The sequence below is a fragment of the Momordica charantia genome, assembly GCF_013281855.1.
Source record: "Momordica charantia cultivar OHB3-1 chromosome 1 unlocalized genomic scaffold, Mcharantia_2.0 BLBB01000001.1, whole genome shotgun sequence".
NCBI lineage: Eukaryota > Viridiplantae > Streptophyta > Magnoliopsida > Cucurbitales > Cucurbitaceae > Momordica > Momordica charantia.
Genome location: NW_028275157.1, coordinates 7,512,561 through 7,584,649, shown reverse-complemented (window position 1 = coordinate 7,584,649; position 72,089 = coordinate 7,512,561). Strand labels below are relative to the sequence as shown.

General features: G+C 33.4%; 2 protein-coding genes across 3 annotated transcripts; one reads left to right on the top strand and one right to left on the bottom strand.

Moving 5' to 3' along the window:
- Positions 1-42,673: 42,673 nt before the first annotated feature.
- On the bottom strand, positions 42,674-52,191 carry NDC1 (NAD(P)H dehydrogenase C1). 2 transcript variants are annotated; one of them, XM_088122998.1, is made up of 11 exons: positions 52,023-52,191; positions 51,340-51,533; positions 49,460-49,555; positions 46,489-46,555; positions 46,200-46,383; positions 45,979-46,072; positions 45,668-45,880; positions 44,489-44,896; positions 44,208-44,284; positions 43,758-43,861; positions 42,674-42,933 (listed from the first exon to the last, which is right to left on the bottom strand). In XM_088122998.1, the coding sequence occupies exons 1-11, from the start codon at positions 52,069-52,071 to the stop codon at positions 42,794-42,796; spliced, it is 1,626 nt and encodes a 541-aa protein (XP_087979124.1). In that variant the 5' UTR covers positions 52,072-52,191; the 3' UTR covers positions 42,674-42,793. The 2 variants fall into 2 exon arrangements, with proteins under 2 accessions (XP_087979124.1, XP_022149412.1); XM_022293720.2 differs by having other exon boundaries at positions 51,340-51,539; positions 52,023-52,190.
- Positions 52,192-67,571: 15,380 nt separating this feature from the next.
- Positions 67,572-68,132, top strand: LOC148213205 (uncharacterized). Its single transcript, XM_088123565.1, has 2 exons — positions 67,572-67,619; positions 67,728-68,132. Exons 1-2 carry the CDS (start codon positions 67,572-67,574, stop codon positions 68,130-68,132), a joined length of 453 nt encoding a protein of 150 aa, XP_087979691.1.
- The last annotated feature ends 3,957 nt before the right edge of the window (positions 68,133-72,089 follow it).

Genomic DNA, 72,089 nt, shown 5'->3' with positions numbered 1-72,089 from the left:
GGACAACCGCGATGGGAGACGGACAGCAACGATGGGAACGAATGGGAACGACAAACGGTGGAAATAACACACACACATATATGTTATCACCCGAACCGAACTGGTCGGTTCTTAAAATTTTTAACCCAACCCAACCCTTACAGTTCGGGTTGGGTTACTCGGGTTCTTCGGGTTATCGAGTTTTTTGAACACCCCTACTCAAAGGTACAAAAGGGTTCATATAGAAGAATCAAAATCTAAAAAATGAAACGTTGTTTCTACTTTATACAATTATGTAACATAAATATAAAACAAAAGAAGAACTGAAGTGTTGACCCTGCAACGGCGACGGAAACTGCAGTGGGTGGCGAAAGAAGTTGTAGCAGCGGGCGGGGATAGCATAGCGACGGGAGCTACGGAGGCCGGCGACGATGGGATGTGAAGGCGAGCAGCGATGGAGCTTGAGTGAAGGAAGAAAATGGAGGAGGAAAATGGAGGAGGGAGGCTTGAGAGAAAATTGAGTGAAGGTGGGATTCAAAATGAAAAGACGAGAAAACTCTAACCTACACTCAAGGGTTAGGATAAAAAGTAACGGAGGGTTGAGATTGAAGATAAAAAAAATGGTTATATATTTATAATTTAAAATATATAAATATATAAAAAGGTATTACCAGGTTGAGTCAGATTGACCCAAAAATTTTAAGGTCGAACCCAAGACCCAACTCGACCCGACCAGGTTGGAAATTTTACAACCCAACCCAAACCGGAGATTAATTGAATCCAATCCAACCCTTATGAATTGGGTTGGATTTCTCGAATCGTCAGGTCGTTTGGTTTTTTGAACACCCTCCCCAATAAAATTTCTCAATGCATGTTTGATCAATTAACTTTTTACTCCAAATTCAATGCTTATTTCTCATATTGCCTTATGATTTTAATTTTGACCAATTTCCCACGTCAATTAATCCTTACCTTTTTTTAACACATAACAAAGATGACTATTCACAAGAGATTTTCGCAGAAATTTATGACTCACATGCGGTTGTTGATCGTTTGTGTTTCATCGTTTTAATAAAGAAAAATAGAATTGCATGACTCCTAACACCTATAGATTCAATAAGTCAAAGTTTTTTTTTTATTTATGTTAGAACAAATTGGAAATGAGGATACGAAACAAGAAATCTGTTTTTTTGTTTTCATAATTTCTATACAATTTTGAGAATATTTCTAAAAAAATGAGAAATAAGAAACATAAATAGCTATCAAATGTTTAAATTAAAAAAAAAAATTGTAAATGAGAAACGAGAACCTTATGTATATATTCCTTTTATTATTTTTGTTGTTCTCAAGCTTGTACACTTCAAAATTCTTCAAATTTTCAGAGTTTTCAGTTCGTTGGAAGTATCTTCTCAATTCTCTTACTTTCTGAAAATATGCTCTTTTACTATCGCTACCCTCTCGATTTGTAGAATTTTCCATGGGTCTTTATATGGCTTGGGCTTAAATAGACTTCCATTAACTTGAGTCTTGGACTTGGTTAGGTTTGAACGTTCTGGTCCCCTTTAGTTGATCAGTTCTTGATAGTTGTTTGGAACAAGTGCTTGGTTAAGATAAATAAGGTGTTTTAAAAAATAGCCAAACATATAAAATATTGCATAAATGGTTAAGTCACAATTTTTTTAAATCCTGAATAAATATTTTAGATCAATATACCCCTGTAACAAATTAGGTATACATGTTTAATTTTAGGATTTATTTGATAGAACGAATAACAAAATCAACAAATCTTAATGGTAGGAAATTGATTGTATCTAATAAAACAATGACAAATCAAATTTAAACCACTCAAAATCGATACTCTATATTTTAAAAGGAGATTTTGAAAATAAATTTTAAAATTATAAGAAAATTGTTAAGGTAGATTTTGAAATTTATAGATTAAAAATCTAAAATTTCCCAGATAAGAAGGGTAAATAAGAATATTTCTAGTGAGATTTATGAAAATTTAAAATCCTAAACTTGTGTTTGAAGAAGCAACTTACGGTCCTCTGCCATCCCACTCACGCAGTCGGTCAATCATGTTTCAGTCAGTTACTTTCATCCGATACCGATCAGTTCCGTCCCATTTCGATGAGTTTCTGCTCGTTTTGTTCAACACTCAGGTCGTCGGTGTATGACTCGTCGCCCAATTTTGGTCCACGCGCAACATTCTGCATGCTGTCACTGTCGAGTTCTGTCCCACATCGACCAACAGTCCACTGTCGTCCAGTTGCCTCTTCAACAACTTTTTGAAGGAGGTAAGTTCAGTAGTATTTTGATCTATTTTGGGACTTTTAGGACCCATTTAATAACCATTTCGTTTTTTGTTTTTGATTTTTAGTTTTTGGTTTTAGTTTTTCAAAAATAGGGTTGTTGGATAACCAATTCAATTATCTGTTTTTTGTTTTTCAAAAATCATTTTGAAATTCTATGTAAATTAAAGAAAAAAATAGTTTTGAAAGGCAGGTTTTTGTTTTTTCAAAATCTCATTTTTTCTTTTAATACTCAACTTTTTTTTTCTCTCATATTTATCTCTAAAAAATTTATTTTTCACTCTAAAATTTTTTTATTTATAAATTTCGCTCTACAAACTTTATTTTTCTCTCTGTAAAATTTATGGTTATTTGTCTCCGTCCAAATTTTTCTGTATTTTTGTTTTTTTCTAACAGACCAGTTTCATTTCTCTCTCTAAAAATTTAATATTTTTTCTAACTTTTTTCTCTCTAAAATTTCATATTTTATAAATTTTCTTTCTCTTCGTAATTTATTTTTTCCTCTAAAAATTATATTTTATTTTTTCGTTCAATTTTCTTTCACTGTAACTTTTATTTATCTTTGTATTTATTTATTTTCTATAAAAATTATATTTTGAATCTTGTTTTTATCTCTAAATTTGTTTTCACTATAATTTTTCTCTTTCTTTATCATTTTTTTTCTTTAACTTCATCTCGACTTTATTTTTTTCTCCAAAATTTTTCTTTTTTTGTCTTTAACTTTTTTTTTCAACTATTTTTTAATATTTTTATTTATCTCTCTAAAATTTATCTTCCAAAAGTTTATTTACATCTCTATTTTCATGTCTCTACATTAGACGAAGACAAAAATTTCCGTAGGGTCGGGTCCCAAAAATAGAAAATGATGTCCCGATCCGTCCCCGTCCCTGATTCCATTTTTTAAATAATTAATATATATTTATTACACTTTTTTTATACTTAAATTCTAAAATAATTAAAAACAATTATAAAACCGATAATTTTTCTCGAGAACATTTCTCGGACAATTATTGGTATAATAAATATAAATTTTTATGTAGAGTTATCGGGTCATCTCTACTCTACATAAAATTTTCTCTCTCTAATATGTATTTTTTCAATTTTCTAACTTTTTAAAAACTAAAAACTAAAAATAGTTACCAAACATGTTTTGGTTTTTTGTTTTTTAAAAACAAAAATAAAAAATGGTTATCAAACATATATGATTTTTGTTTCTTAAAAACATAAAACAAAAACTAAAAACTAAAACTAAAAACAAGAAAAACCAAAAACCAAAAATTAAAATGGTCATCAAAGGGGAAGAAATGAAAGGTTTAAAAGCTTGTTATTTGCCTTCCCGTAATTTAGGGAGAATTTTAAAATAAAAAATAGATGTGGGATCAGCCACATAAACATGTTGTTTAAAATCAAATTTGAGAAATATATCTACTTAAATCCAACTACTTTATATAGTATATACATGTTTTTGGTGACCTTCTAATTTTGGTGACCTTCTAATTTTAATATTTTTTCAATTAGTATATACAGGTATTGACCTCCTAATTTTGATAATGAGTTGCATTATGATATATAAATGTATATTGACCTCCTAATGTTGATAATTGAGTTGAATTTTGATATATACATAGACCGACCTCTTAATTTTGATAATTGAGTTGCATTGTGATATATACATGTATTGACATCCTAGTTTTGATAATTCTTGAATTGGTATTTACATGGACCTTCTAATTTTAGTAGTAGCATAGTGATATATATATGTATTTATAAATTTAATAATTCTTCCATTAGCATCTACATTTATTGACCTTCTAATTTTGATAATTGAGTTGCATAATGTATTGCCCTTCTAAGTTTAATAATTCTTCAATTGGTATATACATTTATTGACATTCGATTCTAATAATGCATCAAATGTTTAAAAGGATGACTTAAAGTTTGATGAAGAGAATGAAAAAGTGAACGATGAGTCTACAGATAAAGAGAAGAGAAATAAATCAACGTCGAAAGAATATTCAGAAACTTAATTTGACAGTGATACGCACTCAAATAAGTTAAGTCTACACAATCTATTGTTACAAAGAGAGAAGAGGGAGCTTAGAAGAAGATACAATGACACAACGATGAGATGGGAGACAGTAGAAAACTGAAATTCAAAACAAAATAATTAACTTAAAATCCCTTTAATGTAGGAAAAGCAATTTGAATTCAAAATAAAGTTTGTTAACGGGTTGAATATAAGAAAACCCCAATAAAATATGGAAAAGGGTATTGTTGGAAAATCATCATATTTTTGTAAAACTCTTTGTGCAAAATTTAAAACTAATGGCTATTTTTTAGAGTGGGTACCAAAATTTAGCCACTCACTTAAATTCTCCTAGTTGTTTGTAGTCTCTATAACGTGACAATTTAAATGACATTTTTTTTTAGTTCATCAATATGTAAAGGTAAAAATTTCAACGTACCATTTGTTGGTTGAAGATATATATTAGCCTTTACAAGTTGACGATGGCATTTAAAGACATATTTCAATTGATTTGATAATGAATTTTTTTACTTGATAAGAAATGAAGACAATTTGTTTAATATGCCAAGCTAAATGCGAAATAATTTTTTTTTTCTACTTGCTCATTTCATAATTAATTTACTTTTAAATTTAAATTATGTATTATTTTTAATAAGCAATATTTATTTAGTACATTAATAAGGATGTTACTAACAAAGTACCTTTTTAATTAATATTGGAAAATTACTCAAAATTTTAAAACGGAATAACTTTTTTTTAGTTTAAATTAAAAATTTGTTCAGTTATTAAAATTTGATTAAGATTTCTATAAAAAAAAAAAAACTCTAAAACATTAAAAAAAAAGTTGGTTTTTTTCTTTTTAATAATTGAACAGGGGTGGGGAGATTCATAAAATGAAATAATACCAAAAGAAACCTAATTTAGAATATTTTATTTAACATAATTGTATCACATGAATATTACTTCATAAATACTTAAAACGTTTTGTCATTTTAAAATGATATATTTCAATCATATAAAAGCTCGATTTAATTACTGTCATTTAAGTTTATGCAAAGCACCTTAGGAAGTTAATATATGGTGAATTGAAATATAGTTTTTGATTAAAATATTATTTTGGTATCTATATTTTTAGTTTTAGTTCATTTTGGTTCATGTACTTTTTATTTTGATTTATTTTAGTCTCTATACTTTTAAAATATTTATTTTGATCTATGTATTTTTTAAAAAGTGACAACTTTTGTCCCTACTTAAAAAATTTTAACACAAAAATTTACCTATAGTGAAAACCCTTTAATATAAAGTCGTGATAACATTTCAAAAAATATATTGTTCGGTGTAGTATCATGTTGAAATTATGATAGAAAAATAAAATTAAAAGACCAAATTAGTTACTTTTCAAGAGTACATGAACCAAAATAAATATTTTTAAAAATATAAGAACTAAAATAAAGCAAGGATTGTCTCCAAACCGCTGCCGTTGGACTAAATCTCTACTCTACTTTGAACTTTTTTCGAGTTCGATATTTCTTTTGTCGAATTCTTTAGAAACAGAGTTTGATATTCTTTCTCTTCGATAAAGAATATCGAATTCGAAATAAGTTCCATGTAGCGTACCACATCTCGTCCCACAACTCCAAGCCCTTTGAAGGTTAGTTCTTCATTTTACAAAAAATGTAACTAAAGTTAAATTAGTATCTTAATTAATTATGATCAGATTTAATTACTCCCGTTATAGTTCTGTTCTCTTTGTGACCAGTCGCGTTGGGAAGAAGAAAGAAGAGTCACCGGTTACATCGAGAGGATGACTTTTTTTTTTTTAATACATATTTGCTTTAATTATTATTTATTGATTTATTTTTTCATATAAGTAATTATTATCAAAACTAAAATGGGAAAATGGGAGAATAAGATGTTGTGTTGCTAATGGGGTTCAAAAGCAACATGTTCTGAAGCAACAGGGTCAGAAGGAGTATCATCAGAAACAGGAAGCTCAGAAGTAAGTAGGAAAAGACGGAACAGGAATAGTAGGATCATGGGCAATAATGTCAACATTAAAAGGTAGAAAGAATAGAAAGAAACCAGGGAGAACAACAACATCATGGAGATGAGATGAGATTGTAACTTGGAAAATGGGTTCAAGAAAAACTATATGGGAAATTGGGATTTTTATAATTGCATTTTATATGGAAAAAATGGAGGAGATCTTCTTCCTGTTTTCCTTTTTGCAAACGGATCTACTCCCTATTTTCCTTTTTTTTTTCTCCCCAATTTCTTCTCCCTTCAATTTTATCTAAATCCTGGATTAGATTCTCATTTGTCTCCCATTTCTTCCATGAAAGCCCGGTCCGGGATTGAATTTTTATCTTATCATATCTTGGTTCGGGATAGTGTTCGGAATGTGCTATGGATTGTTCTATCCTGGGTCGCGATTTATCCAAATTTGTTTTTTTAATTATCATGGTACATCCAATCTTTCACTAATTCCTAAATTAAATCTCATATATTTATGAAATTTTGGCCGAGATTCATGGAATCTTTGACTTTTTCTTTTCAATTAAATATGAATTTATTTATTCTTCAAAGTTAGATTTTTTTTTTCCAGGTAGTAATTGATTTGAATTCTTCACATTTAAGATTTTTTTTTATATTAGATTAAAATTAAAAAGAGGGTATGATGTTTAAGGTGAGAGATTGGCAGAGGAAATCAAAGATTGTGGAGAATGATCAAAGCTTATTTTTCAGAGAGTAATAATCAAGGAGCGACTTCATCAAATGTAATTTTGATCAGTCAGCGATTCAATGACCAATACGAGATTGGCTGTATCATTGTGACGCAGAAAATAGGGATTGAAGGAAGCTTCACAGAATTTGACTAGAATTATGCACTAGATTATTGAATGAAGTGGAGGATTGATCTAGTTAGGGGTGAGTTGTTATAAATAAGGGTACTAGAGAGAGGAGAAGATCATCTTTGGGGAATAGTAGTTTGGTGAAGAACTTGAGAGAGTTCTTGGGAGAGTGATAGCTCTCTCGAAAGGCTATCGATATTGTAATTTCTCTTTTGAATTGCAATATAATATTGTAGTTAGGTTCTTGTATTTGAGATCCTAACAAATTGGTATAAGAGCAAGTTCGTCCTGGCCATGGATCTTTCATTCGAGACAATTACAAGGATACGGAGATTACTAATAGATATGGAGTTGTAGCAATTGTTGAGAGAAATGACGGAATGTTCAAATGAAATGATTCGAATAATGAAAGAAATGCAAAATGGGTTTACTGTTAGAGAGGAAAAAGAAAGATCAAGGAAGGAAGAAGCAACGACGAAGAGCATTTGGAAGTAGGGACGAAGGATTGCTGGAAGCCAGTGATCAGACCCGAGAATGTGGACTGACCCTCTCGAATATGAAGAAGCTAAGGAGGAGAGGAAGAAGGCAACAACCATAGCGAAATAGAAGGAGAGGAAGAAGGCAACAACCATAGCGAAATTGCAAAGGGAAGAATGAAGAGGAAATTGAATGTCCAAGAAGGAATGGCAAGAGTCCGAGAATGGTTGGATCGGATTTGCACGGTGGTTTTCCGACGTAGAAGCGTCGAAAAAATAAGGGTTGGGCACGATTGCAAGAAGAGTGGCTTAAAATCCCACGATACTTGAAGATCGGTCGCGAGAGAGCCGGGGCAATAAATGTGACGAGGGAGACTGGATTCTTAAAGGATGGCTGACGACTGTTGGCATCTAAAGTCTGGAGAAACGTAGGAAATCCAGATGAAAATGAAAGGAAAAAGAGACAGAGGACTGATGGAAGGCATCCCGGAGAATGCTTGGGTGGTGGGAGTTACAGGAATGGTGGCGCTGCCGCATACGCTCCGAAACGTGTAGGGAGAAAGGAGGAGCCGCGTGGATTTTGTGCCCTAATTTTTCTATCGTCGAATGTGCTAAAGAGAATGGGCTGCAATTGGAAGCTACTAAGGGAAATGGGATGGAATTGGATAAAGTGTTTTAGGCCTAAGACTTGTCAAAGATAGAAAAGGAGATAGAAATAAAATATGGGCTTTGGACCCTGTCTTTGATTTTAAACCTAAAATCTAAACTAACCCTAGCTGCCACTTCACGTTTCTTTTCTCTTCGCATCAGACCTTCCAACCTATATTGCCACCGACGCCGTCTGCTGCATGCCACCAATAATCGATCGCTATCACTCGCCACTTGTGCCTCCACCGTCGTCTGTTGCCGTCACCATCTGCCGTCCACACACCACTGTCGCCATCGTTGATCGTGCCACCGTCTGTCGTCGCCACCACCATCTCCTGCACGATTTTCCGTCTACGGCGCACATCGTCCGCCGTCGTCCATCAGAATGGAGTCAGAATCTAGGGTTTTCTTACTTGCTATTTAGCTAGGTTATCTAGTTTTGTTAGTGTTAAAAGTCAGTTTGAGTATGTACACCTTGAGAACAAGGTGTTTTCGAATGGTCGGGTAATGTGGGAGTCCTAATGGGGTATTGTTAATATGTTACTGAAGGGACAATATGGTAATTAGTTAGGGGTGAGTTGTTATAAATAAGGGTAGTAGAAAGATAGCCCTCTCGAAAGGCTATCGATATTGTAATTTCTCTTTTGAATTGCAATATAGTATTCTAGTTAAGTTCTTGCATTTGGGATCCTAACAATTGGAGGATCAGCAACTGGAGCAACTGTCTCAGGAGTAAGATCCACCATGATTTCTGAAAAATAGGTAGGAAGAGAAGCACAAAAAAAAAAAAATCATGAAATATTACTCTAATGCCATATTAGGGGTGTTCATGGTTTGAGTTGGGTCGAGTTAGAAAGGGTTTCGGGACTAACCTGAATTTTCGGGTTGGCCATATATAGGAACCATCGAGTTTGAATTGGATGGTCAACCCAACTCAACCCAATATTTTTGAGTTTAGTTGGGTTGGGTTGTCAGGTTGTGTTTTTTTTTCTTAATCCTAAATGAACGGATGAGATTAAGATACAAAATAGAATAAGACAATATGAAAACCTTAAATGAAGATCTAAGATTAAAATTAAATGGACAGTTGACATTGAAGATAAAATATTATTATTATATATATAATTAAAAAAATACACATATATGCATAATTTCGGGTTGGGTTGGGTTGGGTTGGATTGACCCGATTTTTTTAAAGTTTAACCAGAGATCCAACCCAACCCGATCGGATTGGGAAAATCACAACCCAACCCAACCCAAGGCTTCATCTAACCAAACTCAAACCTTTGTTTCGTCAGGCTCGCCTGATTGTCGGTTTTTTGAACACCCCTGTATCATATTAACTAGAGAAGGTAAATAAACATGCTTAATTCTTTTGTTATTACAAAGTCAAATATATATATCAATGTACACATAATATCCCAACATAACAACAAAAATACCGACTACCTGAAATAACAAACTAACTAATGATGACTAAAAACACAATACTCCAATATCATATATATCATAACATTTTTAACAAATTCGCACAAAAATGGGAAGGGGTTCAAGATTTTTTAAAAATAAATAAATAATTGTTTAATTTTATTTAACCAGACTTGTTATCTTCACCAAAAACTTAAATAAAAAAGAAAAAAAAAATGAACCACCCACATTTTCTGGGAAGCTTACATCATAGTGTATAACTGAATCATTATGAACTTCTATTTTTTAGGCACGTGCGGCTTCTTCCTTTTGTGGAGCCATAGAAGAAGTTAAATCGACGAAAGATCGAACTAGGGTACTCACTTGTTAGAGAAGCTCGTTTTTTTATGACAAATTTAAAATAGACAGATCAATTTCTAACCTTTCAATGTCGATATACCATCTTTTATAACCTCTTTTAACTTTTCAGTGGTTTTAATAAACTAGTTTTTTTAATGAAAATTTTGAAATGGAAATGGGGTTAGAGTGGTTTCTCAAGATTTGCCATTATAAAGCATCACATTCAAATCAAATTAAGTTGCTTATTCTTTCCATTTTTGCTCTCCTTTTTTTTTTCTTGTATCTGTTGAAAAAAAAATCTAACATCCATTAGCTATTTGTATGGTTCAAATTTGTCTCAAATAAAATTTAAAAAAGTATTAATACTTTTGACAATTTTTAAAAATGTACTACTTATTTTGGCCATTCTTACTGTTAGCCCATTTTCTAAACATATTATTCCTAGTTTCATCTCGTTATTGATTTTTGTGCCCTAAACTTGTGGCTTGTATTGTGAACAAATTATTTATTCAATAGAATAATAATTATTTTATTTGCATAACTCAAATACAATAAATAAATATTCAAGGTTATTTGATGTAACTTGAACAATGTGTGGTCGACATACGGGTGGATCATGTTCCAGCAATAACCTATAAGGTCTATAGTATATGGATAAGGCTGAGTACGTACCTTATCTTGGTGGCACTATGAATACGTGTTTTCAGACATTATGACTTTGGAGTGGTTTCTCCGTGGACACCCCTACGCTTTGCTCTCGACCCACTTTTTAATAACTACAAACGATTTGATCCAAATCATTTATGTGGAGACATGTGAGTGAGGGTATCCTATACAATGAGTTTGTATAAGACTGAACATCAAAATAATTAATCTAACTTTGTAACATTGTTGATTGACGAGATTAATATTTCATAGGACGACCATATGTAACTCGATCTTAATCCTGAGCGAGTTATCGACTCCTGTTTACGAGGGATTGTCTTTTGATTTGTATGGGTGAGGGTGACATAAGTTGTCGACTTAATAAGCTTACCATTTTGGAGACGAGACTGTGGAGTTGGAAACATAGCTACTTAAGATGGAATTCACTTATTGCCCTATTTAGGGTAGGTAGATGACTTGTTTCCTTAAGTGCTGACTTCGAGTCTTGAACAATGAGGTCTATCTTCTCATTGGCTCGAGAGAGATTAATTTATGGTTGGACCATAAACAGATTGTTCATTATAGGATCAATGGTACTTGAAGAGTGAAAAGTAATTACAGTTGTAAAACGGTAATTTGACCCAATTGTAATTATGGGCGACTCGTGAAGGATTGATTTACTTGTAATGGTTATATCAATGGATGCAACATGTTCTACAGTGCATAACAGTGCAGCTACGGGTCTTTAGTGGAGTGCCCCATAGTTTTTTTTAGTACAACTTGTGGGGGTGGGCGATTGGGCTCACAACCTTATGGTTGGAGGTATATGCTAATTCCACAGTTAAGGAATGTTGATTGATTTAATTAATGAGTTTAATTAATCAATCTTGGGTCATTGGAGCTTATAATCTGTAAATCCATTAGGTCTCCTCGCTAGCTCACAATGGGTAAAATGAGAATCAAGATTTTGAAAGAATTTGAAGTGTTCAAAGTATATAAGGGAATGTAGGCTAATTGTATAAGATACAATTAATACAATGTGTATATAGATACATTACAATTTTGAATAAGATTTGAAATTAAACTATATAATAGGAGAGATTTATTTGAATCAGATTCAAATAATAATTAATGTGAATTGAATTTATATTAAAACTATAGATTAAAATTAATTTGAATGAGATTCACATTAAAACTGGTAAATTGATTATGAGAGATAACCAGTATAATTTAAACGGTACAAAAAAGAATGGTGGGTATTTTTCATGCATTTGATGTTCTAGGATTTGCAAAATAGATATTTTCAGTTTTTGGCATTTAGATCTACAAGATTCCTTGATTCGATCAATGTAAAGGTTCGTTGTTTTGGGCATTTAATTTTGTAAATCGAGTTTGTAAGTCCGTGTCGTTTGTGGCAAAGTGTTCGTGTGAAATTCATCTGAAAAAGGGAGGAAAAACGGAGAAGAAAGCAGAATTCTGAGAGCATAGCGTTGAGATGCTATAATAGTAGCGTTAAGACACTACATAGGGTTGAGACACTGTAATAGTAGCGTCTTAACATTGTTCCTGTACGCACAGAGCATTATTTTTTTTTTAGCGAGATGGGGTTATGGGAGCTGTTTTGGATTTTTTTTTGTTGTTTTTTTTATATTAATTAAGTTAACATAATATGATTATGTTAATTTAATAATTTTGTTTATGATGCAAAAAATCGGTCTATTTTGCTATTTAATTATTATGCATTGTGAATGTATGATTACTTAAATATATGTTGCGTAATAGTATGTCATATAGTTTAAAATCCCACCATAGGATAAGCATGTTCATGCATCATATGAAATGTAATTGGTATACAGTATGATAGCATGATATTGTTAATTTTTCATTAATATTGATATAAGCGTTATGTTGATTGATGAAAATTGTGATGCCTGTAATGTGACGTTAATTTAATTTCAAGTGTTATATTTATTAACGTCATTAGATGTATGATTATAGGTTTTAATCTCATTAGGTTATAATTGTTGTATACCTAATGAGTGGTAATTAAAACTTATAATAAAGAGTTGCATGCAAACATAAAGTTCTTTTTTAAAAAAGGCGTTTAATATTAATTAATTAAACTTTATGTTAAGTTTTTGTTCTAATAAGATTAGAATTTTTTTAATAAAAAATTTATAAAATATTGACTATAAAGGAACTCTGACTAGGAATGTTCTGCCTAAGGGTGTGATATTTAAGCTGACCATTGAGGAACACCCCTACTTGGGTACTGACCTGGAAGTTGAATTGGTCAACAATTTATTAGCATGATGGTCCACTTCAACGTGGTTGAGTTGAGCGACGTTGTCATTAATGAGTCCAGTCAGGTAAGCTGTATTCTGGAATCTCTTTCGAAGAGTTTCATGCAATTTCATAGTAATGCAATTATGAACAAAATTGACTACAACCTTACCACCCTCCTAAATGAACTCCAGACTTACCAATCTCTAATGAAAAATAAGGGACATGAATGAGAGGCAAATGTTGTCTTCTCTAACAAGAATTTACATAAAGGTTCGATCTCTAGGACTAAGTCTGGGCCTTCTTCTTCTTACACTAAAAACTTTAAGAATAAAAAGGGTGGAAAAGGGAATAAACTTAACTTTGCTGCTGCTCGGAAAGGAAAGAAGGTCAAGGTTGCTGATGAGGAAAATGTTTCCACTACAATGTCGATGTACATTGGGAGAGGAACTGTCCAAAGTACTTGTCTGAGAAGAAGAAAACCAAGAAGGTAAATATGATTTACTTGTCCTGGAGACTTGTTTAGTGGAGAATAATGATTCTACCTAGATAATTTATTCATGAGCCACTAATCATATTTGTTCTTCATTGTAGGAAATTAGTCCCTGGGAGGTAGCTAGAGGTTGGAGAGATAACTCTCAGAGTTGGAACCAGAGAGGTCGTCTCTACAGTTGCTATTGGTAGCATCAAGTTATTGTTTAGCAATAATAGATACATATTATTAGATGATGTGTATATAGTACCTAATATTAAAAAGAACTTCATTTCTATTTCTTGCTTATTAGAACAATGTTTTCAATCTCTTTTCTTATGAACAAAGCGTTTATTTCTAAGAGAGGTGTTGAAATTTGTTCTGGAAAGTTAGAAAATAACTTGTATATTTAAAAACCAATTTTAAATAAAGCAATTCTAAATACTAAATTATTTAAAACAACAAGAAGTCAGACCAAAAAGACAAAAGATTTCTCTAAAGAAGTACCTCAAATTAGGTCATATTAATCTCAATGGGATTGAGAGATTGGTTAAAAGTGGACTTCTAAACGAGTTTGAATATAACTTTTTGCCTGTCTGTGAATCTTGTCTTGACGGTAAAATGACTAAGAGACCTTATACTGGAAAAGGTTATAGAGCTAAGATCCCTCATAACTTGTCATTCAAACCTTTATGGCTCGATGAATGTTCAAGCAAGGGGAGGGGTATGAATACTTCATCTCTTTTATAGATGACCAGTTAGATTCACGTGCATTGCACGTAGGTTAACATTTTTAGGATATAATTTTTTACGGTAATTTCATATTTGAATGAATATACCTTTTATTAACGCTTAACTATTAGATATTTGACATCAATTTTTAAAATAATGAAAGCGAGAAAATAATAAAAAAACATCTTAGATAATTAAAGTTTAAGTATATATAAATGTATAGCTTCATACCTTTTTTCGAAGAACTTTTTCTATGTTGATAGTTGATACTAACATCTGAATTAATCTTCATTTTAAAATAGTAATATACTGTATAATTGACATACAAAAACGTTAAAAAGAAAATGTGTATGTGAATTATACGTGGAATAGCCATTAAATGTAAGGATAAATAGGTAATTATTGTACTAAAAAAGTGACGTAGGTAATTTCTTTTATTTATTCTAGATATTTTGTTGAAGATCTTTATTAAAAAAATGATGTAAATTCTTTAGTTTTTTTTAATTCTTCTTATTATTATTTTTACAAAAAAAATTATTTTTCATAAAAGAGATATTGGATTACATTTTAAAATTATAAAATATATTTTACTCACAACACTTTTTGGCAAGAAAGTAATTACTTTAAACCTAATTTTTAAATTTTTGAAAAAAAAATTCTACCTCTTATTTTTTAAAATCATTTTAGGGCTACTTGTTTTAAAAAATTATTGTCTATTATATTTTAAAATTGTTAGTAATATTTTATCTAGTCAAAGAAAATAAGATACTAATCAAATTTAGAAAAAAAAATAATGATACTATAAAATTTTATCATTACAAATCTTAGGAAAAATAAATCATATGCACAAAAATTTTCTAACAAATGTTTGACACAATGAAATTGTTATAGAATTAATATCTATTAAAATCTACAAATATACATATGATTTAAAATGAAAAAAATGGTTCAATATAGATGAAATAATAAGCTAGTTTGAAATAATTTTTTTTTTTGAAACTTATGGGTATGAAAAAATGAGGAAGTTGTTGAAGATAATAGAACGGAAAAAATGAATTAAAAAAATAAATTATAATATTTCAGAAAAATAAATTATAGATACACATGATTGAAGACTTACTTTTCATATAATCTAATGTTCTTCTTGATTTTTTTTTCACGAACTTGGTAGGACCTCCAACTTTTGTTGACTTTCCTTCGAGAATATGATAAGATCTCTAACTTTAAGTGATTTTGATGATTGAATCTTCTCTTGTCTTGTTGGTTTGAGGACCAATTACACCTAAATGAGATCACAGTACACAAATTATTAATCAAAACTACCACATCAGTTTAGAAACTCAAATTAATTACTAAAAACAAATTCTTCTAAAAAATAATGAAAGAGATGTAAACAATACATAAACAGATTCCAATAGTAGTTAAAACCTACATCAATTAAGAAAGCCACATTATAATAGATACAAACATTCAAACTTAATATCAATGAATTATTTATTAAAGAAAAAAACTTTCATAGACATTCTCGAGGAAAGAAAAAAAGACACAATTTTTATGTATGACCACTTTAGTTTTCTTCCATTTTAAGATGGTTTGAAATTGCACCTATATGTGAATAGATGCATCACTTTGTCGAAAAGTTGCACTTCTATTGTATTAACTTCTCATTTGAATGTGTGAAAGGATGTGTGACACAATTTTCTAATCTCCATCGCACCGATATGTGAATAGGCACAACTCTACGGTCTTGATTGCACCGATTCTCTCAATAGACACCTTGATCCAAATAGTCACATCTCATAGAAATCTGAAAGGCAAAATAGACATGCATATTGGATCAATAGACACCTCGATCAATCGCATCCCCTCGAAGTTTAAAAGGCAAAATTGGTATATACTAAAAAATTGAGGGCAAAAATGGTAGAGAAAAATTCTCCTTCATAGCCCCATTTATATATAGTATAGATTATTCAAGATATAGGTCTCTTGTATAAAAAAGAAAGATATAGGTATCTTTACCGAATGAAACGTAAGTCTGAAACTATTCAAAAGTTCATAGAGTATAAAATCGAAGTTGAAAATTTATTAGGTAAAACAATTAAAACACTTTGATCATATCATGCTGGAGAGTATAAAGATTTGAGATTCCAGGACAATATGATAGAATATGGAATCACATCCCAACCGTCAGCACCTGACACACCTCAACAAAATAGTGTATCAGAAAGGAGAAATAGAACCCTGTTGGACATGGTTCGGTGGTCAATGATGAGCTATGATCAATTGCCTGACTCGTTAGGGGTTATGTTGTGGAGACTGCAATTTATATTATGAACAATGTTTCATAAAAAAGTGTTTCTGAAACACCTTTTGAGTTATGGAGAGGTCATAAAAGGAGTTTAAGACGCTCTGGAATTTGGGGATGTCCAGCACACGTGCTTGTGACTATCCCAAAGGAATTGGAACCCCATTCAAGAGTTTGCTTCATTGTAGGCTATCCCAAAGAAATGAGAGGAGGTTACTGTGCGGGCTCACAACCAAGGTGAATATTAGTACAAGTGTACACTATATCCGTCAATTGTAGTACTAACGAGGTCGAATCCACAAGGACTTACTGTAAAATTTCAAGATTATGTTCAAGAATATCAAATATTGCAAAGAAATAAAATGATAATAAGTTTTACAGAAACCGTAAGTTATTAACACATAAAATAAATGCAATAAACGACTCCAAGAGATAATCATAGCCTATGGATGCTGGGAAAGAAAACTCTAGCACATAAAACAAAATAAGGGGTAACAGATATGAAATTAAGATGAGGGAGACTCTTTAACTTTCACTCAACTTCAGCCTACACTCTAGCATAACATTGCTACTGCTGCTCAACTCGACATGGTTCCCTTCCGAGACACCCAAACATGAATACCTACAACTCCCATTGCTAGATACCCAAGCAGTAAAAACGAGTTCTAAGCATGGTTGGGGGACCCTATTCTTAAGTATCAACGTACCTACTAAAGAAAAGTAGTTAATCCATAAATTAAGCAAATAACACTAACCGTATATCCTTCTGGATCATACAGAAGCTAGCTAACTGATAAAGTGGCCAACAACATTCAGCAAGATGAAAAAATACACGTAGATCTATTTAACAGCATACAAAATCAGCTAAAGTATTACTTGTTCGTGAGTTACATCATGTAGATCTCCCCCAAAATGGGGTATAGTTCATGGGAGAGGGGGAAAACGAAATGGGTTAGTAAAAGAAGCAACCCATTTTTAAGAAGGAAACAAAAACGCAGTCTAAAAAGTCGCCAGCCACACGAAACCGACAACTTCCTCCTCTATCGTCAACTTCTTCCCAAAACCGGGTGATTCTCTTTCTTGTCTTCAACTACACGCAAGGAATGTTTCTCTCTTGGGATATGTGTGTGTCGGTTGGGGTCTCTCTTCCTTTTTATATCGGGCCATAATTTTAGGGCACCCAACTGTTATTTGTATGGGCATGGTAAAAATTCCCGTGTGGGACAATTACTGCGCTGTGATCCATGCTACTGCATCTCACTACTTCAGCTTTTCATGCTTTGACATGATAATGGTCCTCCACTTACCCTCTTGGTCCGATGCTCCTCTCTCGACTTAGTCCTTCAAGTTCTCTTGCTGTACAAAAGAGCCAAAATAGGAGAAATAAACAGGAACTTATGCCAAAATATCAAATTAATGGGTTAGAGCTCATTCTTCAAATTCTATATCAATTTTTTGGTTAGAGCTCATTCTTCAAATTCTATTTCAATTTCTTACTCCCATGAGCTACATTAGACACACAACTTCATTATTTTGCACAAAATTACCAAAATCATTACCACAATAACTCTATTTTGAAAAGTTATTAGTTACTTGTTCGACCAAAATAAAATAAAGTATTTATATAGACAAATGCTACTTTCTTAGAGGAAGACCATATTAGGGATCATACACGAAGTAAAATGGTACTAAACAAAATTTCCAATGAAGCTACTTGTACGTCAATAAGAGTTGTTGATAGTGATGGTACATCGAGTCAAAGCCATCCTTCCCAAGAGTTGAGAGTGCCTTGACGTAGTGGGAGGATTGCAACTCAACCTAACCATTACGTGGGTTTAATAGAATCTTAGGCCATCATACCCAATGATGGTTTTGAGGATCCATTGTCCTTTAAATAGGCAATGAATGATGTTGACAAAGATGAATGGATTAAAGCCATGAATCAGGAAATGAAGTCTATGTACTTCAATTCCGTCTGGAATCTTGTAGATCAACCTGATGGGATAAAATTTATAGGTTGCAAATGGATCTACAAGCAGAAAAAGAGATGTAGATGGAAAGGTACAGACCTTTAAGACTAGATTTGTGGCAAAGGGTTACACCTAGAAGGAGGGAGTGGACTATGATGAAACTTTCTACCCTATTGCAATGCTTAAGTCTATCCGGATCATTTTGTCAATTACCACATTTTATGACTATGAAATATGGCAGATGGATGACAAGACTGTTTTTCTGAATGGCTATCTTGACGAGAGCATCTACATGAATCAACCAAAGGGGTTCATACAACAAGGTCAGCAAAAAGTTTGCAAGCTTGAAAGGTCCATTTATGGATTGAAACAAAAATCTAGATCTTGGAATATAAGGTTTGATACTACAATAAAATCTTATGGCTTTGATTAGAACCTTGATGAACCTTTTGTTTACAAGAAGATCGTCGATAGTACTGTAGTTTTTCTGGTGTTGTATGTCAAGGGAATGTGAATCTTGGAGTGGAAGTAGTAGAACGCGTTCTTGAAATTCTTATGCAATTCAAAACACAAAAAAATATAAAATAGGGAAGATTGTTGGACTTTACCTTTGAAGACTCTTCTTCGTATAATCCCAATGTTACAACAACACTTGATCTTTCTTGCTATGTCTCTCGGTCGGAAAAACGGATTGTGAGATCCAATTGCAAGAGATTGATAGAGTAAGAGAGTTGAAAGATTTTTAGCATTTAGCATACCTTTAGGGTTCAGCTTACTGTTATATTTATAAAGAGGGAAAATCCTAAGATATCTTATCCTTTTGAATATAGGATATGTTCTCCAGAATTTATGAAAAATTCCAAGATCATCAGGATAATATCTTCTTTTTTTAATTAATAATAAACAAATTAATTAAATAAATAAATTAAAAATTAAAAAATTAAAAATTAATTAATTTAATTAATAATTATTAATATAATTAAAAACTATCAATATAATTAATAATTAATTAATTAAATTAATAATTAATTAATTAAATTAATAATTAATAATCTAATTAATAATTAATTAATTTATATCAAAATATTAATTGAATAAATAATTAATTAGCAATTAATTAGTTAACTTTTAATTAAATATCACATATTTAATTAAAACTATATATTTTAATCATATTCAAATGCATCTCTATTGTATAACCTATAGTTTTAATATGAATCCAATTCATAATTATTTGAATCATATTCAAATATTTCTCTCATAACATATAGTTTAATTTGAATGTTTATTCAAATAATAAACTATATATATAATGTATCATAATATACATTATATACTTTCCTTGATATATAATTTGAACATTTCAAATTCTTTCAAAATCTTGATCTTCGTTTTACTCGTTGTCAGCTAGCAAGGGGACCTAATGAACGTACAGATCAGAAGCTCCAACGATACGGGATTAATCAGTCAAACTCATTAATTGAGTTAATCAACATTCGTTAACTGCAGGTCACTCCACTAAAGACCTGTAGCTGCACTCTCTCACTACAGAATATTTTCATGTCCACGGATGTACGACCATTAACGGTAAGTCAATCCTTCACGAGTGCTCGTAACTCTAGCTGGGTCAAATTACTGTTTTACCTTAAGTTACATCTTGCTCCTTAAATACCACTGCTCCTCTAATGAATAATCCGATTATGGTCCGACCAATAATTGGAAGTCTCTCTCGGGCCAATGAGAAGGTGGGTCCCCTTGTTCAAGTGCCGGAGTCAGCATGTAAGGGAACACTCATCTACTTCCCTAAAGTCGGGAAGGAGTGAATTCCATCTTGCATAGTTATGTTCGCAGGCCCTCACTTGGTCTTGTCCCCAAAATGGTAGGATTATTGAGTCGGCAGCCCGGGCCACTCTAACCAATACAAATCAAAGGACGACCCCTTATAGCAAGAGTCCATAACTCGCCCAGGATTAAGATCGAGTTACTTGGTCATCCTATGGGATAACAATCTATTGACTAACGATGTTAGAGCCAATGATTAATTATTTCGCGGTCCGATCTTATACAAACTCATTGTATAAAATACCCTCACTCGCATGTCTCTATATGAATGATTTGGATAAAATCGTTTGTAACTATTACAAAGTGAACCATATCCATAGTGTTATCAGGATAAGGTACCCAACCTTATCCATGTACTATAGACCATTTAGGTTATTACTAGAATATTATCCACTTGTATATCGAATATATACTGTATATCAAAAATATACATTGTATATTAAATATATATTGTATATCGAATATATATCGTATATCAAATATATACTATTCCAGTTACATTAAATAACCTTGGATTTTAGTTTATTGGAATACAAGTAATACAAAGAAATAATAATATAACTTTTTATTGAATAAATAATTTGTTCATAAATTACAAATACACGAGCTAAGGGCACCAAACCTAACAGTATGTGGATGATATCCTACTCATTGGGAATGATGTAAGTTTTCTCATTGAATATAAAGAACTGGCTGGCAACTCAATTCCAAATGAAAGATTTGGGAGAAGCACAGTTTGTCATTGAGATTCAAAGCATCAAGAATTGGAGAACAAGTCGTTAGCTTTGTCTCAGGCATCTTATATTGACAAAATGCTCGTCAGATGTTCGATGTAAAATTGCAAGAAGGGTTTGTTACCTTTCAACTACATAATTACTTTGTATAAGGAACAGTGTCCTAAGACACCTTAAGAAGTTGAATGAAACATATTTCCTATGCATCAGCTGTGAGCAGTCTTATGTATGCCATATTGTGTATTAGACCTAACATATGCAATGCAGTTAGGATTGTCTGTAAATATCAATCCAACCCAGGATTTTGTCAGTGAACTCCAGTCAAAATGATCCTCAAGTATCTTAGGAGAACGAGGGACTATATGCTTGTGTATGGCGCTAAGGATTTGATTCTTATAGGATACACTAACTCTGATTTTTAGACGGATCAGGATTCTAGGAAATCCACATCAAGATCAGTGTTCACTCTTAATGGAAGAGCTATAGTTTGGCGGAGCATTAAGCATGGATGCATTGCAAACTCTATAATGGAAGCTAATCATGTAGCTACTTGTGAAGCTGCTAAAAAAACTGTATGGCTTAGGAAGTTCTTGACAGAGTTGGAAGTCATTCCAAACATGTTCTTGCCCATCACACTTTATTGTGATAATAGTGGTGTGTGACAAACTCAAAAGAATCACAAAGCTACAAGAAAGACAAGCATATAGAGAGGAAATATCACTTGGTAAGGGAATTTGTGCAACGAGGGGACATGATCGTCACGAAGATTGCTTCGGAACACAACATTGCTGATCCATTTATAAAGGCTATTGCCGCTAAAGTGTTTGAGGGTCATCTAGAGAGTGTAGGTCTATGAGATATGCATAAAATTGTCTAGGGCAAGTGGGAGATGTTATACTGGGTATAGTATATGCCCTAGTTTATTGTATTGATTTGTATATCCCACTAGCTTTAGATCAAGTGGGAGATTGTTGGACCCTAAACTCGTGGCTTGTATTGTGAACAAATTATTTATTCAATAAAATAATAGTTATTTTATTTTGATAACTCAAAATCCAATAAACAAACATCAAAGGTTATTTGATGTAACTTGAACAGTATGTGGTCGACATACGGGTGGATCATGTTCCAATAATAACCTAGAAGGTCTATAGTATATGGATAAGGTTGGGTACCTTATCCGGGTGACACTATAGATATGTCCCACTTTGTAATAGTTACAAACGATTTGATCCAAATCGTTCATGTGGAGACATGTTAGTGAAGGTATCCTATACAATGAGTTTGTATAAGACTGGATTGCGAAATAATTAATCACTTTATAACACCTTTGATTGGCGAGATTAATATTTCATGGGGTCACCGTATGTAACTCGATCTTAATCCTGAGTGAGTTATGGACTTTTGCCTATGAGGGATCGATCATCTTTTGATTTGTATGTGTGAGAGTAGCATAAGTGCCGACTGAATAAGCCTATCATTTTGGAGACGAGACCGAGTGGGGGAGCTTGGAACATAGCTACACAAGATGGAATTCACTACTTGCCCTATTTTAGGGTAAGTAGATGAGTTGTACCCTAAAATGCAGACTCCGAGTCTTGAATAGTTGGACCCCACCCTCTCACTGGCTCGAGAGGGATTTAGTTTATGGTTGGACCATAAACAAATTGTTCATTATAGAATTGAGATGTAATTACAGGGTAAAAAGATAATTTGACCCAACTGTAGTTATGGATGACTCGTGAATTGACACGTCCCGTCCAAAAACACCTACTAGCTAATCCTAGAATGAGTCGCGCCGACCACAGACCCCGATTAACTACGGAGTCCATGGTCAACTTCTTCTTTTTAACTTTGACCTGAACTTTGACTAACCATATATGAATCCATACAAAACCAATACAGGGAATTCAAGTGAAGCAAAATTGAAAGGGCAGATAAGTAGACCTCGTGGTCAGGGGCATGTATTTGCAATGATGCAGTCTAGAGTTGGAAGCTACTAGATGTGGGTACATGTACAGAAAATCTTACGAAAGTGAATATCTGGTACGTATTGGATACTTTAGTTGCTTTATTAGTTGTTGTTGTTGAATTTTGAGGACGAAATTCTAAAAAAGGAGGTAATATTTTGTATGGATTCAGATCTGGTTAGTCAAAGTTCAGGTCAGAGTTAAGAAGAAGAAGTTGACCATGGACTCCGTAGTTAGTTGAGGTCTGTGGTCGGCACGACTTATTCTAGGACTAGTAGGTGTTTTGGGACGGGTCGTGTCATGATGAAAGATTAATTTACTTGCAATGGTTATATCCATGGACGCAACATGTTCTACAATGTATAAGAGTGCATCTACAAGTCTTTAGTTGAGTGCCCCATAGTTAATGAATGTTGATTAATTTAATTAATGAGTTTAATTAATTAATCTAGGATCATTGGAGCTTATAATATGTAGGTCTATTAGGTCCCAATGCTAGTTCATAATTGGTAAAACAGGGATCAATATTTTTGAAAGAATTTGAAGTGTTCAAATCATATAAGGGAATGTAGGTTAATTGTATAAGATACAATTAATACAATGTGTATATAGATACATTATAATTTTGAATAAGATTCGAAATTAAACTATATAATCTGAGAGATTTATTTGAATAAGATTCAAATAATAATTCATGTGAATTGAATTCATATTAAAACTATAGCGTAAAATTAATTTGAATGAGATTCACACTAAAATTATAGGTTATGGGAGATGTGCATTTGAATTTAATTCAAATATATGATATTGATTAAATCACTCCACTACATTTTTTGTAGGGGAGTGGAGAAATGGTGAGATGGGGGATCATATTCCCCCTCCTGTATAAATGCAGGAGCTCTGCATTCCAGCCTTCCTTCTTCTTTTAGAATTGAGGCCTACCCGAAAGAGAATCCAGAAATTTCCTTCGCTTTTAAAAGATTCCCACATAACCAATCCTTGCCAAAGAATAGCAGGGAAGATTTTTTGGAGGTTTTGATTGCTGTGCATTTACAGAGGTTCTTCAAAAGTAATTTTTTCATCTTTAGTGTTTATCCTTTTTTTTCTGTATTTTTCAAAAGGAAAAATCAAAGCATTGCATTCACATGCTTCCGTTGTGGGATTTGATCACTTCACTAGTAACCACCAACCACCACCCCACCATCCTTTTTTTCTCCTCTTTTGTCTTAATCTCTTGAAGTTCAATCACTTGTCCAACATTGCCTCCCCTATCGTCATCGTCTCCTTTATCGTGGCTCGCCTCCCCATTATAGTTGCCTTCAATGAGGTTGAAATTTGGCTAATCAGGACCAAATTTACTCCAATCTTCTAGCATAAAAGGTATCGACGAAACCTGCAACATAAAAAATTTACACACTGGTTTGGTGCTAGCCACACACACTTCGGTGCTTAAGTTAGGAATCCTGGAGTTAGTAGGATATCTTATATCTTTTCTAAATGAGAGATGGAGTTGTCGTGGGCCAAACAGAGCAAGAATGGAGAAGTCGGCCCATTATCATATTTATTGCAGTTCGCAGGAAACAAGTACGCGGTGGTGGAGGTCAGGACCTAGTTTGCCGACACTTGGTCGGTCAGGACTCGTGCAACCTAGATCTGGTCGGTCGAGGCCTAGTTATTAATATTCACGGGTTTCCATCTCAAAAACAGTTGGCAATAAGAGGAGTAGTCATTGTCTATTATAAACCCTTGTTATGTCCGTTATATTTTTCACTGTGGGATCCTTAACATGCACCCTCAAGATCATTGCTCTTTTGGCTCATTGATCTTGGACAAATCTAATTTTTGGACTGGATGCTCGTTTGAGTGTTTTGGGTTCTGATACCATATTACTATTCATGAGTAACCATCTCAAAACCAATTGCCAATGAGAAGAGTATCCCATTTTATTATAAATCCTTGTTAGGTTTGTCTAACCAATTGCCAATGTCTCAAAACTAGTCGACCGACACTTTGTTGGCCGAGACCTGGTAGGTCGGGTACCGATTCCCAATTGGTTAGGTTCTGTGGCATAGTTCTCCCTTTGGGCCTTTGGATGTCTTTGTTCTTCTCTCACTTGGGCCCCGCTTGGACTTTCTCCTTGTTTGTGGGCTTGTGTCTAGTTTTTCAGGTCTAGCTTCGTTCTCCCATAACAGTAGCCTCCACTCTCAAAGTAGAAGTATTGTTTAAAGTGTGTGTTTTTCTTTGAGAATATTTGTTATATTTGTCACTCGATTTACTTTGAAAACTTAATCGTTCTTAGCTTACCCACCTTTTGTCGGTTTTCATTAGAAGCCTTCTGGTTCATTGATCTTAACCAGAATTCTGACTTGCTAGCTTATGGAAAAGCATAATGAATAGATATTTATGAACGATGGTAAATCCGAATGGTTGCGCTGATTAGTTCTTCTAGGTGGCTGTTTAGTCTAAGGGTTACTGACTTAAATTTTCATTCTTTGTTCTCGACCTCAAATTGGTTCTGGTATCAAGCTCATTCTCATACCGGATGTCAAGATCCTGAACGTACGCGGATCATTTTTCTCATCATCACAGTATTCGCTATTCTGCTTCTACTATTGCTTCTTGTTGCTCTGCTTGTCATCATGGTGGTTCAACATTTGCATCCTTTCAAGGTGTTTTTTGATGTTTACTCAATTTTCAACAAATCTGCACTTTACGGTAGAACAAAACTTGTGAGCCAAGACCTGGCAAGCTGAGGCCTGGTCGGCCTGACATCATACCCTAGGTAAATGGGTCCTGTTGTGTTATTTGTCATCAGGCCTCTAGTCGAGCTGTTGACAAACTCCATCATCTTCATCCAAATTATACTCCTCGAGACGAGCTAAACAAAACTTCAACCTCTCTTGATCAAACCAAACGTCTGTTGGCATGAGTTGAAAGCTTAAAAAAATGAGGCCTTAGGCTGAAACCACCGATCTGCAGGCGAGGCTCGACGAGGTAAAAAGCCCCACTCTCAAATTCTGAATTCTTGGCAGAAGAGTTCCAGAAATATGTCAACATCCTAGGGTTGACTACTCGATCCCTCATGAGCATTTCATGGTTGATTTATGATGCAGCGAATGATATGGTCAACAGAGATAATGAGTAGAAGTTTCCAGGAATCTTCCTATAATTATTTTATTACCTTCTAATGTAATTTGATTCCTGCTAGAACTTTATCTACTTAGACCTTATTTGCATAGTCAGCCACAGGTTCGACTTGTTTTCATATGTGTTGATGCCGAAACTTGGCTTGATCTATTGGCCAAATATCGCACCACTGGGACTCGATGTTGACCTTCCAAACGAAGAAGACTCTTTAGGATTTTGCTTTTCTTCCTATTTATAGGAGTCGAATCCTCATTGTCTTAGGAAACCTAGTTTTTCTTGGACGTCAATGTAAATATCATCTTGGGCTGGATATTGGAAAGAGTAGTCGTATACACCCATTCGAGAGATCTAATTGGGTCAAAGAAAAAATGAGGAAAATCTCGTGTGGACGCTAATCAAGCCTTGGCTGCCGATCAAGAACTAGTCGGCATCGACCCCTGGTCGGTCGTTGCTCCGACCGATTGGGCTTCAGTCTTTGATAGGCCAAGGCTTGCACCTTCGTTCAACCTCTTGAATTGGGCTTCTTTTCTCCTTTAATTTAGTTTGAGCTTATCTTTGTAGCTTACGTGTCAAAGTTTGGTTGTTCTCCTTATAACAGTATGTATCTTATCTCGTCTCAATTGTATCTTCATGGAACAACTTTAAGCTTTGCTAGCTAAGGTATCGTTGAAATTAGCTTCAATCAAGTCTCCTATCTACTGACCGGATCTATCCACCAATTTTTGTCCATGTGTTTTAACTAGATGGGCTCATTCGCTTGTCTTTTTCAACAACGTTGGATTTTACTAACCAACTGAGGCTCACTCGCCGTTGGTTTCTATACCCTCGGTTTCACTGATCGGCTTTGTTTGTTTACGTACTTTTAGTTTTAACTGGCTGTGCTCGTTCGTTTGCTCTTTTCAACACTTTTGAGATTTGACCATTTGGGCTCATTGACCATTGGTCTTCTACACCCGTGATTTCATTGACTTCCTTAGCTTGTTTGTCTGCTTTTAGTTTCACCAATTGGGCTCATTGACCATTGGTCTTCTACACCCCTGATTTCATTGACTTCGTTAGCTTGTTTGTCTGCTTTTAGTTTCACCCTTTCAAGTCTCTTGATTAGCTTTATCATTGATTGTTCTCTCTTACTTAGCCCCAACTTGAGGAGCCTTTTTATTTATTATTTTTTAAACAAAAGGATATATAAGAAAAACTACTCAAGTACGTAAAGAAAGGAAACTATCGACTCAAGAAAATCAAAATCTAACCCAACCAAGAATCAAATAATATGTTGGATATCAAATATAAGACTATGAAAGAAAATAAAATAAACTTTAAACTCAAATCGAACTTAGCAGATGTCGGCTTTTATATACCCCTTGTTTCACTGAATGGCTTAGCTTGTTTGCCTGCTTTTAGTTTCACTCTTATGAGCTTCTTGATTAGATATATCGTTGATTGCTCTCTCTTACTTAGCCCCCACTTGATGAGCCTTTTTGTTTATTATTTTTTAATCAAAATGATATATAAGAAAAACTACTCAAGTAGGTAAAAAAAAAAAAACTATCGACTCAAGAAAATAAAAATCTAACCTAACCAAGAATCAAATAATATGTTGCAAATCAAACATATTTAAGACTACGAAGGAAAATAAAATAAACTTTAAACTCAAATCAAACTTAACAGATGTTGACTTTTAAAGTGGTGTAGTAGCATTCTTATGATACTCATTGATTTTCAAATGTAGGCGGGATTGATCTTAAATCTTCGATGGGCTTTCTTCTCTATTCAGGTGCTTTACCTCTCCCTAGGGTGGGGACTCCATACAACTAGGGCTCGGGTCGGTCTCTTCTCCATTGTTAATCAAGTTGTAATCCACTGGAGACATTGAACTGACTACACAATTTGACCCCATGACACGACATGTTCTCATCCCACAGGTGGTCAAGTTGATATCTATTAGAGATATCAAACATATGACATGACATGTTCTCATCCCACTGGCGGTTAAGCTGTCATCCACTAGAGACATACCAAGCTAATAACATGACATTTTCTCATCCCACTGGCGGTTAAGTTGTCATCCACTGGAGATACCTAGCCTATGGCATGACATGTTCTCTTCTCATTCGTTGTCGTACAATCATACCCACAAAGATCTTGTCGTCCACTTTCTGGGATCTTATTAAGGTTTATCATACTGCTTCCATTGTTCCCTACAGGCGACACCAAATGTTCATGCAAAAATTTGGCCTATCAAGATTATCAAATTTGCACCAATCTTCTAGAATAAAAGAGATTGACAAAACATGCAAAATAAAAGGATTACACATCGGTACGGTGCTAGCCACAGATACTCTGATGCTTAAGTCATAATTGGAGTTTTATGAGAAGCATAGCAATAATTAGAGTTTTGTAGGGTACCTTGATCATGAGGTTCCTCTCCCTATTTATAGATGTGAGAACCATAGGGTTTATAAGAATCCAACAGTTGGTAGGATATCTTTTCTTTTTTAAATATGAGATGATGTCGTCGTGGATCGGACGGAGGAAGAGTAGAGGAGTTGGCCCGTTTCCAAGTTTATTAAATGCACAGGAAACAAGTATGAGGTGGTGGAGGTTGGAACTAATTGGCCGAGATTTGGTCGATCAGGACCTGATCGGTTGAGACCTGGTTGGTCGGGACCTGGTCGGCTGGATCCTGCGGCGCATTTCACCCTTTGGGCCTCTAGGTCTCTACTATTCTCTCACTTGGGCCCGCTCGAACTTTCTTCTTGATTGTGAGTCTATGTCTCGTTTCTTGGGTCCAGCTTCGTTCTCCCATAATGGTTTAGATATTTTTTTTATTATGTTGAGATGTTTTGGGATTTGTTTCACCGTTCTTTTTTTCCATTATGTTGGTATATATATATTTTTCATATTGTTTAGTTTTTTTTTATGATTTTTTTTTCATTTTATTTTGCTGGTTTTTCCTATTATATCAAGAAATCCCTGGCCACCAAAATCCGAGGATAGAGGTGAGGGTGAGGATGGGGATTGCTCCTCCATCCCCACTACATTCCTTTCACCATTACAAAAATTTACTAAAAGCTTTTGGCCCAACTTTTTTACCATTTTAATTAAATGTTGTCGTTGCAATCTACTTTATTAATTTAAAGTGTTTGCATGCGACATGATAGGTAGCTAGATCCACGATCTCCATAAGCTCAATTTTGATTAAATTATTACTTGATTCGTAATACTTGTTGGTGAAATTAATTCCCTAAGTTTGTCTTCTGTTCATTAACTTTTCTTAAAGATTTATTTTGTTTATTGCATCAAGTTATTCTCTCATTCTCATAATTCATATAATTCTTGGAATAAAATTTACAATTATAAATCCGATATTTAAGTGATCTAGAAACATGGTTAGAGGATGACTCTTATTCACTTATCATTATAATAAAACATAACTCGTATACTTCGAATAAGCAATTTTTGCCTACACCATTCCATTAGGAAGCTCAAAAGTGACATAGTCCTCAAAAGTTGGAGGAGTGGAATTTGAAGGTTCAGGTCCTGCAACAAATGTCGTCTCCAATGTTGTTGGAGTAGGCACGACAGCAAATGTCGCTTTGGAAGTTGCTGTATTAGGTGCTTGGATAAATGCGGTTGGAGTCGGTACTTCAGTGGATGTGGTTGAAACATATGTTAAATCGAGCATGGCTCGAGAAGTTGCGATGATGGTAGAAGGAGAAGACATGATAAGGACGAAAAAGTAGATGAAGAGAAAAGGATCGCATCGTAAAGCCATTCGAGGGGAATGAAAATGATAGTCGAGTTCTCTTTGTGTATGAAGGATTGATGAGTTATGGTGGTGTTGTAATAGGTGTTAAATAGGATGGTAGATAGGAGGGGTGGGAGTTTATGGTAGAAACTTGGAAAATGAAACTGTTTTATTGGTACTTTTATTTCTATATTTGTGTATTTAATAACTGCATTTCTCCTAAATTTGAGAAAAAATAACCGGCTACTTTAACCATTCAACCATAGAGGAAGAGTTGATGATGTGATCATACTTGGCCCAACACTCGAAGATGACACCTACACCAACAAGAAATAAGAGCTTGAGGAAAGACCCCCCAAATGAAGAAGACTTCATTGGACACATCAACAAATTTTGACTATTTTGAGAACCAATGAAGTAACCACTAGGGTCAAGAGGAAGCATGGACAAGAAGAGAGGTCAAGCAAGTGACCCCATTTCAAGGACAAGCCTATCGAGGAGCCACCCACACCCAACCACCAAGCGCACGCCCCTGCCCACACGCACCCCTGTCGCGCGCGCCTTGTCGCTAACCTCAAAGCACACCCCTGCCACGCGCGCCGTGTCACAGCACGCCCTTGCCGCGCACGCTGTGTTGCTAACCTCACAGCACGCCCCTGCTGCGCACGCCGTGTCGCTAACCTCACAACCGCCCTGCCATGCGCGCGCTGCCGCACGCCCACGCCTATGCCAACCGCCCACGCACCCACACCCCCTACACTCGCAAACGCCTGCGCGCCCTGCCGCCACCAGTGCCCATGCGCGTCTGCGCCTTGCCATCTATGCCACTAGCACACTACCGCCTAGCGCCCATGCCGCCCCCGCCATGCCGCCCACTAAGCGTCAGCGCCCCTGCACCAGCGCCCCGCGCGCACCCTTCTGCTAACTCCCCTGCCCCGCGCCCACGCACATGCCAGTGCCTTGCCCCAGCGCCTGTGCGCATGCAACCATGCAAGCTCAGCGTGCCTCTACCCAACGCCATGTGCGCACGCCCCAGCGTGCCGCCCAGCCCCCGTGCGCGCGCGCCTCGCCTGTCCATCCAGCCCCATGCACGCCATCCTTCCTTGTCACCCACTCCTCCCAATTAAGGAATATATTTCCTTAACATTTTGGTTTATTGTTGGGAGATTTGTTTTATGATTTTATCTTTGATTTCTTTGTTTTATTTATCAAATTTAAATTCACTTTTAGGCAAGTTTTTAGACCTTTAAGGAATTTATCATTTTTAATTTTCTTTTTAATTTTGTTATTTTCCTTAAAAGGCCAAAGGCCTTGGCCTTTAAATAGGCTTGTACCCCTCCATTGTAAGACATCTTAGAATTGTCTTTTGAATAGAATTAAGTGCTTCTCTCATTGCCTTGTGTAAACCTCTCTCAAATTTCGAATCCTTTTGTGTTGTTGAACTTAGGCCTTCGTATTTGAACCCTCGGAGCATGCTTGTTTGATTGGTCATCAAACTCGTGGAGTGTTTCCGACCTCGAGCATAGTGAGTCATCTGTCTGCTAAAGGTAACGACTGCAAAGGTAATCCCTCTAACCTTGGCCTTTCGGGTTGAACCAACTATACGATTAGATTCAAGTGGCTTGTGGCTCGAGTAACTCAATACGCTTGGGTTGTCGCGTATCAATTGGGCTATTTGGTAGGATCTTGTGACGTTTCAATTTCTTATTTTTCGTTTTCAATTTTATTAAGATACCAAAATATTTGACAACTATTTATGTTTATTGTTTCTATATTTTATAAACATTCTCAAAATAGTATAGAAATTTTTGAATTAACAAAAACAAGTTTTTTGTACTTGTTTCGTTTTAATTTCAGTGTTTTTCGTTTCCAATTTTATTAAGATATGAAAACATTTGACAACTATTTATGTTTATTGTTTCTATTTTTTATAAACATTCTCAAAATGGTATAGAATTTTTTGAAATAACAAAAATAAGTTTTTGGTTCTCGTTTTGTTTTCATTTTGTTCCAAAACATAAATAGAACTATTATTTTATCATTTTTGAATTCATGAGTAGTGAGTCATTTATTAAAAATATGAAACAGAAATAATAAATGAGAATGTTACCAAATGGGTCTTATATATTTCTTTTTTCTCCTTTAAAAAAAATGTTAAAAAATTGTATAGAAATTTTGAAAAAAGAAAAAATGATCCGTTTGGTAACATTCTCATTTCTTGTTTCTATGTTTCCTTCTAATTAATAAAGAGAAATAGAATTACATGGTCTTCAATACCCATAATAATTCAGGAATGATAAGACAAGATTTATACTTATGTTGGAACAAATTCGAACAAAAACAACATCAAGAAACGTGTTGTTGTTTTGTCCAAAATATTTATACAATTTTGAGAATATTTCTAAAAATTGAGAAATAAGAAATATAAATAGTTGTCAAATATTTAAATTTCTTATAAAATTGAAAATGAGAAACAAGAAATAGAAACTTTGCAAACGAGCCCCAAATTCCTTATTTCGAATTTCGAATTCCAACACAATTAAGTTTCTCTCTTCTTTCAATTAAAAAAAATGAAAAACAAGAAATAGTTATCAATTAGTATTACTTTTTTAAAAAAAAAAAAGAAAGAGAAGAAACAAAAAGCGAGAACGTATGTGGATCCATAAATCTTTCTTCTCAATTAGCACCATTAATAGTGAGCTGAATATACTACGTAATCATATTATTATTTTGTTGATATAAAATTATTGTTATACGAAGTATTGTTACTTTTTGGAAAACAGGGTTACTTGAGAGTAAGACGTCCAAGTTTTAGTTTTTAAAATTTGGAAATATAAATGGAAACTTCAATAAATTATTGAAACAAAAATATAGGTTTTGAAAAAGATGTATTTATTTTTCAAACTCTCTTTTTCTTTTGACTCTGGTATCTGTCGTAGTTCCGAGCAAAGTCCTTGATGTCTTGGTTTGAAGTTAGACAGTAATATTCTTACTGGATTATCTCCATAGCCATAGACTGATCCCTGTTGATTGTCGCACACTCCTTGATGGACTTCTCTCTTGAAATAGTGTGCTTCTTCTGGATCCAGGCACCTTAATAGTGGGAGGAAAAACCTCGCTTGTCTACTTTCCCATCATGAAGGATGTAGTGTGCTGCTTTGCGATCATGCCTCTAGATGTGCTAAAGGTTCTATTCGACTAAATATAAGAGTTTAATCGAAACCAAAATCGCATTTTTAAAAAATAAAAATATGGAATAGTACTGAACTGCACAATAAGTTGAAACCAAGGCGACTGAACCAAAAATCAACAATTTTGTAGTTTGGTTCTACAATTTGGCGTGATATTTAAGCAAAGGCATAATTGTCAAGCGAAAAGTTTGAAGATGGAGATTGATGAACGCAAGCAACCCCACAAAAATCAACTCAAAAGAGGATTAGATTCGATTTAACAAAAAAAAATATAGAAATACACTAGACCTGCGCTTTTACACGGGCTTCGACATGGATCTTCGATCGAGTTCAATTTAACAAAAAAAAAAGGCTAAAATTGCACTGGACTTGCAATTTGACATAGGCTTCGACCTTGATCTTGGATCGGGTTCGATTTAACAAAAAAAAGTTGAAAATGTACTGGACATACGCTTTTACACAAGCTCGAACCTCAATCTTGGATCAGATTCAATTTAACCAAAAAGAGATGAAAATGCACTCGACCTACGTTTCTACACAAGTTTCGACCTTGATCTTCAATCGGGTTCAATTAAAAAAAAAATAAGAAGAAGATTGTTGCAATTTTGCTAAAAAGTTTATTTGATTTGTTAGGAAGTTACAAGTGCTGGCTTTTGGAAGTTAATTACCTAAGTGCTAGTTTACCAACAGAAACTCAAGTGTTAATGAAGATACAAACTTTCAAAGGTAGTATGCATTATTTGTCATGTGAAGGACATTTACAAGAATGATGAGTGCATTTGCAAATGTTAATTACCCCAATGTCATGAATGATAAGCGATAAGCAAAGATGTTTTTTTACTTTTAAAATTTTATTTACTTTTTAAAAGTGCTTATGCAACTGACAATGTATGAAAATATGCTCTATCAACGTGTTTGAGTTAGAATGCATGATCGTATGCATGCTAACACTAGATTGATGTAACATGTATGTATGATATTCATATTATTTTTGGGTCAACCAATAAATTTGATTTTGAATGCATGATACAATAATATATATGCATCCTATGACTGTATGAATACAATAGATCTGCCTGATATTCATATTTTGAATTGGCACACCCAATTGAATGTGACAATGAACGCACAATGCATATGCATGCTAGAGCTAAATAAATGTAACAGGTGTGCATGATATGCATATTTTTCCTTGGCTCAAACAATGGAATGTGACTATGAATGCATATTCATGCTAGAGCTAGATGGATGTAACATATATGCATGATATTTAAATTTTCATAATTTAACCATGATAATGATTGTTTTAAGCGATGCAAGTAATGTGAATGCATGATTCATGAAATATGGTTGAGAACAAAAGTCTTTCCATATTTTGCAAAGATGTCATCCTTTGTCTTCTGTCATTCTTCTTATTAGAAAATAGTTCATATTGTGTACCCACTTCTTTGAGTTTAGCTGGAGTCATTTATGAAATTCATTTTTAGCTTTGAGCTTCGAAATGCAGTTCTTTATAGGTATGTTGCTGTAGTCTACTTTGTGAATGTGAGGGATTTTTCAAAATTGAAAGATATTTTGCGCGAGAAGTGTGATATTTTTAATCTCACTTGAATTTCGTCCCAATAAGTCTAGTAGATAAATGATGAAGTAGTGACAGCTTTGCTCCACTGTAGCACTATTAAGGGTGTGACAACCTTGCCCTAGTGTAGCAAATGACGTACGACTTTGCCCCAGTTTAGCAAATAACGGCTTTCTCCTAGTTTGGGAATTTGAAAAGAAGACTTTGAAGCATTTGAATGGTTGTTGTTGATCCATGTTGATTGCCCTAGTCATTAAATAAAAAATGTCATGACCTTTTGCATTTTCTATTTTCTTTTTCTTTTCTCTTTTATTTTCTTTTTTTCTTCTTCTTCTTTTTTCCAGACATACTATTTTTACGAGCAAAATATATTGCAATCACGCAAGCATGCACACGCACACACACACGTGCCCACACACACACCTGCACACACATGCACATACGCCTGCACGCACGCACACGCACACACACGCCCGACAGCCCGCACACACACACGCACGCACACGCACACACACCCTGAGAACTTTGAATGAAGAAAATAAATGAAGAATCAAGCTTCAAGAACAATATGAGCTAGATTTGGGAATATGGGAAGAAAATTTTAGATTTGGAAATATGAGCTAAAGTTGAAATATGGGAATGTTTTTCAACTACAAGTACCAATACATTATACAATAAATCATAAGAGCCAAATACGATTTCATTACATTCAAAGTTCTCAAGGTAATATTAGGTGGATAATTTTGGACGTTTACCGGCAAACTTAGCAAAAGATTTTTTATGGTGGGTAAAAAAATATGGAGTTCATCACAAATTGTATGAAATGAGCTGAGAAAACGATTAGTAAATTGTCAACTCTCTACATTTATTGTATTTACCACATATCTAGTAGGCTAGGCTCAAAGTAGCTTAAATTCAAAATGAGTTAGACTCAAGGCCTTATCATGAGTGATCAGTTTTGGATTCTCACGCAAAAGGCATATTTTCCCCAATATGAAAATTTGATGGTTCGGTTGTCAGTACACGAAAAGAAATAGGGAGGTCAAAATAAAATTGCTTTGGGTTAGGGATTTGAGGTGACAACAAAGTTAGGAAAAATATCTTTTAAAGAGGGAAGTAAAATGGTTGAGACTTGTACATTGAAGACTTTCATTTTTTTTCAGATTTTTATTTTTTCACATATTTCCACTTTTTCAATTTATTTATTTATTTTTATTTATTTATTTTTTACTTTTCCTTCAAGTGACTTTAGTATGGTTGTTTATGATTCTTGCTAAGGTCTTAATTAATAAGAATCATAACAGTAGACCATACAAAATTGTTATTGAAAATCTCAAACATGTAATTTTATTTTATTTTAATAAAAAAACATTTTCAAAGAAATCATCTTTTTTTTGTAATGAATGAACGAATGATTTTGACTCCTAATGTTTTAAGAAAAATAGCTCAATCTCCACATACTCACATTTTTTTAACATATACTTAATTAACTAAATTATGGGTGAATAAAGCAAGCTATAAGTCATTCACTATATTGTAATTTTCTTAATCTTCAAGATAATTTCAAAAATCAACAATGATTTTCATAGTCTTGTACACTAGATATTTCTTTCTCGTATGAATGCAAACTCACGACTTTAGTGATTTGATGCTTGAATTATTTTATTTTAATAAAAAAACATTTTCAAAGAAATCATCTTTTTTTTTAATGAATGAACGAATGATTTTGACTCCTAATCTTTTAAGAAAAATAGCTCAATCTCCACATACTCACATTTTTTTAACATATACTTAATTAACTAAATCATGGGTGAATAAAGCAAGCTATAAGTCATTCACTATATTGTAATTTTCTCAATCTTCAAGATAATTTCAAAAATCAACAATGATTTTCATAGTCTTGTACACTAGATATTTCTTTCTCGTATGAATGCAAACTCACGGCTTTAGTGATTTGATGCTTGAATTATCTTCGTTCAAAACCTTATCCATCCTATTTTGACTAGATCTTGCACATGGTGCTTCAATGTCATACAATTTTCGATTGAATGCATTACAACTCCTCCATGATAGTTCGAACAAGAATTGAGATCATACCATTTTGGGTATGGAAGTTGTACTGGTTTTGTGGGTACAAACATCAAAAGATTGTCCTCGAATAGGTGAAGTAACAACTCAGTATATGTTATTGGCATCGGATAAAAGTTCACTCGCTTTGGTTGCTTCTTGCCATTACGACCGTAAAAGAAATTTGGACCCATTGGTCGTGGACCAAATTGTAGAGCAAGTGGATTTATGGGTGTAGATTCACCTATGTAATTAACTTGAGAAAAATTGCATGACATATAACTTAGCTAACATCTTCTGTAATCACGCTTTAACCAAGGAGTAGAAGATATAACTTGGACTTCGCCCACTTCCTTCTTAATGGAGTCTTCTTTATATTCAATTGGTAACTCACTTGTGTGACCAATTATTTATCCGTGTTTAAGTACATATTCAATTTTTTCTCCAATCATCACATTGTATGAAAAATTATTTGATGCATTCCTTATCATCCAGTCATAGTATGGAGGCCTGAGGGTATTAAGAAACATAGTTGTCAACTCCTTGTTAGTCAAAGGGAGTTGAATTTACGTAGCTATGTCTCTCCAACTTTGGACATACTTTTTAAAGATCTCTATACTTGTACTCTCCATTCTTTACAAGTCTACTCAATCAGGAGCCATGTTTATATTATGCATATATTGCTTTAGAAATAAGTCAGCTAAACTTTTCCAATAATAAATGCATGCACTATTTAACTGCATATACCAACAATTAGTTAGTCGAATGAAGCTATCTTGTAAATGTATAAATAGCTTATCATTATGAGAATATGCTGACATTTTTTTGCAGTACATAATGAGATAGCTTCTGGGACAAGATGTCCCATCATAATTTTCAAATTTAGGCACTTTGAACTTTGGTGGAAAAACCACACTTGACATGAGACATAGTTGTGTGAGATCGATGTTGTCGAAGATGTCAGTTCCTTCAATCACCTTTAATCTCTCTTTGAGCATTTCAATTTTTCCGCTCATGATAACTTCTTTGTCAATTTCTACCGACTTACATATAAGGTAATTGAGACTGGATACTACAATATTTTTGCTTGACTGTCCTTTTGTAAACGTAGATATCTGTTAGTCATGGAAAATACTGTCAACTTTTGATTTATTAGAAAGGAAATATTGCCATCTGTCAAACATGGAGAAGGAATGTTGCATACAGCAACCAACACTTATTTGTTTCTCCATCCTCTTCGAATTTTGTCACTTCTACTTCTTTTGTTTTTTTCTTTCCTCAACTTCTCTATCGTTGGAAGTTTCTTCTCTTCTGCTTCTCTCTCTCTCTCTTTCTTGTCCAACTTCTTTTTTTTTCTCTTTTGTCACTCAATCTCTTTTTCTTTTTCTTCATCTTTAGACAATCCTTTGTACAAAGGCTGACAGAGAACAACCACCAGTTATGGCAAGCACCATAAACTCAGTGTGTCCACAGCGTGTCTATGGAGTGTCCATCACGTGTCTAGAATAAAAAATAATTATAATAAAATGGACACACTATTTTTCGTGTTGGACACGTGTTCGGAGCATGTCTGGAAGTATCCGTGTCTGACACATGTCAGACATGGGCACTTTGTAAAAAATAATGTGTCTGTGCTTCATTGGCCCTACTAATCCCTCGTTCAAAGCATTCACACGATGAATATTTTTGGGGATTCCTTTGTTAGTTGGTGAAGAGAGGTGCCAAACCTAAATAAAAAAACCCATTTTTACTCATCTAGGATGTTTTAATGGTTGGAATGATAGAGATCGCTAGAGTTCATGTGGGACTGCTTGGAAAACACATCGAGATGGCGATTTGGGTCGTCGGGTTCGCCGGAGTGGGTTCATCATCGGATCTGCAATGTCATCGGAGGTCATGAAGAAGCACGAGTCTTGTGCCGCCAGAGGTCACCGAAGTTGGTAGATCCGTGAAGAAGCGTTGGAGGTCGTAAACAAGCACCTGATCTTGTAGCTACTACTGTCGTGGGTTTGTTGCTGGGTTTGTCAAAGCCTGCTGGAATCGCACCATCGTCGGGTTCCCGCCAGCAATCTGGGTGTCGCTGGAAGTTCTGCCATCGCTGGATCGTGGTTTGTCGGAATATTGGGTGTTGCTAGAGGTGTAGATCTAAGGTGGAAAAATATAGGGGAAGATGAAAGATGGTGGAGTTGTGGAGAAAGAAAGAAAGAGAAAAGAAAAACGAAAAAGGAAATGAGTGTTTTAACCAGAGCAAGTTGGACTTTCCTAAATTATAAACAAAACTTGTAATCTACTATTTTCTTCTCTTCGTTCTCGCTCTAGTCTTTGCTCTCAGACTCCTCCATCTCTTATAAGGCACAAGGCAATAGTGCACTATGCTAAAAATAAATAATCTAGAAGAAAAAAAGAAGGAATATGAGAAAAAAAATGTCACATTGGAACAGCTTTGACGAGGAAAAAATCAAACAAAATCTTTGTATTTAAAAATAATTTTTTTAATTCATTATTTTATAAAATCAACATTCCATTTAACCAATCTAACTCTTTAATTTAATTAAAGCTTTACCTTATAAAACAAATAAAATAAAATTTAGCTTTTCTAACCAAACTAACTAAAATAAACTAAAATAAATAATAATAATAATAATATATAATATAAAAAAATAAAAAGAAAGTCAGCTCAAATACGATGTCTAATATCAATACTAAAAGAAGTAATAAATAGGAAATAGAATAAAAAAATTTGTGCGGTTCGGTTAAGGTTAAGATTCGATTTTTAAACTTTAAATCAAAATTAGACCAACCGTTTCGATTTTAAATATTTAAAAAAAAACGAATCGAAGCGAAAACATAGTAAACCGAAAAATTGGTTCGATTTGGATGGATTTTGTCAGTTCTATTGATTCGTCGATGTTGATGCAAGAATCTGCCCAAGCATCGTGGAGCGACGTGTGTAAGGTCCAGGGGAGCTAACTCGAAGCGACTGGAACTGGGAGACCTGCAAAAATAAGTAGATTACTCTAACACTCAAGTTAGTTTAGGAAATGAACTAAGCAAATCAACGTGATTCTCATACTTGATTGGGTGAAATGAAGGTGTATTTATAGTCGGCAAGTGGGTAGTTTCCTGTCTCATTGGTCTAATCCGCTATTATGTGGGTAGATGACTTGTCAGGCGTTGTGTGAATTGTACTATTAACTAGATATGTCGTCCATAATAGCTCAACCTTAAGGCTCGTTCGGTTGTCCAAGGATCTCTCCCCGGCTTGTTGGCTCTACACGTGCCCTTTCCTAACGAAGGAGCTCGGGCCTCAACAATTGGCATTTCAGCCTCCCAACAGTCAATTTATGGGTGCATCATACTTACTCAATCTTAAAGGTGGGTTGTCCTGGAAAAAAATTATGAGGAAGTAAGTATAATTTTTAAATAACAGAAATCTAAAAATAAAATTATTATCAATCAAGAGGATAAAAATATATCAAATTAATTTGGATTTGTAGATATATATAAACGTTATGCGTCTTTTTTCAATGAATAAATGTTATCTAAATATAATTTTCTTATATATATATATATATATATATATATATATATATATATATATATATATAATATAATTTCTTATTGAATTTAGGGGCAACTTGAGATATGGCAAAAAAAGTTAGGAAAATAAGTAAAATAACAACAAGGTTTGAGTTTTTCAAATATAGCATTTTTTTTTTTTTGCAAAAAAACGGAGGTCCACGTTGTAAATTACAAGTATACCCTGCAGGCCCGAACCAACAATAAATTACTTCTGATTGACTTCTGATATACTAATGATTGACAGATATACTCCTGATATATATGTGATATATGTTTGATATACATATGGTATGAAATTGATTTACTTCTGATATAACTATGATATATACTACTATAGGTGATATAGAACTGATTGACTTCTGATATACTATTGATTTACTTATGATATAACTATGATTGACAGATATACTCTTGATATGTATGTGATATATGTTTGATATACATATGATATGAAATTGATTTACTTTTTACGAAGATTGATGTCCCAAGCTTTTACCTAAAGATTATACAAGAATGAAACTTACGCTTTTCTAGACTGTTGGAACTTATGCTTCTTCATTTATAGAATTTTAAAAATGATATTGTTAGTCTACTTTTGGTTTATGCTACTGGTTTGTTTTGATGTTGAAACCTTTAAGTTTTTTATTGAAGGACTTTGCTGCTGATTTGATGTTGATGTTGATACCCAAGAATGATGTTTAAACCTTTTAAGAATGACATTGTTGCTAATTTCGTTTTGATATTTAAAACTTAATTGTACTATTGATATATGTACGATGTATACTTGATATATCACCGATATATTATTGATATACAGAAAAACCCTAAGTTTCTATTTACCTATAATTTCTAATTGATTTCTCATTCACAGTAACTTCGAAAATCACCATTGACGTTCACATTGACGTTCCTTTCAAGTTTTCTTTCTCATTTTTAGTAAGTATCAAGTTTTCTCATGCATGCCAATACCTACTGATTTCTAATTGATCAAAAAAATAAAATAAAATACAAGACAAAAGGTTAAAGCAGGTAAAATAGTGATTTACTATTATACAACTGATATAGAACTAATTGACTTATGATATACTATTGATTTACTTCTGATATACTAATGCTGTCAGTTATACTCCTGATATATATGTGATATATGTTTGATATATAATAACGAAGTGATAACTGAAAAGGGTAATTTAGGAATACTGAAAATTTTAAAATCAGGATTTTCAAACAAATGTTATATCTGAAAATATCAAAAAGGCATGCTATATTGTTAAATATAGAAAATTTATATGCTACCCATTACAAATCCCCTTGAATTTAAGGCCACTTTTTATTAATTTTAATTTTAATATTTCAAGCCTTTTCACCAAAAAAGGTTGGGACGCTACTCAGGCCACTTGATTTTTTTTATTTATTTCTACCATTTTGTGTATTTATGTTGAAGAAAATAATTATTAATATCACTTTTTTCTTAAAAAAAAATAACAAATATAAAGCTATAAAGTCATCCGAATAGGCCTGAAAAACTATTTTATATGATATCATCTATTCGATATACTTAGTAACATGTAGGTCACTATCTCAAACTTTGTGATATGAAAGCCCCTACGAATTGGAATTAGAACCTATTTGGATATATGAAAACCCTAATTCACAAACACTAAAACCCTCAAATTAATTCAATTTCAGCCTTTTAGGTAAGATGTGGATTGTCGCTCTTGACCAAATTGAAAAAAAGACTCAAATGCTCAAAATTCCATTAAGTAAAAACTGACCTCAAACAACCCAATGGCCAAACTTTAGATAACCTCCCAACTAAACCCTAAAAGCCACATCATCAATCATACCAAAAAGCCGAAAATGTCCCGACTTAATGTGTTCAAGAAAGTGTAAAATTGCAAAGTAATAAATTACATAAAAATAACTCTTAAATAAAACTTTATTAAAAATATTGACAACATTGACATATTCCAATATAATCATAGAAATAATTAATATATATATATTGAAATGAATAAAATATATATTTCCGTGATTTTAGAATTTTTGTTCACTAGTTACATCTCACTAGCATCATCTTTTAAATATTTCATCAATAGTTCTATAATATAATAGAAAAATAGAAAAATCAATTAACCTATTGAGATGTTAAAATACCAAAAAAAAAATTTATAAATCAATTAACCTATTGAGATGTTAAAATACCAAAAAAAAAATTATAAATCAATTAATCTATTGAGATGTTAAAATACCAAAAAAAAAAACATTATAAATCAAATATTCAAATTCCTGCCTCACCATTGATACCATATTATGAGGGAAAAAAACAATAATAATAAAAAAAAATAAGAAAATGGTCTCGAATCCATATCAAATCCATAAATGTATAGACATTACAACATATCAACATTTGGATGGATATTTTAAGGTAAGAATTGTGGCCAATTAATTACACTGAGATTGAGTTTATTGAGATGAAAAGGCATTAGTTAAAGTGGTTTGTATTGATGCAATCGAATCTACAGCAGACTTTGTGAACCAACTGATCCCCACTTTAAGCCTATGCTCATCGGTTGGTAACCTTATCAAGTATGCTATTTTCCTAGCTGCAAAAATCACATAATGTTAAAATAATAATAATTATTATTATTATAGACGAACACGCCCAAAAGCGCCTACGCCTACGCGGGTGTGATTTTACAAAAACATTTGAGAGGTGTATTTTTCTTTATATAAAGAATAAAGAGAACCAATATTAATTAAGTACTTCTAAAAGTACTTTAGAGTCCTAATAGGCTTTTCAGCATGGAGCGCTTTTGTAACAGTCAAAAGCATTTCCATTTCAAAATCGACTCGAAGAAAAAGTTAAGAAGTATTTTAAAGTGCTCTGTGAGTGAGTGACTTTGGCCGATGTTTCATGCAAAACACTTAAAAAATACCTAGAACTAAACATCAAAGTGTTTGTTACTAAACGCTTTTGATTAAAGTGCTTATAATTAAATACTTTTGCTCAACTTTAAACGTACTTCCCAACCCACTTTTATAAGAATGAATTTAGGATGATTTTTTTACCTGAGTGATTAGAGGTGAAACAATGGTTATAACCACCTCGTGTTTCTAAGTGCTTACTCTAATTACTCTAATGACTCTAAAGACACTTAAAATTAAAAAAGTACTTATAAATGCTTTTAAAATTTCTAAAAGCAGTATGTAACCACTATTGTGAAAGTTAAATTAACTAAAAACACTAATTAGTCTGGCCAAACCCATCCCAAGTGTTCCTAGAATTTTTAAAAAGCACTTTTTACTGTAATTATCATCTCAAACTCACTAACTAGTCTTGCCAAAATCACCCTCAAGTGCCCCTAGAATTTTTAAAAAGCACTTTTAAATGTAATGGTCATCTCAAACTCACTCTAAGCAATCGTACCTGCATGACCAATTGGACCTTCTAAGGTTAAACCATCAATGAAACTCGGAGAAATTGAAGCGTCATTTCTACCCAAAGTCATCATCTCTCCTAAATTCTGATACCTGCAAGTCAAATAGACCAAGTACAACAATTTGGTAGGGTAAGTTTGAGATGCCTTTAATATTTTTAAATGAAACACGTTTATGTAAGCACTTATGGGAAAAAAACTAACTATATCAATATGTTTCATATAAAAGCACTTTTAAGCATTTTGTATCTACTTTTAGCATTTCTCACCTTTGATTACTTAAAATTTTAGAAGTGATTTAGTTGGTTGAAAACACTTTTAGTTTTTATCCCAATTTAAAATTTTAACTGAACACTTTAAAAAGCATCCCAAGCAAACTCTTACTCGAGGAAGAAAAAATGTGAATACGGCCAAGAACAACTAAATCAAGAAATTCGCACCTAAAGGGCAAAAGAGGACGGTTGTTGATGGCAGCCCAGAGATTCCAACCAGCAAAGTCTGCTTGCTGGAAAGCAACCTGCTTGGAGAACGGGAGCATATATTCAAATCGACGACTTTCAAGAAAACGTATTTAGAAAAATGAAATAAAATAAAGAGTGGGGCAGGGGGAAATTAAAGAAAATGCTAAGGAGGCATTTATTACAATGAATGAATATATATATATATATATATATATATATATATATATATATGTGCATATATATATATATGCATCTCATACCTGTGCCGTGGCAGGAAGAAGCCGTCCATTTGAATCTCTTAGTGCAGACGAGTCACCGAGCGCAAATATCCGTGGATGGCCCTTAACACGAAGAGTTTCATCGGTTTCCGCTTGCCCCCGAGCATTCAGAGGAAGCTGTTCACGGTAATTTTCAGAAGGTTCCAGTGTAGGAAGCAGAGATTTTGATCCAACAGTCCATAATACTAAATCCGCTTCCAGGGTGCGACCTTGTAATCCTTTTTCAGCAGGTTGAAGTTCTAACCTATACCTACTTGAACCAAGATCTGATTGAGTGCCTTGGCTTGGTTTGTTGTTGTTCAGCTTCTCTGAGATTTCTGCATCATCCACTCTCTGAATACTGCGGACAATGTAACCTAGGAGAAGTTTGACTTTGCGAGATGATAGAACCTAACATGATAGCAAGATTAACACATTTAATTTGAATATATGTTGTCACAAATCTTGATTTAGGCTCGAATTTCCTTCAACAAGATCATAGGAATAAATAGTTTGCACTAGTATGAAACATGTGAAGACATGAAAAAGCCTATTCTATTAGGTTCTTAACCCAAATATTCTGTTTTCACCAACATTGAGAATAATTTCATAAAAAGAAAATTGCTTTCATATCCAATTGAATCAATTCGAAAAAGTTTAATTTCGGAGAGTGTTGAAAAACTGTTTTTCTCTTTTAGATCTTATTTTCTTTATACAAGTTAATTGCGTTCTTCAACATTTATCAAACAAACTTGGCACAATGAAATAGCTTAAATAAACATAATGGTTTCTTATTTTTGGCTAACAATATAAAAAATCTATCAAATAAAAACGTAAATTTAGGTTACGTTAGGCTAACTATTTAACCTTCAATAAAATCTAAAATATTGAAGACTATTTGTACTTTGAAAATTACTAATTCTAAAAATAGAATACTAAAACCAGCATCTTTGAAGATACCCTACAACAAACGAACTTTTCACTTAAATATGTTGAACACAAGATACTCTTTTGCCTTTAATATTCAATTATGAGGAATTAAAATTCAATAGCTTGAATTGCAAAGAAAATAAGAATTTTACTTGACATGCATAATGAAGGGTCATTTAACAGAAACTCATTCTAGATATATCTCGAAACGATTAGCTCCTATTTAGTTGTGTCCCAAGTTTGATAACTTACTTTAAGAGCAGCCTCCCTATTCCCAGGTGGAGCAGTAGGGCAGATCACAGTCTCCACATTAATCGCTTGCACCAACCCTCTGTCTTGCAATCTCTCAGATATTGTGGCAGCTAACTCGACACCAGAGTAACCGCAACCAACAACAGCCACACGAATCAAGGATTTCTCACTAAAGTTAACCCTCTCCAGGGTTTTCAACCGGCTGTCAACCCTCTGAAAAACAAGGAGTATCAAAACATAAATTAAACAACTCACTTCAGTACAAGTGATTGCACCTCAGCCGAGGTATTCTTTTGGAAGAGTTAACTCACTTGTGCGTCCCGGAGGGTAGAGAAAGGTAGCGCGAAGTCGGAAGCCCCTGGTACAAGGTCAAGTTTAGCTTCAGCACCCAAGGCAAGAACCAACCTGACTGTCCAAGCCCCATAAGAGAAAAAGTTGAGACTACCTTTTTTATGCCAGCAAGAACAACCAGAGGAAAACTATATACTCTACTTGAAGATTTTGAATGTCCAATGGAAAGTTAAAGAAATACCAATCATATTCAATGTGGAGGCCACTTTCAAGATATACAGTTCCCCCACAACTAGCACTTTTGGGATTTCTTGCATCAAAATGATCGCAGGGGTCCAATAGTTTCACTTTATCTTGAACAAACTGGATGCTAGTATTGGCCAGCAGATCAGAAAAGCGAGGTGCAATTTCCCATGCATCTACTTCTGTATTCAAATGGAACAATAATTTTTTCTTTTTTTATTGAGGCGAATTTAGCACATGATCCCACAGTGGTGTAAATTCTATACAGCACAAATCAAAAGACAAACCTCCAGATAGAAGTTCGTACAACATTGGCTTGAAAACAAAATGTTCAGACTGGTCAACAAGCAGCACCTGGTTCCATTTCAATAACATTAAAGACAATCTTAAATGAACCTCTAGTAACTTGAAATTACTTCCCAGACATTTTCTCCGGTAGGGAGTGAATACAAAATGCCAAAAAAACTAGTAAATAATACTCTTCAGCAAGCTAATAAGTGAAGAAGAAAATGATTGTCTGAAACAGTGAGAGCTTCCATTTTGTCAAAATTCTGAACTATGAAACAGAAAGTCAAGGAAAGAGAGACATGCATTAGTTCTCCTTCCATATTTTGCACGAAAATACGTATCTTCAAAAGGGTAAAAAAATTTAGTCTGCTGCAGGTTCAGTGAGTAAAAAAGAGAGCAGATATTGTGTGAACTTCAGCCTCAAACATGACAAGCTGCTTGTGCTATTGCTCATATAATAATTAGTCAGGAGGCCAGGTATCCGTGCATAGAAAATTCGGGGATAAAGCAATATGCATTAGTAAAACATATTTATCAAAAAGAGGCATCTACACGCTAAGTGAAACAGGTATAGCTAACAGGTGAGCAATTAAATGATAAGATTGCTAGGATGTGTTATCCTAATGTTTTGTCATCTACCAAGAAAGAATTTCGTGGTATGTGAGACAAGGAAATTTCCTATCAAGAACCCATTCTTGGCTTAGACGCCTCCATGATACAATGTGTTGAGTTCTTTCCAAAAAGACAGAAAGCAAATATCAAAATGTTGCTCCAGCCTAGTAGAAACAATTGGGCAAAATGGCTGCAAGCATTTGGCGTAATGAATGAAGTGAGTCAAATGAAAGATGTTAAATTAATTTCAAACTACTTTAGAAGTATACCAATTACCAACGTTTATAAAGGGTTAAAAAACACCTTTGGTCCCTAAATTTTCGTTAAAGTAACGATTTAGTCCTTGAGCTTTCAAAAGTAACAATTTAGTCCCCAGACTTCAAAATTGATTATAATTTAGTCTCTCCCATTAAAAATGATATTAGATTTAATAGAAATCTGGCATGCTTTATCCATGTGTACAAATGGCCAACTGTGCGGATTGGTTCAATCTCGGTTGGTTCAAACTTGGACCAATTTAGAACTTAAAAAAAAAGAACTGAATTACTACAAGGGGAAAAATGCCCACCTTTCACGACTCTCAGGTCATTCTCCAACGGCATCTCATCGTGAAGAATGCCAAAAATTTAGAAATTAAACTTTGGATCGAATCTCTCCTTCCTGCCGATATTGTGCAGAACACAACAAGCTCTGAGCACCACATCGGTGGACCAGAAGAAGCCAAACAAGGTAGGTGGCAACAACGACAGCGGCGACATGGCGGGCTGGTTCGATGTGGATGTTAAAGATAATCTTCAGCGACAAGATGGTGAGAGTGCAGTCAAAGACTGTGATCTATCCGTAGGTGATAATGATGGGCGTGTTACGAGATCTGGAATTTCTCATCCACTATGCCCCCATTACGAATGTGAACGATTTTGTGCTTCGAGATGTTTTGATTAAATTTCCAGAGGGGATGGCCACAGAGGAAACTTTGAAAACTGCTGTTTTTTCAAGATTAGAGTAGTAGAAACAGCAGCAACGAAACCAACTCAAATAAATTCACTATTCTCACGCCCACAATATAATTAAAGGTTTCTCCATTTTTCCCCTCTTCCTCTTTCTTCATCTTTTAACTTCAGAACATCAAATAGGTTTGAACTTTTCTCCGGTTGGCGTTTGACGTGTCTACCAATGAATTTGTACAAAATTGAATCCCAGATTTCATTTCCTAAAACATTTGAAATCTATTTTTGAACCACAAATGTGGATGCAGCTTGCTGAATCTCTCCGACGGTGGTCCTCGGAGCTTGCTGTGTGTTTTGCACAAATATCTGTGAGATGAAGAAGGAGATGGTCCAAGTTTGAACCGACCCACACAATTGACCATTTAATTTGTACACATGAATAAACCACATCAGATTTTGTTAAATCTAACATCATTTTCAATGATAGGGACGAAATTGTAACCAATTTTAAAGTACATAGACTAAATTGTTACATTTGAAAGTTCAAGAACTAAATTGTTACTTTAATAAACGTTCAGGGACCGAATTTGTGTTTTAACCTTTCTAAAGGTAACTTTTTGTGCTGGTGAACAAAATTAAAGATACATTTTTGCACAGAACATACTTCACATTGAGAGAAGGTTAGAAAATTGAAGGGTAGACAAGGTATCACTTATCATAATAAAAACATTGAGTACAATCACAAAGGAAAAGAAATTACAGAATATACCAAAAGAATCCAAAGTTTGATAATATCGCTAATTTTCCAAATTAGTAGTTATGTTTCCGCTGCCTGATAATATCGCTAATTTGATTAAGGAAAAAAAAAAACCCAGTGCAAGTGAAAAAAAGTATTTTAAGTTGTTATTTGCCAAAGGATGTCCCCATTGAGATCAACACTAAGAAAATGTTTCTAAGATATCATTACTCCAAATTGCAAGGAAATACGGATAATCTTCAAAGATTTCCAACATCTTTTAAACCCCAACTGTGGTCATATATTAATCCTGCCTTAAAAGTATTCAATATTCATGCATGATGCAGCTAAAAATATTGAAAATCTTTTCTTAGTTCATGAGAAGTGTAGGGGTTGTATGGGCTAATATCAGATTAGCCGCACAGAAACCCTATGGTTGCCAGCAACAAGGCCCACCATCCTAGATCTGCTTTCTAGGCCGGAAATATTTTAACAGCAAAAACAGCAAATCAAATAAGTCAGAAAAGGCAACAATCACTTTGTTTTTTGTAAATATTGCACTTACTCGTTATTCACATTTCACAACCTGTTTGACTTGTTGGAAAGGGAAAAGGAAAGTGAGACATGGAGATATCACATTATAGAATCTAATAAACTAATCAAAGGGCAAATTACCTGAGGCTTTTTGTTTTCTGGCCAGACAAGAGATTCAAGTCTCAGAGCAGTATACAATCCTCCAAATCCTCCACCTAAAATGCACACTCTTGGCTTCTGTGAATTCAACATTAGATTACAAATTAGCACTTTGGCTTAATCCACTTGACATATAATTTAAAGAATTGCCATAAAGAACAAAAAGATAAAACACATTAACTTTTGAAAATACACCTAAAGGAACCAGTACCATAAGTGCACATTTCAGATACAATAATGTTGGACAGAATGAATAACTACCCTCCTGCATGATATACATATACTGTTATTTGTTCGTTGTGTTCCACGTGTATACCATTAGTCTTTGTGTTCTTTTATATGTACATATATACAGACCTTAGTTTACAATAACAAGGCTCTGACCTAATTCCTTTACCTGTGACTATACATCATTCACATCTCCCTTTCTTTTGCTTTGTAATTAAATTTTGATTTGTCACCAGAGACTGTGTCAATGCGGAAAACCCAACCAGTTCTAGAGCTCTAACAGGATCTTCGTCTGCCACCAAACTGCTAACCTCCCCAATCTCCAAACCCTTGTTTATCTGAAAAGCCAATATGTAAAACCTACTCTGCTCTTCTCTTCTTTATCTCAGGCTGTAAACTAAAGTAAAACTTGGAGAGCATGACTACCTTCAATGAAAGAGCCGGCTCCAAAATGTAATTAATGCAAATGGTTTACAGAAATTCATAGATGGAGCTCCGCTCATACCTAATAAATTTTCTGAAGTGATTATAATCAAGAAATCAATGTTTATCATACATTGTGGCAAAAGTATAATACTATTTATGAGTAGGATTCTTGTGGCAAACCAACTAGATATGGCAATCAGTCTTGAAGGGGAAGCTCTAGCATAGTTCTGATGGGATAATAAAGTCTAATTGGTCCTAGTATGAACTTGGCTCACCTCATGCCCTAATAAACTTATTAAGTGACTAGAATAAAAAAATCAATGCCCATCATACGATGGGGCAAAATTATAACACATCTATGAGTAGGATTCTGGCAACAGACACAGACCAACAAGATATGACAATGATCAGTCTTGAAGTGCAAGCTCTAGCATAGTTCCGATGGATGGGATAGTAAAGCGGCTATTTGGTCCTAGTATGAACTCCGATGACTAATTCTATGCATGTTCAATTTATCACAATAATCTACTATGAGTAAGAAATTTGTGGCTTTGCAATGACAACTATGGATTGTGCATGACTATTGACAGCAGTTTGAACTCTTTAGAAGGCCATTTAAGGAATATGAATGTATTAAAGGCACATTTTGTGATTGTGTCGAAGAAGGAAGCCAAGGTTTAGTTAGCTCATGATAACAAGGAACTAACCTAACTCCTCTGACCTCTGCCTAGCACCATAAAGGTGCCCCTTTATCTTACAATGTAACCAAAACCTATTTAACAATGAAGTGATATGATAAAAAGATGCATAAATCATATCAATCGTACTGTGTATTACATAAAATTTGTAGTATATAAAACTTAACTATTGTAGCTAAGGAGTAACCAATAGTAAATAATTAGTCCAGGCCAAATGAAACTGACTACAAGATAAATCTAATTTAGGGAACTTTTCTGAAATAAATATACAATTTTTGATTGACAACACCAATGAACTAGTATGATGCCGTTAACAACTCGCTCTTTTATTTGCTGCAATTCTAAGATAGTCAAATGGCATAAGTAAATGGAAATAAATTGATGTAAACTACACTCATATCTCATGCAATCTAACGCAACTATAAAAATAGTATGTTACACCAACTCAATTCAACAATGTCAGAATAAACAAGACCACTATATATAAACCATCATCAGAGAACATCCGACCTTGTAATCTGGCCAAGTATAAAAACGCCTAGTCGGTTCACTTTCAGATATCTCTGCAACACCTCCATCTTTCTCTGTTGAATTTGAAATGGTACATTTGATACCCTTCCCTCGAGAACTTGAGAATGGACAAAAATTGGTTCCAAGTCTTATCGAAGAACCTGGAAAAAGTTTACCGAATCGACACGTTGCACCTGAAACTACAGTCTCGGGAAGAATCAGAATGGACAATTCATCATGACTAGAAACCATAGATTGCTTCTTTACTTTTTGGTGCACAAATTGTCTAGGTAATACCAACTTTGTGAATTCCTATTAATGTTATACCAATTCCTTATGAATGCAAAAATTCTGCTAATTTATTTGCAGCAATCTTGTCACGAACAGTTCGAATAGAATGGTTAGCTCTCAACAGGCAGCTAATTAAAACATTTACAATCGAGTATCTATCTTTGTGCTGCAAAATCAGGCTTCCCAAAAATTAAGGACAAAAGCAAAATAAAATCAACGGCCAACATCGAAAAATCTTTGGAATACGTCCGCAATTTCCAGAAACCATAATTGAAAATTATTTGCGAGAGAGTGGGAGAGATATACGATTTTCTTCACAACAAACAGAAATCGTTCAAAAATCCATTTTCTTGTAATGAAGACGTGAAAAGAGGGAGAGGAAGAAAGCTTACAATTGAGGGTTCCGAGTGTGACAGAAAAAGATAATGAGATCGGCGCCATGGATAACTGCAACAAGTACAGATTCTTGGAGAGAAGAGAAGAGAAGAGGAGAGGAGAAGGTCTGGAAAGTGGGGAGTGGAAAGTGGCTGTTCTAATTCCACGTAGCAAGGACGGAGAACTCACAAAAGTGAATCCTTTTTTTCTTTATTTTCTAATTGTCAATTTGCGTACTTTCAAATTTTACTTATTTTAGTTCATCTACTCTCACAACTTTTGTATTGATACTAGTAGTCATCGATTCGATTTAAATGTTAGGTTAAAATACTATTTGATCCTGTAATTTAGATTTGGATTTCATTTTCATCGGTGTATTTTGAAAATGTTCATTTTAGTCATTGTATTTTTAAAAGATATTTATTTTAATAATGGCTCTTAAACTACCTAAGCGACCGTTTGTTTCCCGTTTGAATTCACATGTTTGTTTTGCTATATATGGATATCTCGAGATGTCCATACGGAGGTATATTACGAGTTTTGAATGCTCTTTTGAAACACAGGTTTTCAAGATTCCCGTGTTGATGGCATCCATTTCTTACATTTTTGTCCTCCATTTTTTTCTCCATATATTTTCTTTAATCTATTTTTTAAAAATTTTTCCTAGAAAATTTCTTTATTTTTATTTTTAAATTTATAATTAAAATAAATTAATATACTCATCGTTTAATAACTAACTTTATGCTATTAAGTATATTTGTACATTAGATTTACATTATTAATAATATTTATTATCATAAATATATAACATTTTTTTATAGCGAACATACCCGTGACATTTTTCATCTTAAAAAAAATATAATGTGATGATAGGATAAATAAATTTTACCCAAGATAACATAAATTATATAGTTATCCTTCTGGAAAACTATTAAAGTTGAAAATGAAACTTATATTAAATTAATAATGAATTAATTTGTTCTACGAAATAACATATAAAAAATAAAAATATTAAATTAATTCAAATAAATCTATTATATTAGATGAATTTATAAATTATATAAATATTTATGAGGGCATTTTTGTAACATTCTATAAATTTAACACATTCCTAAGAATAAATTCTGCAAAACAAACGTAGCTATCCAAATATTCCTAGATATTTTTAAAATATTCCTATGAAACAAACGTGGTTATCTGAAGATGTCGGACACCTAACATTCCGGGCATCTCTAGATGTCGGTCATCTACATTCTCGAAAAATAAACGGCACCTAACGGATTTATGACGTGGCATTTTGAATAAGTGCCTACGTGTTCCCCCTGCCAAATAATCGATACTCTCAAATAATAAGGATCAAAGATCGAATTTTATTGAATCCCCACATTTTAGGCCGAGTGAGGTCAATATCTCACAACAGTCTGGAATTTAAATCAGGCTTCGTTTAAAAATAAAATAAAATAAAAATTGCTTGGTGCTTCTCTTTTTTCGTAGCAGCATGACAATATTTCTAGAATTTTAATCGATCAAGTTAGGCTTCTCTTTTTCGTTCACTATTGGTAGAGAGTGGGTGCTTAGGGCGGCTTCAGCAAACAATCTGAATCAATTTGAGGCCTCAGCATACAGCAGAATTACAAGTCACATTTTGGGTTTGAACTGATTCCAAACGCTCCATGCACTTTCAAGCTTTTTAAAGAAGGAAGAGTAGGAGTATTTTTTTCTTTAATCGGCAATCCCATTTGCCATTCTAAGTGAGTGGTTAAAAATTTTTGTTTTATTTGAAAACAACCTTTTATATTCAATGTGTTGTTGCATTGTATTTTTTTGATTATAAGTTTGATTTTTTTTTCTTTTTTACGTTTTCTTCTTGATTATGGTTTATTTTAAATTGTGGTCTCTATTGTTTCACTTAATTGATTATGATTGTTGTCTTTCTAGTGAGATCATGTGGAAAGTAAATGTTATACTGTTCTCATTGTTTTCAAATGGGTCATTTTATCTCCTATCAAGTAAACAAACTTCTTTCGTGGTTATTAGAACTCTTGTATTTGCATAGTTAAAAACTTGTCCTTAATTTAAACTAAAAATTTAAAGTTTGTTTGCATGTTATGTAGAGATGTATGAGTTTAGCATAGAGGTTCATCATGGTAGGAAGTTCCTATGTGATCCTAATATGAGATATAAGAATGGAAAGGTGGATTTAATCCATGATGTTGACCCGGATATCTGGTCTTACTTTGAAGCAGTGGATATTGTGGAAAACCTTGGATATACTAGCGGGAAGAAATTATGGGGTAGGGATCCTAAAAATGATGTTGGATATCATGTGCTAGAGAGTGATATAGATGTTATGGAGTTGGCAAGACTCATTAGTAATGGGATGAGTTTTTAGTTGTTGGAGCATGAGTCTTTTAATGATGATTATGATAACTTTTCTGGGAATAGTGAGTATTTTTTTAGTGATAATGAATTCAATGACTTAGTACTTGATTTATGTGCCGAGGGAGGTGTAGAAGGAGAAGTAAACGAATGTAGTAGTCTTAACATGGAGGAACCGTTGGAATTAATTTAATAATTAATTCATATGTGGCTAACAAATTAAAGAGCAATTGAATTTGGGCTATTTAATGGGCATATAAGTGATCTTGATTATGAGCCCATGACTCTCTATTTAATGGTGTGGCTTGCTGAGTAGAAACCAACCCATTAATTTTATGGTATTATGGGAAACCGTAGGATTAACCTATAAATATATGGTTATGGTAGTTATGGTCCATACACTACGTTTCTTGAGCCTCATGTTCCCCATCAAACATAGAGTATTGTCCGAGTTGCATAGTTGAGGAAGACCATAAACCACAACTTTTTGCAGGTCAGATCAATCTATCTAATGTTTCCAGGTTATTTTAATATCTCTATAGATTTTAATTTTCTTCCATGCTTAGATCTTTGGTCTTGATTGTTGTGTAATTTTATGACTTTTATTCTAGAATAATCATGAATTAGAATTTCTTTAATTTTTCCAACAAGTGGTATCAGAGCATGGTTTTGCATGGATGATTACTGTATCTTTATGAAATTTTTTTTGGGCATGTTGTTCCTTTAATAACCTATTTATTCAAAAAATATATGCTATTGGAATTACTTGGGATTGATAAGATGTTGAATATTTTTGGGTGACTTAGAAGTCCTAATTACTGAAAATTGTTACAAACCTTATGGCATAATTGAGTTGTTCAAGTTTAATACTTTTTCTAATTTACAAATCAGTTTATGGGTTTTTTGTTGTTATATATATGTAATTTAATAAAGTTTTTACGGCACTGTGCAGAACTCCAGAATGTCGCTTGAAGGATCACCCTAGCATTTGAGTGAATGTTGCAGTGGGCACTGCAACATAATTTTTTTTTTAATATTATGGTTTTTTATATACTTTTAAATATAAAATTTTTTATTTTTATTGGGCATATTTAAATATGGAGGACGATTTAATTTGCCTTTTATATTGTGCTAATAAAGATTAGTCGTTATGGTGATAAATTAACAATTAATCAATACTTTGCACAATTTTAATTTTCTATGAAAGTTTTTATTTTAAAAAATATTATTGTTAATTGTTGAAAATAACTTAGGTATTTTATTTCCATTTGGAAACCATTAGTAATAATTTTGTGAGATTTGTATATTGTTATTTTTTGAATTGCGATCAGCCCAAAGGAAGGTCACAATTTGATCAAATAACAAATACACTTGCAATTATGGAATGAATTATTGATATTTGTTTATTGTGCGCTACAATTAGTGCTCCGTAGCCTATGTTGAGTTGTTGATCAGTTAGAATATCAATAAAATTCCTTTTAAGAAATCCAGTTTTGATTTTTCTTTCAGAATTTATAAATTGTTTAGAGGACTTTTCCCATTATTAAATTATGCATATAAAGATATTATTATTAATTTTGAAAATAGTTTTTGTAGTTTTATTTTCATAAATATTAAATTAATAATAATTAAAGTTACATATGTTGCATAATTTTCTGATTCTTTTGGTTGGTGTTGATTTGATGACGCATGCTGCCAAAGTAGCTTTTGATTTCTGATATTGACATCTTTCCAAATTATCAGATGTTTGTGGGCTTGTGTATTTATACGCTCTGTAGTCGGCCCAAAGGAAGACTTCAGTTTGGTCAAATAATAAGTCCACCTATAGTTAGAGTGATAAACATGAATAATATAAAGTTATGCCATATGAGTGATTTTCGACCCAAAGGAAGGGTTTCACTTGACAAGATTGATTATTAATGTTTGATCACCACATTGAGAGTATCACTTGCAAGTTGATATTGTCGGCCCAAAGGTAGGCTATCAATGTTGTGCTAGGTATCTTGTTTCCCTCATTGAGTTTAAATATAAAGAATGTTTATAAATACTTAAGGTTAATTTCGAGCATGTTTCATTATTGAATGAATCATGGTTAAATATTAATTCATTACCTTATTATGAATTTAAGAAATATATTTTTTAAAAATTTAAAGGAAATATTTCTACTTTTTACTAAGTAGTATTCCTCTAAGGTTAAATGGAATCTTGAAAAGTGGGAGAAACCTGGGGATTCCGTTTAATGAGGAGATAATTAAGAAGTTCCTTAAAGGACAAAGATTGTTCTGAAAAGAACAAAAGAAATAGAATTTAAATTTTTTAATAAAGAATAAAGGAGCACTAGTGAGTACTGTATTTGATACTTATTTGAGACATTATAGAGTCAGTATGTAGTGGTTTATGATAATTATACAGGTAGATATTGAACTCTTAATAACCTAATTTCTGACCATATTTTTTTAAAGAAAATGAGTTAAGTAGAAAAATACAAAATGTACTCATTAATTAATTATTTCCTTAAAAAAAAAAAGAACTTAAAGTTGCTACCAGTTGGTACTAAGGTTTATTTGGAGCATATGTTTGCCTAAATCACAAAAGAATCAAGCTTAATACTTCTCTTGATATTTTTAGAAAATTTTAACATATAAAAAAAATGCTGCAAATACATCCTCACATAAAGTATAAAGAAAATATGGCTTCTCACTGTGGTATTTAACAAGCTAGACTTGCATATGAAACCTTATCATATGTGTTGAATAGATTTTGGTATTTCTACTCGTTCCTTGTTGGTTCTCAAGATTAAACAAACATTCAAGTCTGTATTAAGAATGATCAAGATGACATAACTGGAATTGTCAAATTAGATGCTATTGAGAGCTTTAGTATTTTAGAACATTCATTTATAGCCTATTCAATATGGCTTCTTTAGATGTTTAACAACATTGCATAAAGTTATAAGAAATTTACTCTCGTTAGGGGCACCGATATTTGATATAGGAGAGGTCTTTATTCCTGGATATCTTAAAAGTCATCGTATATCAATTCGTAGTGAATGAAATCGTTACGAAATATGATGGATTGAGAAGATAAGGTCTAGGACATTTGCTAACTCTTTTAAGGCAAACCTGATATGTATGTTGCTTATAAAATGATTTAAAGCTAAGAAAAGGTGTGGTAAGAAATATGACAAATCATTTTTTCTTACCCTCAGTTTATTTGGAGAAAGCACTCAAGATTATTATAAAAAAATCTTAAGTTGTGTACCAAATAAAGAAATAACTAAAATCACTTGCAATTCAAGGTTTTACGAGGCTTGGAGGACTTAAGGTTTTTAGTTGTCACTCTAGATACACTAGTCTTTTCAATATCTATAATTTCTAAAGTTAGTTCCCACTTAAAGTTGATGTGGATGAGATCTTAAGGTTTCTTAAAGATGTTGAGTTTGTGGGGAAGATAAATTAAAGAATGTTGTATTTAAGGGAAACTTAGTTATTTTCTCTTTATAACAACATTAGTAAAAAACAGAGATTCTCCTCATTTTAGTAAAACAAACTCAACATCGTTAAAAATGTCATTAAAGTAAGTAGAAGAGATATATAGGAGAAATATGATTATAAAGATTTAAGTTTGATAAAAAAAAAAAATGTTTATTCTAAAGTCAAACAAAGTTTTATCTCTTAAAAGGAAAAATCAATGTCATAAAAAATGTGTTGAAACAACAAACATCGAAGAAATTTTACATTTTGTTCTATTGCTTTTAAAAGACAATTTTAACAAATATAAGGCTCATATAGTTGTTATTGTTTCAATTCTTAAGGCTGACATTAATTTTTAGAGATCTTTTCTATGACTTGTCAAAAAGTTCTTTCAAGTAAATGACAATACTTATAACTTTTTTGAGTTATATCAGATGAATGTAAAGATTGATTTCTTAATTGTATAATTTATGAAATCAATAAGTTTGTATATTTTTTAGACTTTTGATCTAGTAACACAAAGTTTCAAAAGGTTTACATTCATCTGTGATCTCAATGAGGAATTTTTATCTGTAATTTCATAATTTTCATTACATATTGATATTATCATATGTAATATCAAAAGATAAGAGTAAAAATTATGAATTACAAGTTTAATGGGAGTAAATTTATTTACCTAGTGTAATATGTTTATAATAAAGGTCTTGTTAGAGGATGAAAACTTGCATGAACATATCTCTTTTATATTGTGAAATAATATTGTAAGATCAATCTCAAGTAACATTGAGAATTCACAAAAGAGCTACGTTGAAAGGTATTGCAAGTTCTCTAGCATAAAGATTTATGCACTACGGGATATTGAAGTCACTAGTGGAGACAAACTCAGTGTCAATTAAGGTCCCTTGAATACTAAAGTAAAATAAAAAATTCATGCTTAAAGTCTAGCTATATGCTTCCGTTGCAGTATTCATATCAAGAATGAAAGACAATTTTAAAAACTCTTAATTGGATCTAAAGAGTTATAAGGTGCTTAACAAAAAAGATTACATGCTCACTCATCAAAATCATAATTAATTAGAGATTACATGGCTAATTGATTTTGATTATTTGAGTTTCCATCTAGATCCACCTTTGAGGCTATATTCACTAGTAGGTTAAAGATTGTGTTCACAACGTTTTGAATGTGGCAACAAACTTAATAATATGGTTCTCAAATTTTGTCATTAGGTTGTTTTGACAAAGATTTGTTTTTTCCATATTACAGCAACAAAAGCTTTTGTATGAATATTTAAGCTTTAGTTGATAAAGAAAATTCAGAGTATTTTTGTGTCTAAAGAAATGCAACTCCATCATTGCGGATCCGCTCATTTAAGGACTTTCACAAAATGTTTTTTTGAGCAAAATGCTCATATAGATGTGAAAATTATGGTATGTTAGTTGAGTGGAAGTTTGTGTTTTCTTAAATTAGACACGTGGTTTTATTTTCTACAAAATAAAGAAGATGATTTATTTTGTTACTCTGAATGATTTTCTTTCTAAAGGTAGTTTAACATAAAGCTAGAAAGCATAAATTTTGATCTCTTTAAAGAATAAAGTTGGACCAGTTGGGAATAGACATGTTTAGATCACATTACATGTAATTCCCATGCTGCTTTTCCACACTTGATCTATGTCATTGAGTATATTTGGTGTTGTGATCATTGAAGGCTGAGTCACGATTATACATGTGACAAAAGCCGCTTTGGTTCCTCATCGATATGCGAGATGGACCAGATTATGATTAAAGGTAAGTTTATTTTAATAGCATTGAGTTGTGTACTAAAGAATAAATTAATATAATTGCTAATAAAGAAAATTGCTACCCAAGTGGGAGATTGTTGGAATTAATTTAATAATTAATTCGGTAACAAATTAAAGAGCAATTGAATTTGGGCTATTTAATGAGCATAAAAGTGATCTTGAATATGGGCCCATGACTCCCCATTTAGTGGTGTGGCTTGCTGATTAAAAACCAACCCATTAATCTCAAGGGATTATGGAAAAACCATAGGATTAACCTATAAATATATGGTTATTGTTTGCCCATATTTGGTCTGGTTTACAAAGTTGAGGAATACCATAAACCATAACTTCTTGCATGTCAGATCAATCTATCTAATGTTTCCAAGTAATTTTAATATCTCTATAGATTTTGGTTTTCTTTCATGCTTAGATCCTTGGTCTTGATTGTTATGGAATTTTATAGTTTTTATTATAGAATAATCATGAATTAGAATTTCTTTAATTTTTCCAACAGGAACATTTAATAATTTTGAGAGTCATGATAAATTAGAGTCTGATCTTGAAATACCTTCTGATGAACTTAAGTCACTATAGAACTCATGTGAATGAGATGACAAATATAAGGTAGTACCCGTCATTTAGGAGAGGTGGGGATGATGAATCATTGAGATTTGAGTTAGGTATGTTATTTAACTCATTGGATGAATTTAAAGACGCTGTGAATGATTATGATATGAAAGGAGGATGAAATATTAGATTTGTGAAAAATGATTGAATAAGAGTTAGAGCAAAGTGCGTGGAGGGATGCAAGTGGGTTGCTTATTGCTCTTCGCTTAAAAATGAAAGGACTTTCCAATTGAAAATTTTTGTAAATGAACATTCATGTAGCAGATCATTTAAGAACCAACGGTTTCCATCGAAATGGTTGAGTAAGCACGTTGTTGATGAGGTGAGAGAGCAACCTGAAATCAAATTAGTTTCTATTCAAGATAGAGTAAAAAGAAAGTATGTGGTGCAAATTTCAAGAAACAAAGCAAGAAGAGCAAAACAAGAAGCGTTAGATATTGTGCATGGTTCTCATAAGGAATAATATAGTAAATTATGGGAATATTGTGAGGAGTTGCGTAAATCAAATCCTAGGACTCTAGCTAAATTGAATCTAAATGTATGGCATGAGCATGAGAAAATTGAAGGTGATGTAGTTGGGCGAACTAGGATGATCTAAACATTTTAACGACTTTATATTACCATGGATTGGTGCAAGCAAGGATTCTTAAAAGGATATAGATCTTTTATAGGGTTAGATGCCTGTCACTTGAAAGGACCTTATGGAGGACAACTTATGGCTGCAGTTGGTAGAGATGAAAATAACCAATATTTTCCGCTTGCTTTCTCGGTGGTTGGAGCTGAAACCAAAGAATCCTGGACATGGTTTTTGTGACTATTGTTGGATACTATTGACTACGAGCCCGACAGAAAATATACCTTCATCTCGACCAACAAAAGGTATTATTTTTATTCACTTGTTATATTTTCGCTATAGTTATACACAATTACACAGTTACACAAATAACATTATTTTTATGTAGGGATTAGTGTCTAGCTTGCATGACATGATTCTAGGTGTAGATCATCGATTTTGTGTTAGACATATGTACAGCAACATGAGAAAGGAGTTCCCAGGAAAACAAATAAAAGAGTTAATACGAGAAAGGAGTTCCCAGGAAAACAAATAAAAGAGTTAATGTGGGGAGCAACAAATGCCGCATATAAGCGATAATGAGAGAGGGAAATGGAGAAAATGAAAAAGGTAGATGAAGGAGGTTATAGATGGTTATCTGCAATCGAACCAAGTCTTTGGACCAAGCATGCTTTCACATCATACAGTAAGTGTAATACCCTTATTAATAATATTTGTGAGGTGTTTAACTTCACTATATTAGAGGCTAGAGATCAACCTATTATTTCAATTTGTGAATATATTCGAAATTATTTGACGAGGAGGTTCCAGAGAAACAGAGATAGGGCAATGAAGTTTGAAGGAGTTGTATGCCCTAAGATAAAGAATAAAATTGATCAAGAGAAGGTGCGTAGTAGAAATTGGTTATCTATTTGGGAGAGGGAAAATTTTAAGTTAGAAATGAGTGGGAAAAGTTCAGTGTGGACTTAGATGCTAAAACATGTTCAAATAGGAAGTGAGACCTTACAGGAATACCATGCATACATGCTATTAGCTCTATTTTTTTTTATCAAGGTGATCCTGTAGAAAATTATTTCGACGAATGTTACAAAAAAGAGACATATCAAATTTCTTATGCCCCTATCATATATCCCACCAATGGCCCTATCCTATGGTCATCCACAAATTATTCAATAATTCAACCATCCATAATTAGAAGAGCTCATGGGAGACCACATAAACTGCGGAAAAGGGAGATCGATGAACCAAGAAGGGATCTTCCATTAACAAAAGAAATATATCAATGAAATGCGGTAGATGTAAGAAGTTTGGGCATAACAAGAGGAGTTGTAAAGGGCCTATTGAACAAGGAAGTCTGTTGGGTAAGAAACGTCTCCAACTATCCCAATATCAAGCTCAAATACAAATATTCAAATAAGCAAATTGCCAATACTTAATTTGTTGAATTACATTGAACATGATGATAGACGATAGGTTTTTTTTATTATTATTATTATTTTTTTTTATGTGTGGGCTATTTCTTTTTTGAGTATGTCTCGGCTATTTTTTTTTTTTTTTGTGTATTTCAGAGTGACAATGGTGACATGCAATTTTTCTAGTATTTACCATTGTTATAAATTGGGACAAAAATTACTATGATTTGGGGTAAGAATTAAAAAATTTTGATGCTTGAATATATTTTTTTTATTACAACATGTTGGGGAGGGGATTCGAACTCACAACCATTGGTTGAAGGTATATGCCAATTATCGCTGAGCTATGCTCGCTTTGACGTTGAATATTAGGTTTAATTTTAGTATGATTTTCATTTTTTCTGTACTTACTAGTTACTGTTAAAGCCTCATGCTTTTCTCTGAGGAAATATCATTAATATCACATGTAAAAAACCAATGTACTTTCTTAACCAGATAGTGACATATAACCAAATATTTTTAAATTAGTCTACCACTCACAAAAAATTGGTGAATTTCTTAATTTAGGAATTGATAATATCAAAAGTTAAACAAATAATGAAAAAGAGGTTAAACGAAATTGTTAAAAAATGGAATCATTTACAAACTATTTTTATATCCAAGAATTTATATTAATATTTCTGTAAAGCAATTAAAAAATAACCCAAAAAACCCAGTGGCCATGGCTACTAAAAAAACCAAGAGAAATACTTTCCTTTTATTTTACTTATTAAAGATAAAATTTAGTCTTTCATTTTACCTATTAAAGATAAAATTTAGTGCACTCAAAATATGACATACCAGAGATATAACTGCATAAGTCTCGAAGGCCAACGATTCGAACAAAAGCCCCAATGTGATTGAGGTGATTGAGGTTTGCAAAAGACGCTCTTAATGGAAGCTGAAGAAACCAAATCCAAAAAATCGATTGTAAACAGAATACAGAATGACCAAAAAATTGATTGTAAACAGAATACAAAATGGCAAAAAAAATCATTGTAATCAGAATACGAAATGAAAGGAGGTTGGCCGTAGAAGAAAGGATGAAGATTTGAAATCGACCTGAGTCAAATTTTTAACCTATAATAGGGGATTTGATATAACATAACTGACACGATTTATTTACCTGCAAGTAGCCAAGTGGAAGAATAATGACATTCTTGGACCGAAATCGCCTTTGCTGAATCGGCCTTGATTCTGCCCCAATTTTGAATCCGCAAGAAGAACCTTCATTGCTAAATTATACTGTAATAGAGATGGAGAAGAAGAAATTGCTATTAGTCTATTGGGCAATTGCCTCGTCATTTCCTCATCGATGTTCTCCTCCAACTCAGTTTCACTACCCTTGTTCTTCATCCTCTTCCTCGCCTTCTCGAGAACCTTCTTCTTTCTTTCTCTTCTCCACTTCCCTTTGTAGCACCATCCTTATCAACTCCAACTGCATACAAAATGGCCACAAAATCATTGTAAACAGAATACAAAACGAAAAGAGGTTGGCCACAAAATAAAGGACGAAGATTTGAAATCAACCGACTCAAATTTTTAACCTAAAATAGGGAAATTTGATATAACATATCTGACACGATTTATTTGGTAGGTGGAGGACATATAGGCACTTATTTAACTTATTCAAAATGCCAAGTCATAAATTCGTTAGTCCATTGACGGTAGTTTAACGACAAGGACTAAAATGAACTTCTTTTAAAAATACAGGGACTAAAATGAACGTTTTTAAAATACAGGGACCAAAATGAACTAAACCTAAAAGTATAGGGACTAAAGTAGTATTTTAACCTAAATTTTAACACAAAGTTTATACCTAATGAAAATTCTTTAAAACAAAATGGCTATATTTCAAAAAAAAAAAAAAGAGTAAACTGTTATGTTTAAAATTGTAATAAAAAAAATGAGATAAAAATAAAAACGAAAAAAATCAAATTAATCATTGACTAAAATTAAAGAATACATAAACTAAAATAAACAAAAGTTGAAAAATATAAAGATCAAAAGGTAAGTTACATCATATAATCTTAGTCTCCAAAAATACATAAACTAAAATAAACAAAAGTTGAAAAATATAAAAATCAAAAGGTAAGTTACATCATATAATCTTAGTCTCCAAAAATACATAAATTAAAATAAACAAAAGTTGAAAATATAAAGATAAAAAATGTAAGTTACATCACGTAATCTTTAATAATATATATATAGTTAGCAGATATCACATCATCATTGAATTGACATAGTAGAAACTATCTATATCTATGTTTGTACTATATTTCTATATCTATTTATACTATACCATATTAAAAAGTGAGGATCTTGAAAAGACATTTTTAGATTATTATATCATTTCTTTAGTTTATAAATTTACAAAATATGCCATAGAGAATTAATAATAAATAATAAATTAATTAATTATCAATAATAAAATTTAGTTAATTATCATGACAATTTCATGGAATTGATTTAATGATTTTCACTAATAATAGTTAATAATAAAATTATAAAAATTTTGGAATTTCAAAAGATTTTGTAACTTTTTCATTATCTACCAATATAAATATGTAATTTCTTTCACAAATTTTCACATAGGCTACATTTTTTTCTTTATTTTTAGCTATTCTATTGCTCTCTAATCTTGAAAATAATTCAAGACCTACATGATACATTCAAGTTGGTACGAAATTTATATATCAAGGAGGTTATCTCTCAATTCGTAAGGGTCCATTTTATAACCATTTCGTTTTTTAGTTTTTGGTTTTTGACTTTTAGTTTTTTAAAAACAGGGGTGTGTTTGACAATTAATTGATTGTATTGTTTTTGAATTTTTAAAAATGTTTTTATAAATCTGAAGAAATTTTGGAAACGAAAAAAAATTGTTTTAAAAAACTGGTTTTCGTTTTTAAAATTAGATAATGAGCACGCAAGCCCTAGAACGCCTTCGACAACTCAGAGCTCCTTGATTTTTGCTGAGTTTTCTTACACATGTGAGTTCATATTCAATCTGTTCGACCATTTCCTTTCTTTCTTGTTGTAATTACATTTTTTGGTTAAGGATTTCGCGAGTTCATGGTTGGAGTGATGTTCGAAACATTTTTTTTTATTAGGGCCGGATTTGTTAGTGATATTTTGATATCTGAGTTGTGCATCTTTGAATTGAATCAGTTTCGAAACTTAAATATCTCTGTCTTTGGAGATTTCTTCAATTCCTATTCATCGTTTTGAAGGTAAATAACGATGTGTGTCTAACAAGGTAAATTTATCTTCAATGATGTGTGTATTGATTTAGTTTTTTTTTTTTTAATTTTAGTTAGTTTATAATTGTTATATTATTATGTTTTTTTGTATTTGTTAATTATTTTTATAATAATTATTATTATATTTATACATTCACATAAATGTGCATGACACATGGTAATAAACTAGTTTTATTACACGTAAATTTGAATGTTTAGAGATATATTTGAAACTTTGTATAGTTGTAGGGAGTAAATAGACATAACCCTAAAAATTCAGAGACCAAATTTATAATTTAGTCGAAAACAATCTCGAAGAGAATAGCTATCAAACATAATGTTTAAAGTTGAAAGCTTAGTTTATACATCAAAACGTAAATATACACACATGTAAAAAGATCACCTAGAGCTAGGTCCTTCTCTACATTCATACATTAGCCATTTTTCCAAGGCATAATTTTTATTTCTACCTCTCCTTTATCAACATAAGTTTTCTAATCTTTTACTAATATCATCATACAGACTCTTGCTGCCCCTCTACTAACTTTGGTTTTCGGTATTTCATTCATCATTTGATTTTGCATGTGTTCGTCATCATAGAAAGCAAGAGAAATATTTCAAAGAAACCAAGAAAGAGAGAGCAAGAGAGAACAATACCGAGAACGAGAGAATATTTCAAAGAGAATGAGCAAAAGAGCAAGAGAGAGATTTCAAAGAGATTAAGAGAGAGAATAATATCGAGAGCTAGAGAGGTATTCCAAAGATAATGAGAGAGAGAGAAATATTTCAAAGAGAACAAGAGTGAGAGCGAGAGATATTTCAGAGCCCTTTACATACATACGTGTGTGTATATCTATATATATATTTCTTTCTTTCTTTATAGCAAGACCAAGATAACCTTTTTTTGCGAGCATGAACCACTACATATACTGATTTTGAATTATAAAATTCATTGGTGAAACAGCCCCGCATGTTACAACTTTAACAATATTTATAAGAAAATAATTGCAAGGGGAAAGTAAAATACTTAACCGGAGAATTAAAATATAAAGGTTTTAGAAGCCCAACACACCTACTGCCACAATGCCTCCACTACCCGTAAATGAGCCTCCAACGCTGCAACTCTATCTTCTAGTTCCTTGTTATCTTCATCCAACTAGTCTACATGTTCATGCTCTTCGTTCACCATCCTTTTGTGGCACGTACATCGTCCTTCTTGCATGCGTAATGTAATGCCCAGGCCTAGTATTCATACCAGGATATATTTGGAATATGGATTTGGCCCTAATTGCCCCGATATTCTCCTGCGACCTGGCTGCGCCAGAAGAGCAAAGATTGTCTCTACAGACCAACACGAGTCCTTTTAGCATGTTTTGTCCTCACTCACATGCTTTCTAGTAAATCAACTAGGAGGTCACCCGACCCAAGTTGCTCCAAACCAAGGACGGTTAACTTTGAAGTTCTTATGATCAAGTCATCAAAAAGGAAGATACACTTGTTAGTATAGGTACTAAGTATTGTTATGTATATGAATTAATGATTCTGTTGTAATTTATTATTCTGTTATTTTCTAACTAACAGTTATAACGGTTAGTATTATGATCTGTATTTAAAGGCTGTTTTGTACAGATTGATAAATGAGAGAATTTACAATACTTTCAGTTTATGAAAGTTTACATGGTATCAAGCACCTATTAGACACATGTCTCTCTCTGATCCTTTCTTTCTCTACGTTAGCCACTTGCCATCCATTTCTTCTTTCTCGTTGAAGTTTCATCAATGGCGACCGTGAATATTGAGAAAGACCTAAATTCTCCAATTTTTCTTCTATCAAATATCTGCAATCTTATTTCCATATGCCTTGACGCCACCAATTTCATTTTATGGAAATTTCAACTCACGGCTATTCTTAAATCCCACAAGCTTTTTGATCGATGGATCTTTAGTTTGTCCGGCAAAATTTCTTGAACCTTCCATAGTCGATGGACCGCGATTGCCAAATCCAGCCTTTGATGATTGGATTGCTCGAGATCAAGCGCTCATGACGCTGATTAACGCTATATTATCTCAAGTTGCCCTAGCTTATGTGGTTGGTAGTGAAACCTCACGGCAAATTTGGGAGACTCTGGAAAAGCACTATTGATCTACTTGGACGAATGTGGTAAATCTGAAGATCGATCTTTAATCAATTTCTAAGAAAGGTGGAGAATCGATCAATGATTATGGCAAGTGTATTAAAGAACTCGAGGACAAATTGGTGAATGTCTCTGTAATTGTTGATTCGGAGGATCTTCTTATATATATGCTCAATGGACTTCCGACTGAATTCAATAGTTTTCGCACTTCCATGCGAACAAGATCTCTGCCAGTTTCTTTCGAAGAATTGCATATTCTACTGAAATCTGAGAAATCAGGGCTTAAGAAACGAATTAAACATGATGATGTCTTATCACAACCTACTAATCTTCTTGCTTCTCAAGGTTCAGGTCAGTCTCGTGGTAATTCGACTCCTCACAATTTTTCTCGTGCAAAGTCCAATTTAGGGTATGGTCGTAACTTTGGTAATCAAGTTGTGGGAATACTGGAAGATTTTCTTCTCTAAATCATGGTCGAGGTACTCCTGCTGGTCGTTCGCAAAATTTCTCTTTGAATGGTGTACCTTGTCAAATCTGTTTTCAACTTGGACATTCTGCCTTGGATTGTTTTCATGGAATGAATTATAACTACCAAGGTCGTCATCCACTGGCTCAACTTGCTGCTATGGTGGCTTCTCAAAATCTTCCTACCGTCAACCAGTTTAATCATTTTCCTACTGCTAATTATGGTGTCAATTCTTCATCTGGTTTTTCTGCTATGAATTCCACCCCATGGTTGGCTGACTTTGGTTTCAATACTCATATAACAGCAAACTTATTCAACTTGTCGATGGCTTCTGAATATAGTGGTGATAATCTGGTTTCCATTGGCAGTGGGCAGACTCTCCCAATCTCTCATACAGGTTGTGGTTCTCTTCGCACCCATTCTTCTACCTTTTCATTGTCCAAATTACTTTGTGTTCCAAATATTGCTACCAACCTTCTATCTGTTCAGCAACTTTGTGTTGATAATAATTGTCTTATTTCATTTGATTCTGATCGTTTCTTTGTTCAGGACAAGTCCACTGGCCGAATTCTATTCCAAGGGCCCAACATTAATGGCCTATATCCTCTATATCGCTGGCTGCTTCGTCATTAACAGGCACTGCCTCCTTTTTTCCCGCTTGTCATATTGCTCATATTGGTAACCAGTCTCCTTACACTTTGTGGCATAACTGGTTAGGTCATCCAAGTCTTCCTATTCTGAATTCCATTTTATGCAAAATTAGTTTACCTATCCTTTCTTCTGTTCAACATGTCTGTGAACATTGTCTAAATGGTAAAATGAAGAAGTTACCTTTCCATATCTCATACTGTATCTCATGCTCCTCTTGAACTCATTCATAGTGATGTATGGGATCCTACCCCTATGATTTCTGTTAATGGATTTCGTTTTTATGTTTCCTTTGTTGATGACTTCACTAAATACACTTGGCTATTCCCCATTGCTAATAAATCTGATGTTGCTTCTGTTTAAACCACTTGTTGAGAATCTCTTTTCTAACCATATTAAAGAATCGATGGTGAGGGTGAATTTGTTAATAATACTCTTCGTTCATATCTTAGCTCCCATGGTATACTCCATCAAATCTCTTGTCCCTATACCCTTGAACAAAATGGGGTGGCCGAGCGCAAACATCGTCATATAGTTGAAACTGTTGTTACCTTCATGTCTTGGTCCTCTCTACCCCTTAATTTCTGGTCTTATGCATTCACAGTTGCTGTTTTCCCAATAAATCGTTTACCCTCTTCTTCTTTTGGCCAGAAATCTCCTTTTGAATGTCTTTATCATTGTCTTCCGGAGTATACATTCCTTGAAGTCTTCGGATGTGCCTGCTATCCTCTTCTCAAACCTTGTTCTTCTCATAAACTTCAACCCAAATTCTCTCAGTGTGTCTTTCTTGGTTATTCTATGGAGTCTAAAGGTTACTTGTGTTACAATATGAGCAATGCCAAAATCTATACTTCTCGACATGTGATTTTTGATGAAAATATTTTCCCTCTCCCTCTTCCTTATTCTTCCTCTGTTCCTTCTCCCTCTCCATCCTATAATGCCACTCTCCTTTATTTCTTACTACCTTATATAAGTCTTCAACCATTCCATCCCAACCATCTCTAGCTCTTATTATTTAGTCTGAAAACACCTCCCATTCTCCAACTAATGCCAATTATTCCTCTAATACTACTTTTTCTGTACTGTCACAAGTTCCTCTGATTTACCTCAGTCAACCACAGTCCCTTCTACGGTGGTTCCTACCTCTAATGTTCCACCTTCAGTTAATACATTAGTTCCTTCGAATATTCATCCTATGCAGACTTGGGCTAAGTCTGGCATTTCCAAGCGAAATGTGTTTTTGGCAACCACTACTCCTATTTCCAATGAATTGGAACTATCTTCCTTTTCTAAACCTTCCAAAATTTCAGTATGGCAGCAAGCTCTGTGTGATGAATTTGATGCTTTAGTCAAGCAAAATACTTGGGAGCTCACACCTTTGCCTCATGGTAAGAGTGCATTTGGCTGCAAATGGGTGTATAGAGTTAAGCGTCATCCTAGTGGTACTATTGCCTGTTACAAAGCCCGGTTAGTAGCCAAGGGTTATCACCAACAAGAATGAGTGGATTATGAGGAGACTTTTAGCGCTGTCATAAAGAAACCAACTGTTCAGATAATACTTTCTTTGGCTACTCAATATGGCTGGGATCTTCACCAACTTGACGTTAAAAACGCTTTCCTTCATAGTGATCTCAGTGAGGAAGTGTTTATGCAACAACCTCAGGGTTTTGTTGATTCTACTTTCCCTCATCATGTTTGTCGTTTGAAGAAATCCTTATATGGCCTTAAACAGGCTCCAAGGGCATGGTTTGAATGTTTCACTACACATCTCCTTACCCTTGGTTTTGTTGCTTCTTCCGTCGATGCTTCCTTATTTGTGCATCATTTTGATGGTTCTCTGACCTACTTACTTCTATATGTCGATGACATTATTATTACTGGTAATAATTCTTCTTTTGTTGATGATCTTCTCAACCAATTGTCATCTCACTTTGACATGACTGATTTGGGTGGATTGAAGTATTTTTTTGGGGCTGGAAATCTCTCGGTCTACTACTGGAATATTTGTTTCTCAGACTAAATATGCCCGTGATGTGTTGCATCGTTTTGGTATGGCTGCTGCAAAGCCCTGTGCAACCCTTATCTTTTTAAAAACGTCATTTGATACTCACAAACCTTGTTCACCTGCTGATATTCATGCTTATAGAGCACTTGTTGGAGCATTACAGTATCTCACGTTTTCTCGCCTCGATATAGTCCTCTCGGTTAGTAAGCCATCTCAATTTATGCATTCACCATGTTTATCTCATTTGTCTGCTACTAAATGGGTGTTGCGGTTTATTGCTGGGACTTTTTCTTTTGGGTTGTTTTTCTAGCGAGGGGAATCTCCCTCTGTTTGTTGACGGCTTATTCAGATTCTGACTGGGTCGGAGATCCTGTTGATCGATGTCTACCATGGGTTTTGTCATTTTTCTTGGTCCCAACTTTATATCTTGGTTTGCCAAAAAGCAGGATACTGTCTCACGAAACTCCATGGAGGTTGAGTACCGTGCCTTAGCAGCCATTGCTGCTGAATTATTTTGGTTGTGACAATTACTTCGTGATTTGCATCTTTTTGGCTCTTAACCTCCTCTCATTTGGTGTGACAATCAGTCGGCTATATGTCTTACTCACAACTCAATTTTTCATGGGCGTACCAAGCATGTTGAGATTGACTCCCACTTTATTAGAGAGAATGTTACTCACAAAGACATTCAACTCAATTTTATTGCTTCTTCCTCTCAGCTGGCAGATATTTTGACAAAACCGCTTACTGAAGCTCGTTTTCTTATTTTACGTTCCAAACTCATGGCTTCTTCGGCCTAAGTTTGAGGGAGGATGTTATGTATATCAATTAGAGATTCTCTTGTAATTTGTTATTCTGTTATTTTCTAACTAACAGTTATAACTGTAAGTATTATGATCTGTACACATTGATAAATGAAACAATTTACAATACTTTCAGTTTATGAAAGTTTACAGCCTTTCTTAACCATGCTTCCATGATCTCAGGATCCCTCTCATTCAAATGTAATACCAGTTTATCCATGTATCCCTCTTTTCTACTCGAGCTTCACACATAACCAGTATCGCGTTGAGTATAACAATTGCCTATTCTTGCAATGCCTTTTTTTCTCATCGTCCAACTCAACCCTCATAGGATCTTCAAATGAACTTTACCGTTACGATGATGATTAGGGATTCTCATTCTACTGGTAGTCTCTTCAAACATTTTCTTTATATCGTGTAATAGGTACATAAGAGAAGATAAAGAGAAATGAGAAAATTGGTATGCATATGTATATAAGACGAATAAGAGTTATGAAATTAA

What these genes read in the sequence shown, in the direction of transcription:
- NDC1 (XM_022293720.2), bottom strand. Translation starts at nt 52,071, where the DNA reads ATGGCGCCGATCTCATTATCTTTTTCTGTCACACTCGGAACCCTCAAT. An exon ending in CGTCCTCTTTTGCCCTTTAG is followed by an intron (nt 43,862 to 44,207) that starts GTGCGAATTTCT and finishes TTTGACTTGCAG; the next exon opens with GTATCAGAATTTAGGAGAGA. An exon ending in AGGTCCAATTGGTCATGCAG is followed by an intron (nt 42,934 to 43,757) that starts GTACGATTGCTT and finishes TGATTTTTGCAG; the next exon opens with CTAGGAAAATAGCATACTTG.
- LOC148213205 (XM_088123565.1), top strand. Translation starts at nt 67,572, where the DNA reads ATGACGCTGATTAACGCTATATTATCTCAAGTTGCCCTAGCTTATGTG. An exon ending in AAGTTGCCCTAGCTTATGTG is followed by an intron (nt 67,620 to 67,727) that starts GTTGGTAGTGAA and finishes TCAATTTCTAAG; the next exon opens with AAAGGTGGAGAATCGATCAA.